This window comes from Oryza glaberrima, chromosome 5 (assembly GCF_000147395.1).
Source record: "Oryza glaberrima chromosome 5, OglaRS2, whole genome shotgun sequence".
NCBI classification, from domain to species: Eukaryota; Viridiplantae; Streptophyta; class Magnoliopsida; order Poales; family Poaceae; genus Oryza; species Oryza glaberrima.
Window position 1 is genome coordinate 1,806,101 of NC_068330.1, and position 64,331 is coordinate 1,870,431.

The 64,331-nt window shown below is 41.3% G+C and overlaps 6 protein-coding genes and 1 non-coding gene across 9 annotated transcripts; 4 read left to right on the forward strand and 3 right to left on the reverse strand.

The window, feature by feature from the left end:
- The first annotated feature begins 363 nt into the window (after positions 1-363).
- LOC127773302 (S-adenosylmethionine synthase 1) lies at positions 364-3,303 on the forward strand. The gene is made up of 2 exons (XM_052299347.1): positions 364-497; positions 1,825-3,303. The coding sequence occupies exon 2, from the start codon at positions 1,835-1,837 to the stop codon at positions 3,023-3,025; it is 1,191 nt and encodes a 396-aa protein (XP_052155307.1). The 5' UTR covers positions 364-497; positions 1,825-1,834; the 3' UTR covers positions 3,026-3,303.
- Positions 3,304-7,372: 4,069 nt separating this feature from the next.
- On the forward strand, positions 7,373-11,742 carry LOC127773186 (pto-interacting protein 1-like). The gene is made up of 8 exons (XM_052299213.1): positions 7,373-7,599; positions 9,623-9,726; positions 9,830-10,077; positions 10,154-10,280; positions 10,400-10,673; positions 10,755-10,887; positions 10,985-11,071; positions 11,360-11,742. The coding sequence occupies exons 2-8, from the start codon at positions 9,642-9,644 to the stop codon at positions 11,489-11,491; spliced, it is 1,086 nt and encodes a 361-aa protein (XP_052155173.1). The 5' UTR covers positions 7,373-7,599; positions 9,623-9,641; the 3' UTR covers positions 11,492-11,742.
- Positions 11,743-11,999: 257 nt separating this feature from the next.
- On the reverse strand, positions 12,000-16,173 carry LOC127773187 (nuclear envelope-associated protein 2-like). Its single transcript, XM_052299214.1, has 6 exons — positions 15,818-16,173; positions 14,303-14,747; positions 14,116-14,223; positions 13,204-13,665; positions 12,991-13,092; positions 12,000-12,465 (listed from the first exon to the last, which is right to left on the reverse strand). Exons 2-6 carry the CDS (start codon positions 14,495-14,497, stop codon positions 12,298-12,300), a joined length of 1,035 nt encoding a protein of 344 aa, XP_052155174.1. The 5' UTR covers positions 14,498-14,747; positions 15,818-16,173; the 3' UTR covers positions 12,000-12,297.
- Positions 16,174-18,799: 2,626 nt separating this feature from the next.
- On the reverse strand, positions 18,800-19,021 carry LOC127775234 (small nucleolar RNA U3). The gene has a single exon (XR_008017911.1). It is a non-coding gene; the product is annotated as a small nucleolar RNA U3 (small nucleolar RNA).
- Positions 19,022-23,017: 3,996 nt separating this feature from the next.
- On the forward strand, positions 23,018-25,277 carry LOC127774826 (uncharacterized). Of its 3 annotated transcripts, none has more exons than XM_052301116.1 (2): positions 23,018-23,951; positions 24,057-25,277. In XM_052301116.1, exon 1 carries the CDS (start codon positions 23,073-23,075, stop codon positions 23,946-23,948), a length of 876 nt encoding a protein of 291 aa, XP_052157076.1. In that variant the 5' UTR covers positions 23,018-23,072; the 3' UTR covers positions 23,949-23,951; positions 24,057-25,277. The 3 variants fall into 3 exon arrangements, with proteins under 3 accessions (XP_052157076.1, XP_052157078.1, XP_052157077.1); XM_052301118.1 differs by having other exon boundaries at positions 23,018-23,883; XM_052301117.1 differs by having other exon boundaries at positions 23,018-23,883; positions 24,065-25,277.
- A 133-nt stretch (positions 25,278-25,410) lies between these two features.
- Positions 25,411-29,228, reverse strand: LOC127774825 (CBL-interacting protein kinase 17). The gene is made up of 12 exons (XM_052301115.1): positions 28,610-29,228; positions 27,856-27,927; positions 27,627-27,734; positions 27,406-27,486; positions 27,269-27,322; positions 27,066-27,191; positions 26,767-26,976; positions 26,540-26,644; positions 26,185-26,301; positions 26,013-26,075; positions 25,843-25,917; positions 25,411-25,746 (listed from the first exon to the last, which is right to left on the reverse strand). Exons 1-12 carry the CDS (start codon positions 28,841-28,843, stop codon positions 25,627-25,629), a joined length of 1,365 nt encoding a protein of 454 aa, XP_052157075.1. The 5' UTR covers positions 28,844-29,228; the 3' UTR covers positions 25,411-25,626.
- A 25,586-nt stretch (positions 29,229-54,814) lies between these two features.
- LOC127774909 (acyl transferase 4-like) lies at positions 54,815-61,262 on the forward strand. The gene is made up of 2 exons (XM_052301198.1): positions 54,815-55,361; positions 60,066-61,262. The coding sequence occupies exons 1-2, from the start codon at positions 54,933-54,935 to the stop codon at positions 60,933-60,935; spliced, it is 1,299 nt and encodes a 432-aa protein (XP_052157158.1). The 5' UTR covers positions 54,815-54,932; the 3' UTR covers positions 60,936-61,262.
- The last annotated feature ends 3,069 nt before the right edge of the window (positions 61,263-64,331 follow it).

Here is a 64,331-nt window from a genome sequence, read left to right on the forward strand (position 1 = left end):
AAATGCAAAAAAAAAAGAAATTCGAATTTTAATTTAAATTAGGCGAAATGAAAAGAGCTCCCTGACCGAATCACGCGTGGACGAGGCGGCCGCAGTCAGCAGCACGGCCAGTGCCAGTGGGGCCCACCGGCGGTTGGTGGCGGGCGAGCTGCCGCCCGGCGGTGGGGCCCACCTCGTCAGTGTCCGTGGAGGGGTGTGAGCGTGTGTGTTGGTGGGTGCGGGTCGCTGTCCGCCACCCAACTCTTCCCCCCCCCCCCCCCCCCCCGTCGCAGCGCGGCGCCCACCGTCCGATCCCGACCGAATCCCATCGTGCGGCCGCGCCCACCCGCCTCCCGTGGTGAGGGGGGGCCTATAAATGGGCCGCGCGAGATCAAGGCCCATCTCGCCGTGCCCGGTCGGATCTAATTAATTTACCTCCTCCACCTCCACCTCCTCCTCCTCCCCCCGATCGGATCGGCCCGGCTCCTCCTCCTCCTCCGCCGCCACCGCCGCCGCAGGTGAGCCGCCTTCCGATTCCCTTGTCCTCGTTGCTGGTGGCGTTGTGGTTGTGTGTTGCTGTTGCTGCTGCTGCTGCTGCTGCTGTCCGGCTCCTCCCTTCATTCTTGCGGCTTGAAAAGGGAGAGGAGGGTTTTAGCGTTCTTGGTAGGATCAAGCTCTCGGGTTGGATCTGAGCTCGTGGTTGGTTGTCTTGCGGACGTATCATCGTGCCTAGATATTGAATTTGTTTGTGCTGGTTTGGGAGGATTATAAGGAGGGTTTATTGCTTTTCTTTCGATCTTGTGGTATGGTAGATTTTGATGGGGTTTCTTTGGTTGGATTTAGGTGTTGTAAGTTTTATTTTTGTCATGCTTGCTTATTATTATGGATGGAGATGGAGAGAGAAGCAGTAGGATGACTTCCTTTGAGATGTTTACTACCTTGATGCTTATTATCAAACGGCTTGCTGATAAAACAACATGCTAGAGCAGTGGTTTTAGTGCTAGTATTATGTCTTTGGCTGTCAGTTGGTTTGACTGTTCTGTGGTAGATTCCAGTCACCTCCCCTTGGTCTTGGGACTTGGAATTCTTATAAAAGAACGGAAATGGAAAAAAAAAATAGATTGGTGCCCCTTCAAAGTTAAATATGCCAAGACGAATTGATATAGTTGTGCTGTTGTTTTATGCGCTTGATTAGTTGATGTGCATGTTTAATGATTTATGATGTTTGTCTTTGTGGAAAGATTGCATGTAAAGAGTATAGTAGAACCCCTAAAAGCTAGTTTTTTTTCCAGGTCTCCAGGATATGTTTACCCCTAAAAGTGGTATATTTATGTGATAGTTACAATACATAGTGGCACCACGATTGATTATGCGTTTATGCTGATTCCCGTAGAAACTTGGTAGATTCCTTGTGCTCTATGCCTACTTGTTGCACTTATAGAGAATGTTGCAAATACCTAACACTTGCCCAAGGAACTTAGAAAATCAGTCAACTCTTTGTAGGGACAACTATTTTAGCCCAAAATTGTGGTCTTGTCAGGTGCCAACTAAACAGCATCTTGGCGTGCCTAAGCTATATAGAGGATTAAAAGGAATGTTTTGTTCCTTGCTCCTGTTTTTTTAACCTGTTTACTCAGGACAAATTTTGTTGCATAAACCATTTGTTCTAGGGATCAGTATTGTCCTCTCAGTGTGTTATGTAAACATTTCCAGAAATCAATTGTCGCTATCAGCTTCCCTTCACATTAGCTATCACTTATACCCCTTTTTTTCTCATAGGCTCACCATGTCCATTTATTCATGATATTTCTTTGTCTAAAGTATGTGAAATACCATTTTATGCAGATAGGAGAAGATGGCCGCACTTGATACCTTCCTCTTTACCTCGGAGTCCGTGAACGAGGGCCACCCTGACAAGCTCTGCGACCAAGTCTCAGATGCTGTGCTTGATGCCTGCCTCGCCGAGGACCCTGACAGCAAGGTCGCTTGTGAGACCTGCACCAAGACAAACATGGTCATGGTCTTTGGTGAGATCACCACCAAGGCTAACGTCGACTATGAGAAGATTGTCAGGGAGACATGCCGTAACATCGGTTTTGTGTCAGCTGATGTCGGTCTCGATGCTGACCACTGCAAGGTGCTTGTGAACATCGAGCAGCAGTCCCCTGACATTGCACAGGGTGTGCACGGCCACTTCACCAAGCGCCCTGAGGAGATTGGTGCTGGTGACCAGGGACACATGTTTGGATATGCAACTGATGAGACCCCTGAGTTGATGCCCCTCAGCCATGTCCTTGCTACCAAGCTTGGCGCTCGTCTTACGGAGGTTCGCAAGAATGGGACCTGCGCATGGCTCAGGCCTGACGGGAAGACCCAAGTGACTGTTGAGTACCGCAATGAGAGTGGTGCCATGGTCCCTGTCCGTGTCCACACCGTCCTCATCTCTACCCAGCATGATGAGACAGTCACCAACGATGAGATTGCTGCTGACCTGAAGGAGCATGTCATCAAACCTGTCATTCCCGAGCAGTACCTTGATGAGAAGACAATCTTCCATCTTAACCCATCTGGTCGCTTCGTCATTGGTGGACCTCATGGTGATGCTGGTCTCACTGGCCGGAAGATCATCATTGACACTTATGGTGGCTGGGGAGCTCACGGTGGTGGTGCCTTCTCTGGCAAGGACCCAACCAAGGTTGACCGCAGTGGAGCATACGTCGCAAGGCAAGCTGCCAAGAGCATTGTTGCTAGTGGCCTTGCTCGCCGCTGCATTGTCCAAGTATCATACGCCATCGGTGTCCCTGAGCCACTGTCCGTATTCGTCGACACATACGGCACTGGCAGGATCCCCGACAAGGAGATCCTCAAGATTGTGAAGGAGAACTTCGACTTCAGGCCTGGCATGATCATCATCAACCTTGACCTCAAGAAAGGCGGCAACGGACGCTACCTCAAGACGGCGGCTTACGGTCACTTCGGAAGGGACGACCCAGACTTCACCTGGGAGGTGGTGAAGCCCCTCAAGTGGGAGAAGCCTTCTGCCTAAAAGCTCCCTTTCGGAAGCTTTTGCTCTGTCCCATTATGGTGTTTTGTTTCCTCGTCGCTCAGCATTGTGATTCTTAACCTGCCCCCCACTGCCATTTATGCCCATGCACGCTACTTTCCTAATAATAAGTACTTTCAAGGGTATTGTGTTTGAATATTTTACCTAGAGGAGGAGGAGGATTTGTTATCTGTTATTGCTTAAGCTTATGTAATGGTGAAAGAAGGAAAGATGCTACACTACTTTGAGAAGAAGAAATGAAACCTCCTATGTTTTGGTTATTCTGTACTTGTATGGTTCCCTGGTGATCTGTGAGTGCTCAGTTCATGTGTTTGCTGAAGCTGGAAGTGACCTTTGTGCCTTTTGAAGTTGTGCATGCAACATGTTTGTTGGTCCATGATGTATAATACCACACCTTTTAGGACACTTGTTTTTGCTATTCCAATTGAGACTTGTTGATTGATGCTGTACACATGATGAATGTTAGAAGTCTGGTGGTGGTTGGTGATCAAACTAAATAAGGAGGGTTTAGATGTCACTAGCAGCTCAGAGTGCATCCAAGGTAAGCTGTCGATTTCACTGACAGCTCATAATGCATCCCATAAAATCGGTTGTCCAAGTCGCTGGCAATCCAACTTGTCATGCTACTAGCTTGGAGTTTAAAGGAGATGCTTTTGGTTTACCAACCATGCTGAGCTATCTGAACCTTCTTAGGCCTGCTTTGGCCTGACACTTAAATCTTGTCGCTCCTAATCTTTGCTCAAATATCTTAGAATATCTATGACAGTTAAGTCTGCCTTAGGCCTCATGACAGTTACCAACCATGATGATTTGCAAAAGATTTTATCAGTCGTCTGCTGCTGCTCCTCATGTTGAAAGCACAGCCTAATTCATGTCCATAGGCCATAGAAAAGCACAAGACTGTCTTTGGGCCGAACATGAAGTCGGATTTCAGGTTGCAATCCAGCACAATAAGCTGAACTTGCCATTTAATAGTGTTAAAAAAATGGATCTCAAACAAATTACAACCTCATCTTTTCGCTTATGCTTATCAACCAATTTGAATTTTGGGGGGGTTTTCATAGAAGTTTATTTTTAAAGCCATTACTTTTAGATAGTTAAAAACATGTATATAAATGTTTTATTCACAAATTATTTGACATAGCGGGCTCTCCTTTTGTGTGAATTAATCCAGTAATATCCTGGTTCCGAAATGCCCATGTGAGGACATGACATGAGAGACTTAAAGTTACTGGCCTCACAAGCATACCATGAAATTGACAGCAATGATCTTACTAGCATTAGTGTACTTACACAAAAAGGCAAAAGAAGAATTAACTTTATGAGTGTGCAAGCAAGCATTGGGTGAAAGAAATTAAGTAGAGCTTAACTGGCACGCTTGCATACACAAAAGGTGCAAGGACATAAGAGGAGAAGATTATCAAGAACAAGTTCATATATTTGCAGGAACAACTGAAACAGTTTTCTACTTTTCATCAGATATATCCTCAAGAAATGATCTAATGTAGTAAGAAACTTTTCACATATTGTAGACCATGTCTGATCAACAATATGTCAGTAAAGAGTGTAGAAGATATTCTCACTCTGTCAATTGATTCAGAGCTACACAAAAGATACTACGGGGTAGTGCATTCTCAATTTGTCTGTCGCATTCATTTGGAGTATCAAACACCTGATTTTGTTCCCAGGAAACGTCCACACAACCCAAAATTCCAACAATCTACAAGAGACTGACAACCAAGAGGAGTTTGGATTTTCTGAATAATAGTGCATACAAAAGATTCAATCACAATAATCTCCGTCAGCTTAAACAGAATCTAAGCTGATCATAAGACATTCTCTTCAAGCTTGTTTGCAGAGTGAAAATTAAATGAGATTAAAAAAATTCAGAGCCAGGAGAGCTAACCCACATGCAAATCATGATTGGATTGGATGTGCCGTCTCCTCCAACTCATGGCTGTCTATTCCTTTCATCCCTATGATGATCATTTCAGAATAGTTTCATCCTATTAGGTGTTTGTTTGTTCTACCATCCAAGCATGCAACTAACTAAACTAACACAATCTGTACTTTTTTTCTCCTACAGAAAATGTAGAGGCTGGGAAGAGTGGAAGAACTAGTTTTTGTTTGTTAAAAAAATGTCAAACCTACCAAATTCAGTCTGAAGAAAGAAAGACAATCATATACTCCGCCAAAGTATAACTAAAGTTCAGAAGCCAACTATAACTACTGAAGATGAGGCTATAATACTATTGAAAATATATGTATAATTTTTTTCTAAAACTTCAATAACATTCATAAGTACACCCAAAACTTATATACGCAGAATATCTTCCCTTACATAAAAACCATAATCTTAAAGAGGCTGAATATAATGTATTTTTGTGTTATCACATCTATGGACTAAAATTAAAGAATTGGAGGAACTTTTCGTTTTGATTGTGTTCTAAACAAAAGAAAAGAAAAAGGAGGAGAAGAATTGGAGGGGCAGGGACAGCAGGGCAGTGGCATGTGATGTGAACCAACCAATGCAATGCAAAGCCGACCCGACCCGACGGCGCGTTTGGTCAGTCAAATTAAAACCGGGTGCCAGCGCCGGTGTGGTTACCTCCTCCCTCACCAACGGTTCAGCCTGCCACCTCACCCTCACACACCAACCCATTACATCTCCCTCTCTGTCCTACGATTGCACAGGAATTTTGGTACACAGCCATCAAGTCCATATATTCTTTCTTCTATTAATTCCCCTGTCTCCCCTCTCACTCTATTTTATTGCATCGTTATATCGAAACACCAGTAATATTTTAGGTTATTATTACAACCATATGTTGTATAGTATTTGTAATACGCTACATGTATATATGTTAGAGTTACATGTGTACATATTAAATTGGTATTAAAATAAAAGGCGTCGTCTAAATGTTACCCATATCATCTTACCTTCAACTCTTTTGTAGGTTCTATTACAGTAAATCTCCGTAATTTCTAAGCATATAACAAATATCATATCATGAAAATGTTAAAATGGCATTTAGAGGATATGATCAATGTGTAACAGTAATCCCCATGACCATTTAATTATATATATCGGTTACCGCAATTTAATTAAAATGAGCATTTTGGACATCATGAGTCCATTTCAACTTTGAATCTGTATGACCCGTTTTTGTGAAACTTTTTTCCTTCACATTCTATCATATGGTGGTGCACACCCTAATACCATTATCATCTAAATGTTTGACATTGACCTATCCATACAAGAAAGGCTCTAGAAATGCATAAATGATCTTTAATTACCAATATGTTCTCTTGAGGTATCGGTCTAAGCCTTGTCAGTCAACGTGGATCCTTGATGGCCCAATCTCCTATAATTTGACCAATTCAATATTGTTGTTTTGATAGAAGCTAAGTCAAAAGTCGGATGAATCAATCAAATGCATTGAATCTATCCATGCCACGTGTGTAAATCATGCCATAAGAACTGATATAATTTAATTTTATACCTCCCTGATGTCAAATTATACCCTAGAAATTTTGAACCTTCTAAACCTTCATATTGTTAGATTAATTTTTACCTTAACATAAGCCACGTTAGAGTGGAACCAACTTTTCAGACTCACGCAACGAGCTGCAATGATATTTATAAGTATTTTAAATGATGACGCCCATAAACTACATCAGACAAAATGTAAAATACCAAAAATATTAGTATTGAGAAAGAAGCAACATAATTCAGTCCAGAATTTAATTTTGAAGCTGTTGAGCAACCCGGGTAGGAACCCAGCCCACTGGCTTATCCTGCGTTATTTTCATCAACTTCAAACCATCTCCGTTAGCACGTAAATTTTTTTATGTAAAAGTTCTTTTAAAAAAATAAAAAAAATCTAATTTTTAAATTTGCAATAATTAATACTAATTAATCATATGCGGTTTCTTGTATTTCACGTGTCGCCGAAAATCTACCTATAACTTTAAAAAAACACACCCTTACTCCTAGCACCACCTTGACTTCTCGCATTTACAAACTATATACATAGTTTTGAGTTCCGCTACTTATAATACGGTTATAATACGAATATAATAAATATAATACTTTTATAAACCAAAAAAAATTATAGAAACAACCCTCTACATCCTCCTGATAAACAAACACACATACATTGGCACATGGCATTTGCTCCTCTGTCAATCAATCAATTAACTTAATTAAAAAAGGAAAAGCTAAAACCAGGAGAGAAAAGCACACGCCTTTCCCCCCCTCTTCTTCTAACACGCGCGTTCTGACGACGAACACACGGAGATAGAGAAAGAGAGAGTAGAGGAGAGAGGAAGCTGCCGCAGCGACGACCAGTTGGCTGGCTCTCTTCTGTAGCAGTAGCAACTAGCAAAGCTGCTGTATTTAAGTTCACCGCGGGTCACCACACCAGCTCACACACGCTGTGCTGCTGCTGCTGCCGCTGCTCCTCCTCCTCCTCTTACATCCCATCCTCGCCGCGATTTCCTTCGCCGCCGCCGCCGGCTCCGTCTTCTTCCCCGGCGCCGGGGCACGCGAAAAGGTGCGATCTTGACGCCGGATTCGGCGCCCTCTCGCCCTCCCTCCCCGAAAGTTCGCTGCTTTTTGCTCCGATCTGTGCCCGGAATCTCTCGTGGGTGGATGGATGGATTGGACTCGGTGTGATCTCTTCTTCTTTCGCTGGTGGTTGCTCCGCCCTCGGGGGGCGGTTCAGGGTTGGGGATTTGGGTGGGTTTGGTGGCTGGTTCTTTGGTGGGTTGCCGGCTCTGAATCTGGAGGGAGCTTGGGTTGGGTTCCCTTTCTTGGTTGGTCAACTTTGATAGTAGCGTTTACTGTGAGGTGAGGGGGAAGAAGAACTAGCTCCTCTCGTTTTTAGCTGTGATTGCTGCGCCTGATTCGTTTGATTCGGTTGTTCGTCTGATTTTTTTTTTCTCGCTGAATTCTGCGGCTTCTTGAGCTTTGCCAAAGACCACGGTGTGTTACTCTTTCCGTTAGTTGGAGGAGAACATGTTAGTTGATTGACAGCTTGTTGCGATTAGCTAACTGCGTGTATTCGAGGTTGCGGTAGCATATCAATTAGGAATAATGTCCAATTTTGTAGCGTCATGATTGCAATTGAAGTTTTACTGTGTTCAATCATTGGCGTAGTACTTGTAGGTATAGGCAAGATTGATGTTTCAGTGCTGTAGGAGTTGTGTGGATTTAGGACAGTGCTAGGGATAAAGATGCGATTGATGATTGGTCGAGCTTCTTTGGCATGCATCCTGAATTGGAGTGGTGCAAGGACATGACCGCGTGAGCTACCGGCATGAGTGAAGCAGTGTGCCCATGCAAATAATTTTTGCATGCTGTTCTTCCATGCTATTCTGTTTAGTCTAGTGCAGACTTTGAAGTGGTTATGAACTTGTCACATTTAATCAGTTGCCTCACAGTCTGCCCTTGTGTTCATAGGATACATGTTTGATTTACAAATATGGCATCCAATTAATAATGCAATGTTCTAACCACTGGAAGGGTGGCTGAATGAATAATTTAATAAAATTTCCATCTGATGTGTATTATTGGTGTCTAGGGCTAATGTGGTATGTAACCCTGTAGGAAATTGGTAATTATCAACGATGCCAATGCAGAATGAGCTGTCTTCTCATCAGCTCTAATAGGAAAAGGTGGTTATTAGTTCTGGCCTTAGGCAGATTTCAATCCTACCTGGGCATCCTTTGCTTAGTTTGTTTCCAGCATATCAGTATATTTGGTTCCAGTGAACTTGCCGTGCTGATCAAGAATTGTAGTGGTTAAGTTTGTCTGGTGAAAGAAGCAGTGTTACCTGAAAAAATGTGGCCAATTGTTTTTTGCCGAATTGAGCACCCCGAATCTAAAACGTACTCGGATTCAGCAACCTTGTCGTCTTCTGAGTAGTATCTTGAATGCCGTTTCTCTTTCCGAAATCACACACATGAGCCAACTCGCTTGTCCGTTTCCGATAATACTGGGAAGAAGAGACAAATGAGAGAACTCATATGTGGTTTTAGTAGCTCAGCACTACCATTATACCATGCACCATGCATTGATACGTGGTACCTTCGAGTAGTTCATCGGGCATTTGTGGACATAATTCATTTGATTGTCCTGGTTGGGTTGAGAAAATGCACAAAAAGTTACATAAAAAGAATAAGGAAATGATGGGAACAAAATGGCTTGTGGAGAAATTACTGATAGATCTTTTAGCACCTCCTTTATTTATTCCACATATGTCATGTTCTATGCATTCCACTCTCTGCAAGGTAAGTGTGAACCCTGAGTTTTCGAAGTTAATTTATTTCATTCACTTTCCTATTATCTCCACACTTTCATCAGGTTATTTGTCCATCTACATAGTATTAACTAGTTCAATCATGTGTCTGTTTGAATGTCTTATGGTGGTGTATTTGTGTTTGCACTTCTGCTTGTGTTTTTCAATTTGTGCTCATTCAATTTCTCTCTCTTTGACCGTCTGTCTGATGCTACTTTTCTGTAAACTAAATGCATGTTGCTGGTTTCTAATAAAAATTTGCATGATTCTGTTCCAGGGTTTGTTTCTAGTAGAATATGTCGTGCTTTGCATGCTGTGGTGATGAAGATACTCAAGGAGTACCAGACAACAGGAATCCATACCCAGGGAACCATCCAGCAAGTAATGGCACTGGGCCTTTTGTTATAATCATCTGCATTGTCCCATTACATACTGTGGTTTACAGATGGTGCTCAAGTTTTACTGAACTGCAATTTGTCTGCAGGGAGCGATGCATATCGCACAGCTGATCCAACTCCAAGAGGTCCTCAACCTGTGAAAGTGCAACCAATTGCAGTCCCCATCATTCCTGTTGATGAAATTAGGGAAGTGACTAAGAATTTTGGTGATGAAGCTTTGATTGGTGAAGGTTCCTTTGGCAGAGTGTATTTTGGTGTTCTAAGAAATGGTAGAAGTGCAGCGGTCAAAAAGCTAGACTCTAGTAAGCAGCCAGACCAAGAATTTTTGGCACAGGTCTGTGTTTATCTCTGTTAGGAATTCTGCAACAAGTTTTCTTTTTCTTGCAACTCATTTCAAAATGCATCCACAGGTGTCTATGGTGTCGAGGCTTAAGCATGAACATGTTGTTGAGCTGCTTGGTTATTGTGTTGATGGAAATCTCCGTGTCCTTGCTTATGAGTTTGCGACTATGGGTTCTCTTCATGATATGCTTCATGGTATGGTCTTTGCACATCTGTGCTTTTGTTTCCTTTATTCATATCTTGAACTCTTGATAGAATTATGGTGTTATTTTAAACTTTGAATACCATTAAATGTGGAAATTGTATGTTTACAGGAAGGAAGGGTGTTAAAGGAGCTCAACCTGGTCCAGTCTTATCATGGGCACAACGTGTGAAGATAGCTGTTGGGGCAGCAAAAGGCCTGGAGTATCTTCATGAGAAAGCACAGCCTCATATCATACACAGGGACATCAAGTCCAGCAATGTTCTCCTTTTCGATGATGATGTTGCTAAAATAGCTGACTTTGATTTGTCAAACCAAGCTCCTGACATGGCAGCTCGGCTTCACTCTACTAGGGTTCTTGGAACCTTTGGATATCATGCACCTGAGTATGTTCTGGTTTTCTTCAATTCTCTATAAACCTTCAGAATTATATCAACTACTAATGTTGGTCTAAATTCTGTGGCCAGGTATGCAATGACTGGACAGCTTAGCTCCAAGAGTGATGTGTACAGTTTTGGAGTTGTTCTTCTTGAGCTATTGACCGGAAGGAAACCTGTTGACCATACATTACCAAGGGGACAGCAGAGTCTTGTGACTTGGGTAAGTTTCAATCGCATATGCTATTCGCGGTTATTGGAATATTCTGGCTTGCATTCTATTTGGTGGGCTGAATTAATGGTTTATTCAACATTGGCAGGCCACCCCAAGGCTTAGTGAAGACAAGGTTAGGCAATGTGTTGACTCAAGACTTGGAGGGGACTATCCTCCTAAAGCTGTTGCAAAGGTATCCGATATTCAGAGACAACCTCTTTTCTGTTTTATCACCATAGGTTATTGAACTAGCAGTCTCCAGAAACTATCTTGACAATGTGCAAAAGGAAGCTGATGGCTAAAGATTAATTAAACAGCTAACCCTAGGATTATATGTCTGAAATTCACATCGTTCATGAAGCATGTCTGGATTCAACATTAAATTTGTCGTAGATCTATTGTTTGCAGCACTTGTACTTGAGATTATGTTTCCTTGTAAGCCCAGTTTTTAAACATTTGTTCTTCTGTATGTTTCAAACAGTTTGCAGCTGTTGCGGCGTTATGTGTTCAGTATGAAGCAGACTTTCGACCAAACATGAGCATTGTCGTGAAAGCGCTGCAACCCCTGCTGAATGCTCGGGCAACTAACCCTGGAGAAAATGCCGGGTCATAAAACTTTGGTCTACCTTTTGTATGATAGATATTAAGTTAAGAAGTATGAGACATCGATATTGTTCTTGCGGATGTGTGGCTGGCTGGAAGTGTGTACATTTGTGATTATTCGTCCCTTGTTGTAATCACCAAGGTTCTAGCAACCGAAAATATTTGATTCTTCGCATCGGGTGAGACATAACTTGTCTGAAGGTGACATGCATATCTATCTACCTAGAACAAGTTACTCAAGAGGGAAAACAAAATTCTGCATCTTGAACTGAACTGAACTGAACTTGCCTTCTCTTGTTCTGCATTTGATTGATCTTTGTGCAGAAGAAATGCCCCCAAATTTGTCCATATTTTCTTCCCATTACCTCAGCATTGCAGATTTGGGCCTTGGCACGGTTGTTCAGAACAAGTGCGTCCTGTTTGCATACTGAACCTCTGAAATTTTCAGAGTTCAGAATCAGGAACTAGCTCAATCAACTGAAAATGCTAAAGATTAGAACAAGCGAACCATGCCAGCATTAACATAACCGCAACAACAGTTGCGGCGGCCAGACATAAATTAAGGTAGATCTGTAACTACAATATTGCTTAATTATGAGCTTACATAAGCTAGCAGCAACTGCACTACAGTACTACAATACTACAGACTAATCTTGGATGTCGGCAAATTCAGTTGGGGAATCATCTGACGACTGATCATGCAGCAATGACCTACTTGACTACATCTCTGGCTTCCTGAACTATAGACTATGAGCAAGGTGCTCACTTAACACTGGAATATACTACTAAGTAGCATTCTTTACACAGGATGCTGTTTCATCGCTTTGTGAGCATCACTAGTGCGAGCATTGACATGGAGGCGATGAACTTGAAGCTCTGGTTCTCCCAGAAGTTGTGCTTGTCATCACGGTATGGGACACTGGGTTGCTTCATGCCCACCTGATCCTTCAGCTCCTTCAGTTGCTTGTCTCTTTTCTCACCAGCCTGAAGAAGCAAGGAGCAATTAGTCCAGTCTGGTATGAGTATATGAGTATTCTTAATTGATCATAGTCTGCTCCAGGAAGGTTGTCACATAAGTTCAGAAACCAAATGACCACTTTCAAAAGTTTTAACAAAAAATTGGAGCAAATACACGGCTAAGACATTGCAGTTTGTTTTTATTTTCATAAAAATAAATGGGCATGGTTATTTTGGCTGGCAGTGAAAATGGGTGATACTAAAAAAATGGGGCTTTGCTGAACGCGTGTTTCTGTTAGTATCAGTTTGACCTGTACATTTTCCACAGATAATTATTGCACAACTGCCGTAGCAGGGATGCTTCATTCACATGGTCTAGATTTGTTAATTTTAACTGTCAGTGATCTTGTTAGATGCTCAGGAATAAGGCGTCATATTCAATCTCAAGTGCCTCGTCCCCAGTTGAGATAACCATAAATGAGCATGGACAGCAATGCTAGAAGAGAACATCATGTTTGATGTGTCAAGGGACAAGGATAAATATGAACATACCCTCTGAAGTTTTCTTATCTGGGACCGTGATTCCTGAAGGCAGAATTCAAGCTTTAGAATTCTCTTTTTCAGTTCCTGGTCGGTTCTCTTTTGTTTCTCCAACTGTTCAACAAACAAGAGATTTCAAGTAAATACAACATTTTAGCACAAATAACAAGTTTCTTTGTAATAGTATTCAGCATTTCTATGGATGAAAGAAAGAGAACCGTATACCTGTGACTCTAGTTCCTTTGTTTTGTTCGTCCAGTGAGCAGATAATATCCTAATTTCATCTCTCAATCTGGCAATCTCTGCATCCTTAGCGTTCAGAAGTTTATTGAGATTATCAATGTTCCTTGGTGATACATCAGATAAGATCTTTAGAAGCTCATTATCTTTGTTAGACCCAACTTTGGCAACTGCATCCATGATATCTGTTTCGATCCTCAAAACTTCATCTTTGAGTTGCCTCTGTGAGTATTCCCTTGCTTCAAGATCCTTCTGGAGATGATCCAGCTGCTCACCTAGCTTGTTGACTCGACGCTCGTGTTCTTTTAGCGAGCTGTCCTTCTCATTCAGCTCTTTTAATAATGACAAGCATTGTGACTGAGCTGATTTGGCTGATGCAGCACTTGCTTCTGCTGTAGCTTGGGTGACTGACAGTTTCGATCTAAGATCGTCCAACTCGTGGAGGTACTGCACATAATTAGAACAGTTATTGAGGAAGTGCATCTGAATTGCAAAAGGGACTCATTAGAGCGTCAAAACCAGCATCAACATTGGTAATTTGGTTTGCGGAGACAATATAAAGTGGAGTCTGAAAGATGTAAAATAGTAGAGTAAAATTTTCTCATCGCCATGAATCCACAAGACCACAACAGTTACAGATTATGAGCTTACTAGGTCAAGAGGCCAAATCATAATTAGTCTAGGATAACAAATTTGATGACAAAACAAATTAATGCCCATGATCAAGAACATAGCTTGACAAATTAATGCACAAAGGATCATTTCTAGCTTGTAAATGCAGAATCAATAAAAACAAGGCCACAAACTCATAACCATCAGTAATGACCCCATGGCTCCAAAATGGTTTAATAAAAAGTGTTTTAACTTGACAAATAAGAGAACCGAGGCAGTTCAGACCTGTTCTGTGCAACCTGTCGACGAACGCAGTTGCTCATCTTTATCATTCAAGCATTTCTGCAGCTTACTGATTTCTTCCTCCATGCTCCTCGCCTTTGTCTCAGCAAACTGTGATAAGTTTTCCCTTGTCAAAAACAAAACTCAACAACAATCCGGCAGGGACCAACTACAAAAACAAGAAACAAACCTTTCTGGTTTGGGATTCCCGAACAAACAACTGCTCCTGTGAAGCAAGTTTGTTCCTCACATCCTTGAGCTCAGCCGCCAAAGACACCACGTTTCTCCTAAAGCTTAACTTCTTCTCTGTAAGATCCTTCAACAGCGGATCCAAATCCGACGAAGACACAGAAGATGGTGGTACCACCTTCTCTGAAACTGACATAGCCAAGCCCCAAAATACTGTTTCTCTTCCAATATTAGCACCAAAAACACTGCTTCTGGAATACTGTTATATTCTCTCCAAGAACAACAAACAGGACGGCTCAGGCCTCACAGCAAGTCATCAAGCACCCCCATGAAGAAAGACAAAAACAAGGGAGCTGAGCTCTTCTTTGACCAAGCCAAACACCTCTGTGGTTGCCTCACAAGAAGCCTCCTATCTCAGGTCAGTATGGGCCAGCAGGTAGCTTTCGCTGCAGAAAACAATACCAATTTTGAGAGGAGATGAAAACATACAATGATGCTTGCTACATGCAACGTGTTCCGCTTAAACTACTGATATGAAAACATCCGCTTTCTTCGGATCAAGGGTACGAGATTGAGTGGAGCCTAGACATTTGGCAACTAAGTGACAGAAGTGTAGCTTTCAGTACTCATCATAATATTATTGTATTGGCAATGAGGAAAAAACAAGCAAAGTATACAAAATATTATTCACACTACAAGTGACTGCCTCATGCCGATCAAATCACGCATCTAATTAGTCAACTGCACGCACCAGGCAGCAAATTTTGCATGTTCTTGGTGCTTGAAGTCAACTTGTTTAACAGTAGAGATTAAGTATGGTGCAACAATTAAAAATAAAATGTGCGGTAGAACAATATAGCTATTTTTTTGGTGTCTGTTCTTGTGTTGGAATAAAAAAGAACTTTTCTGGAATGCCAAAAACTTCTCTTGCGGGACGCTACGACTAAAAAATTACTGAAAAGAAGGATTGAGACAAAACCAGATGAAAAGGAATCTTTCACTGAGCTCACAAAGAGATGAGGACAAAAAGGAGGCTGTCCAGTGTCCATCCGAAAATTTTCAAACAAATTCAAATTTTTGGGGAAGAAACCGAGAGAAGAAAAAAAATGCAGCACAAAAGTCGAGAATTTCCCAGTATGAAATCTGGAGCGTAAGTCCTCATAAATCTCTTACCCTTTCTTACTTGAGGATTAATTAATTAGAGTGTGTGAACACTCTAATTTTCGTTAAGAATAGTTTGGAAGGCAAAAAAAAAATCGAAAATTCGTACAAGTACGAACAAATTTAAAATACTTCAAACAGTGGGGAACAGCATAACTCAAAAACACTCCAGATTCCTTAGATTTGAGTGTAAAAAAAAGCAGAGAAACAGCAGAGAGAGCACTGTAAAATCACCACCCAGAAACTCCGAGCTCTTGATCTTCTCCCATAAATTAGCCAAAAAAATAGCATGAATCGAATCATAGTAAGCATATTTGGAACCAAAGATAAACTCAAGTGCCAAAGAATCCCCTACCTCCATCCGACGATGCAACTCAGCTCCAAGAAACGAGCACGCAGATCACGAGCGAACCAAAAATAAAAATAAATAAAATCCTCGTTTCCCCCTCCACCTCAGATATCTTACTGACTCACTCCACTCTCTCCTTCTCGCAAGCAGCAGCAAACTAGCACCAACTAGGGCTTACGCGTCTTCTTCGGGAAGCGACAGCAGCGGCGCCGGAATCCGCTCGGGGCGGGGAAGGGAAGGCCAGGCAGAAGCAGGCGGCGACTTAACTTGGCACCGCGCACGGAAGGAGCCACGGCGGCGGGGCGCGGCTGACGCGGCGGCGGCGGAGGCGGAGGAGGAGATTGGGAGTGAAGACGATGACGAGAATGGAAGGAAAGGAGGAGGAGATGGTTGGGGTGGTGGGATTTCAAAACCGGGGGCTGACAGGTGGGGCCCACGCGGCCAGCGCGCGGCAAATTCCAAAAATTTTCGTCGGGGTGTGCGCCACGTCGGCGTACGCGTACGTACGCGTGTATTTAATTTGTATTGTACCGTCAGCCGTAGAGGTCATGTGATAGGTACAGGTAATCATCGTCACGAGCCTCGCCTGTGTTTTCTGTACCAGCTAGCTGGATTTTTAATTGTCTGCATTTCACACGGTAATAAAGTTTCAGAAAAATCATTGTAACAACTTTGTACTCATGTCAAGATTAGTAATATTAGAATGCATCGTATGTTATTTTAGGTTGTTATATTTTAAAATGAATATGGCAACTTTCTCGAACATCGAAGATATCAACATTAATACTTTCCTGCTTTTACCAAATCATTTGTTATATAATACCACTACATTTTCCATTAGTAAAATCCGATAAACCGGCCCCAAAATCACATCGGAAACCGAACACAGAAGAAACGTCATATAAGATCCAAATATAAAATTGACACCGATGCATGATATTTGATAACGGAGTTCAGTCGAGGTCTACATCTACGAGGCACTGATTGATTGCAGGCGCTCCTACCCGATCCAGCATATTACAACGTATCAGAGTTATAACGACCATCGGCGAATGCCGCCGGCAGCCGCTACGTTACGCTATGCTAAGTCGCCATACGGTTATAACACGTATGTCTTTCTATTTAAGAGAGATTTTAAGATAGATCCTGACTTTTACTCTATTCCTATACCTAATATAACTCTAAGTTTTAAGCTGTAACTGACTTTGTACACATATTCGACGTAATATATATCAAATTGAGTGATGGAGTCATGAGTAGCTGATTCCATTAACCAAGTTTTGATCCTGATGTCCGCTAATAACGTTACACAAATGGAGATGTTCTTAGTAGGAATATAATTGGGTTGGGGATTTTTTTTATTGGGGATGTGTCCCCGTCCCTCAGCGTACATTAAGAAGGAATATTCATAGGGTTTTTTTTTTATGTTTAATTGACACATGCGGCAAGTGCATCTCTTATATAATTGAAAAAAAATCGTGTGGTGGTATCTCATATAGTGTAGAGTTGGACTAATGCGAGGATGAAAATGTAATCAGAATACCGCCTGCATCGGTATGTGCAATTGTGGACTATGAACCAGATAGTAGGAATTGTTTTTTATTTGCTCACAGTCACAACTCACAAGCTCCTGGAGCTTGCACGGATGGCCTGCGAGCTCCTCCCCCATACGCCGTCACTGCCGCCGCCGCCCTGCCTCCAGTGATGGAAAGTGAGAGGAGAGAAAAGATGAAAAAGAGAGAGAGAGGGGGGGAGAGGTGAGGATGACCATGTGGGGCTCACATGTCGGTGGGTCCCACTTTTGTGTGTGTGAATGACATGTCGATCCCACAATTTTTTTTACTCTAATGCCACGTAAGCAACACGTGGGACGAAGACTGGGTCAACACCGCCATGTAGACGCCACGTCAGCCAAAACCTCTTCCAAAACCATCCAGGGATATAGTTTGCATCGGTTTTGATAGTTGGAGAAGTTGATATACACGGTTTGGTGGTCGGAGGTCATGAATCATACTCAGGTTATAGTTGAGAGAGTCAAAGTATACCTTTTCCCACGCTTTAATCATGCGATTTGGGCTGCCTGATCCATGATGAGTTTTGATCGGCCTATGCTGGATAAATACCAATGGCCCATGAAGAGCAGGGAGGGACAGAGGAGAATAGTGGAAGCAGGCTTTGCAACTATAACAGCAGGCTCCCTTTATTTCCAAGGAATTTTTTCTTTAGATAACCTGCACAGTTACAACAACTAGTGCGTATCTTCTATAAATACTGTTGGAATTCAAATCTGAGCCTAAAATTAAACATAACCGAATTGTTGGTGGCTCAAAGCTAAGCAACCAGTTGCGTGTCTTCAGATAAGGAGTACAAAAGAACTTTTCAGAATGAACATCGGTCTGAAGAGAAGTATCCTAATTAGAACAGAAAACTGGTTCAGACTAAAATGCCAAACAGTAAAAAAACCTCATTAGACATCCTTGGTGAAATAAATTGTTGCAGAGTAGCAAACCATGCTTGTTTTAACGGCGACAAAATCAGGTTTGGAGAGTACCAGGGTAGCTCTGGGAGCCCCCCCCCCCCCCCCCCCCACAAAAAAAAAAAAACTAAAAACTAAACAAGAACTACAATTCCTGAAACTCTCCACAAACATGGTCTTCTCTAAAATGGACATGGCATGCAGCTGAACAAAAACATAAGAATTCTGCTAGCCATCGCTAGCAATTAAATTGATGAGGTGCAGGCTCTGCACTGGTTTAGGTTAACAATTGATCAACAGGGAAGAAAAGGATCAGGCAGTGAGTGAACACAGATAGCAGCTGAAGTGTTAAAAAGGAAAATTAGGAGCCTCGGTTCGTTCAATGATTAGCAGCAATAGGGAAGCTATTGCTGCAGATGAATACAGGTAAATACAATTGCATACCACTCATACCTGAGCAAAAATCTTGAAAAAAAATTACAAACGATGAAGGGAAAAAAAAAAAGGAAAAGTGTCTGTCAGACAACCTCTGGGCCACCCTGCACCGGAGTGAACCAGGCAGGAACGATCCTCTGCAGCCGTCGGATGGCTCAAACAGAGAGCATCCTAGCCGTTAAATCACGCTCTGGCCCGGAGGTTATGTCGCATCAACCAGACTTGAGAGCTTGCCTCCTTATTGGTAAAGGATGCAACGGTACGAGCCTATAGAACAGATCCTGTTCAAGTAAGGTCGTGCCGCAAGTCTCCAGGATGCAGCTTATAAGCAGCTCCCGCTTCTTCAAAACTGGCGAGGTGGTACTAACCGGCAGCGTCTTGCTTTGCCTTCCGTCAGTTGCGTAATGGGTCCGGCCCATCTAAACTCTCTCCAAGCTACCGTCTGCACTCTATTATCCTGAGAGCAAGTATAATAGTGAGCTATAAGCCTACTATAAGCTTATGTAGAGGAGAGAGGTAAACAAAAGAGAATGGTGCTGGCTCTTATGCAAGAGCTAGCTTAAGTGAGAGATATAGATAGAAGAAAAAAATTATAGCTAACATTATAGCTAATCTATTATATGTGTTGACTTTAGTATAGGCTAATAGTAGGAAGTGGGCTATATTATTATCCTTGCTCTGAGACAGATTAGCACAAGCAATGGATAGATTAATTTATAACAGTTGAGCTGGAAAAAAAATCATATGACAACTGACAAAATTGCTGCAGTGTATCAAACTGTCACAACTAATAAGTCATAGGCGAACGGTTTCGTGAACCCTGCTAATAAGTTGCTCCAATTGCATATTTGCATTCAGTAACTAAACAAATACAATCATTACCAACTGTAATCTTGGTCATTTTATATCCAGCTGACCACCTTGGACCAAATGTGTTTAGCCACTGTATTATTTTAGGAAACAAAGGGCTGATTTATTTGTTTCTGGATTAGTAAAAAGAAACACAGGAAACAAACTTATCAATGCCTCCGCTAAACAAGTTATCTGAATTCCATCTCTCAAGCAAGAATATCAGCTTAGCTATAGACAACGGGAGATTATTCCCTCGGTGGATTGGATTTGCAACCTGGTAAGTGCTCGATTGATCATGTTCTGTGTGCTTCTTTGATCGAGTTATGCATCCAGTGATCGGGATAGTGGCAAGTGATGGGGCAAACAGAGAAAACTGGGGGTCGGAGTTCAGTTATCCGACTCCCTTTGCTTCAGAGAATTTGAGCAGAATATGCCTAAACAGATATCTGGAAAATTTGATGGCAGCATTCTTCTTGTTACTCCTCAGAGGAAACTCAATCAAAAAAGAATGCGATGTCTCTTCTCTGAAGAGGATGATGAAGAAGAAACAAGCAAACACCAGTTGCCAGCTGAAGTCTTCTTTGATTCGCAGATATATCATGTATTTCACCTTCGATTCTTCTGACAGAAAAATAATGCACGTCCGTCTTCTCTGAAGAATCGAGCCAGCTGCACCCATTCTTCAGATAATAAAGGCATTTCTTCAGAACAACAGCAATCGTAATTAAGTAATGACATAGATCTTGTCTGAAAAAATAATATAAATAGCATCGTAGCATGGTCAGGATTTATTTAGACAGAGAGAGTATTTTTTTACATTTCATATATATATATATATATATATATATATATATATATATATATATATATATATATATATATATATATATATATATATATATATATATATATATATATATATATACACTCATATGGGGCACCATGGTATGAAATACACAAATTCAATCAAAATTTTCAAATTGTGAGTATATACCTAGTTATAAATATTCGATTCATACCTACACCTCTCAACAAAACAACTCAAAATTTAACTTTATTTCACAATCCAATATTATATACCTAACTAATTATATGTTTGGATGCCATATACCTAGAATCAAAATATAACAAAAACATGTTTAAACTAAGTTCAAACTTGTTTTGAACTAGTTAGTAAAGTAGTTAATGTTAATATCTAAACATTTAAAAAAATTTCATATTCATTTGAACCATGGAGCCCGGGCACCATGGAGCACCAAACAAATTTAATATATATATATATATATATATATATATATATATATATATATATATATATATATATATATATATTAGAGATACTACTAACATGCGCTTTCCATTTTTCTTTTAATTTTCTACTTTTCCTATTCGTTACTTCTTTTTCAAATTTAGCCCATATACGAAAGGGCGATGTACCTCAGCATAGCTCACCCTCGTTGTGTGGAGGCTCACCAAAAAAAGGTGACTTGCCTGAATGTGCACATTACACATGTGTCACATGAGCATGAATGTGCACATTACCCATATGTATGCCTTGTATATATATCTCACAATGTGAGAGCTGATTTTGGAGTATTTCAACATAGTTCTCTTTTTTAATTAGCTTTTAAGTTGCTACTAAGAAAAACTATTGCTTCAATAGGCAGCTTGAAGTATCATGCATTAGTTTGGTGCTATATACCTAAGGTTAGCCACAATGTGGCCATAAGGGGCTATAACCTAATACATTGTGGAGATTTTAAGATAGGCTCAGGTTAGAGGCAATTTATAGACCAGTCATACAAAACTTCTCTCTCCTACACTCTGGCTTCTCTCTATGTTGGGAGGTTGAAAAGGGTAAACATTTTATTTTGTTATGGGACCTACCTTAACACCAACTTTAGCGTTATACATTGTAGAGATCACAACATATTTAGTGTGGACCACCTTGTGGTCATGTTAGGCCATATACGTTGAGAATTCTCTAAGAAATAATAAATCTCAAAATGTGACTTTGTGCAAAGAACGGAACAACACACATGCATCGATAAGAGCATCATGAGCTTAGCCGTCCAAAGTCAACAACTTGACTCAGGATAATAAGGGGACCTACGAGTTCAATAGGCTAACGAAGTGGTCATGCTAGGCTCGATCAAGATACATCAAGAGTCATGACACAAACTAAATGTGTAGTATTTGTTAGAATTTTAGGTAATTTCTTAGCTAAATATATGAGTGTTAAGAAAAATAACTAGAAAAACGTCTCAATTGTAAGCTCACTATCTAACAATTTTCACCATGTCAAGTGGCTTAGCATATGTAACATCCCGGCCTAGGGCTTAATAGGATTAATAGAATACTCATATCAAGGATTAATAAAATACTCATATCAACAAGTTGCAACTTCTTTTCCGGAAACCGATTTTCAAAGAACTCCAGAGTTAAGCGTGCTTGGCCTAGAGTAATTTGGATGGGTGACTGACCGGAAAATTCTTCTCGGGTGCACACGAGTGAGGACAAAGTGTGCAGAAAAAACATGTGTTGGTCTGTGAGGGCAGTCTATGACCTATGAAAGGATGGGTGACTGACCGGGAAATTCTTCTCGGGTGCACACGATGTGAGGGCAGTCTATGACCTATAAAAGCTATCAGATGTAAGCGGGCCCGGCCTGGGAGAGGCGGGACGTTACAGCATATCTGCTCATGTATTAATAAAAAGATTCTTATCCCACCATCGCTAAAGCCATTATGACGGTTGAGCATGTTTTGTCATTCACATCATATTTATAGAATGTAAGCTTCGATCTCTCGTATGCCGAGAACTTTTCCACGAAGAGATCAATGTTGCGTAACGCCGTTATGACGGTTGAGCATGTTTTGTCATTCACATCATATTTATAGAATGTAAGCTTCGATCTCTCGTATGCCGAGAACTTTTCCACGAAGAGATCAATGTTGCGTAACGACAAATTAGTTGCTGACTTATCACACCCTACCCCATCTCGCTACAAGATAAGAGCGCAGAGTGCATGTATCGTCGGCTTATATGGATTTATTACACTTTCAATAAATAGAATTTATTTCAATTCATAACATCCATGACGTCATGGCAAAAATTTAAACCAATAGAGACATCTCGCACCATTTACTATTGTACGTGAAATTTATATTCTATACCCACGATGATATCCCCATAGACCCATACTCCATACAATACTGTATATTTTCACACACTCTTTGTTTTAGTTGATTTTGTACTCCTAAAATTTACAGTCATTCTTTGCATCATAATAGCTATTATCTCTAAAACAGAAAAGTGATAAATTCGATATATATATTTATTATTTTCAGTTTTTGTTGTCCCATTTTTCCTTAGAGGAGAAAATAGGGGAAAAAGAAAAGAAAATCCATCCTCATTGAGATTGAGAGCCGTTTGGTGGCCTCCTCGAAACCCTAATTCTTCTCCTCTTCTCCCCTCTCGAAGCCGCCACCGCCGCCGATGATGCCCACCAGCGGCTACCCCGGCCACCGCGGCTGCGGCGGCGACCGCTGCGGCTCCGGGCGCGACGCCTGGCCCCTCCACAACGTCCGGCACCAGGGCGTCTTCTGCCGCCTCTGCTCCTCCTGCGTCCTCCTCTACCACCCCGCCGCCTTCTGCTCCGCCTGCCTCCTCCTCCTCCCTCCCGCCGCCGCCCCCGTCGCCGCCCCGCCCGGCCCCGTCTCCGCCTGCTCCTCCTGCGGCCTCTTCGTCGCCCACCACTCCTGCGTCCCGGACCCCGTCTCCTTCGTCTGCCCCACCTGCGCCGACGCCGCCGTGGGTAGGGTCTACTCCTACACCCCCGCCGCCGCCGCCGGCCGCCGCCGCACGATGGACGAGCGCGCCGCGCGCGTCCTCCTCGTGGCGGCGCGCCTGGCGCACGAGTCCATCTCGCGCGCCGCGGCGGCGGCGCGCGAGGAGGCGGACCGCGCCGCCCGGGAGGCGGCCGTGGCGCGGAAGCACGCGCGCGAGCTGCTCGACGCCGCGTGCCGCGCGGCGGAGGCGGAGGCCTTGGAAGCCAAGAAGAAGGCCGAGGCCCCCGTTGCGCCCGCGGCCGCGCCGCCACCGCCGCCGCCGCAGCCCAAGAAGAAGGCACCCCCGAAGAGCAGCGAGGCGAGCAGAGACAGGGACAACAAGCCGCTCAAGCTCACCGCCGCGCAGCAGCCGGCGCTGGCGTTCGCCGCGGCCGCCGCTGCCGCAGCCAGCTCGATGCCATTGTCAATGCCGTCACCCATGGAGGTGGACGAGAAGCCGGTGATAGAGGAGTTGCAAGGTGAGCAGAACACTGAACCAGCCACCACATTGATCGAATTGGGAGATAATTGTTCTGTACAATGATTGGTATATAATTCTTCATCGAATTTGGGAGCTAATTGTTCTTTACAATGATTGGTCTTCATCAAAATTGGGAGCTAATTGTTCTTTACAATGATTGATATGTAACAGTCTTGCAGGTTCAGGAGACGGGTCGTTGATATATGATCGTGGCTCGCTGTTCGGGACCTTGCAACGGTGAGATTTGGGCGCCGAATCCTGCTTCTTCTTCCATGGCATTATGCATCGCTGTAGCGCATTCGATCCTAGAAGAGAAGGGCACTCAAGTTCAGTGGTACAAGGATTGCAATGTGATTGAATCCCCATTTTTGAGTGTTCTTGCTGTAAATTCTAGTCTTGACTTGGTACATGATCCTTCCATCAACTGTAGCTCGCCTGCATCTTATATACCCTGTTTGTTATTTGTAGTACAGCAAAATGTGTTGCTGGTGGATGGATGAATCGCATATGGTTTTGGTTTTTTCTTAAATGAAATGAACTAGATTCAGAATTCATGAATACATAATTTCTTTGCTGGTTGTGGGACCTGTTGCGAATCGAAGACAGTCCTTCTGCTTATTTGTGTGTTCTTCCATTTTTGTTGTCTGTCATGGTATGGCAGTGGTGAGTTCAATCAAAGTTGATGGTGAGGCTGACAATGCTGGAGAAATGCTGCAACCATGTCATTGCTAATGCCTTCTACCATTTTCATCAGATATCTGTTGTCAGTGGTGTTCATGTCCAAAACAAAACTTTTGCAGCTCTCCATTTTGTTGTTTTCGTCTATTTTCACTGTAGATTTGCAAGTTTGAGCAGTCCCTGTGTCTGTGATGTTGGCATTGGTCTTGGTTGGTTGGATCGTCCAACTAGTTCAGAACAGATCTTCCAATCATCCAATGTGATAACAGATTAACAGTGATGCTGCAGTTGTTTCTCCTGGACTGTTAATCTTCATTACCTAAATTTTCGAAGCTTTGCTTGATAACAAGAACAAAACAATGCTGGATACAGAGGTTGATTAGCTGCTGGAGCTGGAGGTACACACTCCTCTGCTTTAGCTGGAAGCAGAGTTTCGCTGGTTCTGGGGTTTGCTCCTCCTTTTCGTCTCTCAAACAAGTTTACGCAATCTCGTAGTACGCCTTCGGCAAAGCTTCTTTGGAAGCTGTCTCAGGTGGGGCGCCTTTCACCACAGAAAACGTAATTTGCTACACATCTAGCACCAATGGCTCCGTTCATTGTTCCACAGCAGGTACGGTTGCTGCAGCCGCAACGCAGCCACAAGTAGCACAAACGAACAGCCACAATTTTTCGACAAATATCTTGACTTTAATTTTAGACTAACAATGCAAACATTGGATTGTAGTTTTTTTTTAAATATTTAAGTTCCATTGACATATTGCATCAAATGGATTATTTTCTTCTCACAGTACATATCTTGCCCATACAAGATACTAGCACTGCTGAATTATAGGAGCAGTCAAGGCAATTTATTTCTTTCTTTTATTTCATCTTTCCTTTCTTTCTCTTTACAACGGTGGCTAGTTTTTGAACCACTCGGTTCTGTACACTGTATCATATACTACTATGATCCTACCCTCTCAAGTCTTATCTCTTCTCCAAATGCCTGACCAAATATGTTCCTACACATCCTCTTGCCTAAGATCATCCTACAACATTGCAGTTTTGCAGAACACAGCATTCGTTACAAAGCGAACAGCGGCGTCCCTGCATTGCTGTTCTGAAGATCATCCTCAAGCGATGCCGTTGCGAAGATCTGCTCCGTGTTGCGCGCCCCCATGTCACTGGAGATCCTCTCACAGAGCTGCAAAAACATTTCAAGAAGAAATTGGTAATCTTGCTCCAGTTTCAGTCATAGTCAGTGGCAACTGCAAATCTGCAATTGTTTAGCTGCTGTTACCTGTCTATACAGTGCAGGGTCTCCATTGGACTTCCTAAGTTCTACAACATTTACAGAAGGGCCAAGCTCAAAAACCTGACATAAAAAAAATGGCACCCCGCTTCTTTTAGCCGACCAGCAGTTGCATCGTGTTTTTGCATTAAATTTTTTTTTCGTTCTTTGTGTTTTACCTCAGCGGACACCATAAATGACTCAGGGTTCTTTGATCCCTTGCAATTGCGCATTAATTTGAGCTGAAAAATAATGTTCAAACCATTTTTAGTTTCTTGAAACGTTTAAGGTAGTGTTAGTATGTCCTGTAAGGCTGTAATATGACGAAGACGATGAAAGGCTTGTACAGACCTTGCTGTGCCCCCTCTGAACTTGGAATCCCAACTCCGTCGCTGAGCTTTCAATCTTGTCGAAGGCATCCTTGGGTGGATGCGTTGATGTGAATCTAATCCTCCTTTGGGACACTTCCTGCAACAAGTCAGGCAATGAATTATTCATTCCATTTTCCCGTGAAAATGTAATCACAAGTGGCTTAAGACAAGTTCATCCAGGGTGTTTATCAACAGTTTCCTGGGAAATAAGTTATTTCACTTCAACTGCATATGATATTTTGAGAAGATAGAAACATTCTATTTTCAGGTTATTTCATCCTTGGTAAGGAGATGGAAGTGCTGGAAGGAAATTTCTGAAAAGGCACTGTACAAACCTCATCCTCGAAAAACCCTGAAAGATCAAGGGATGATGCCATTCCAATCAACTGGAAAGCGTTGATCTGATGAGAATTCTTATCTCCAGGCTCATCATTGATTTGCTTCAGAAAAGAAAAGAAACCAAAACTTACCAGTCAGTAGTTGCAAACACCAAAATTAAATTTACTGTTCAGGACATAGATAATCCCCAATGGAGTCATGAAGTCTACTAATCTCTCCCTACCTCTTTGGCAGGAAGACGTGCCCCAAACTGTACATCTTCATCGTCATCGTCATATGGAAGAACAGGAATATAGTCCTTCTGAAACCATTCGTGTGATTTGATCCCTGCCATGTCGATCCTCTTCATTGGATTGGGTTCAAGAATCCTCCGAAGAAGATTTTGTGCACTGTGTGAAAGCCACTTTGGGATCTGAGTGTCACCCTTGAAAATCTAATCAAACCGAATAAACATAGTCACTAAAAATGATCAGAGAATACAATAACAGAATAATATTACTTCAGTTTGATATAAATCAGTACCTTCTGATACAGAACAACAATATTTCGGTCATCGAACGGAAGATATCCTATAAGCATTACATATAGGATTACTCCGCAAGACCAGATATCTGACAAGGATCCATCATATCCTTTATTCTGCAGAACCTGCAAGCATTTAGCACAAGGATGAGCAAGCTTTACAAGATAATAATTCAGTTGAACTGAAAGGAACTTTCACTTACCTCAGGAGCAATATAGTTGGGGCTACCACAGGTAGTATGCAGCAATCCATCATTCTGAAAAGTACCAAACTTTACAATTCAGTGAAAAAAAATATTTAAGAAAAACATTTTGTACAGCTGAAGTCGACAAATCATACCCCGAGGTGTTGAGGTAAAGCACTAAGACCAAAATCAGAGATCTTGATGTTGCCTTTTTGGTCCACAAGAACGTTCTCAGGCTGTACCAATGGAATAATTTTAACAAGAATTATGTTACAGATTCATGAAGCCACACCGACCGATGTTGCTAACTAAGTGCAGCACAGATGATAATTCATAAAATTTTTAGCAGTTTGCCCTAAAACAAATCTTCCATTACCTTGAGGTCTCTGTGGTAGACTCCCCTATCATGGCAATAGCTAACACCATCAATTAACTGCTGAAAAAGCCTCCTTCCTTCTTTCTCTGATAGTTTTCCCTTTACTGCCTATATTATTTTTAATCGCAAAGAATTAACAGCTTCAAATGTTAGAACACACCATAGTAGCTGGCATGAAAATTTTTGCAGCGAGGAAATAGCGTAAAAGATCATTGAAACAAGGGCTTACAATTCTCTCAAACAGTTCACCTCCATTGACAAACTCAAGCACCATGTAAATCTTCGTTTTGCTAGCAGCAACCTGAATCAAGAGTCGAAGAACAAGATTAAGACGTGATCACGTGGCATTATTACTCTCTTAAGTTAGTAGTTGCTTACATGAGACTAAACCATAGAATTTCCTCTCGTTTTCGTAGTGAAAGAAAAAAAAAACGTGACATAAATGCGACAACGACGGTGCTACCCACTAGTCGGCAATGGCCATGCGTGGCCACATTTGGGATCACGAGCACCCGCCGGAGATGGAGAAGAAGACGGTGATGTTGACGGCGAGGGCCCCCGGCGAACAATTCCGGCGAGCGGCATCCGGTTCTCACCAGACAAAGTCTCCATGGTCCAGCAAAAATAATTGGTGGGCCCACCAGACGACGGTGCGCCGCGAGGGCCCCACACTGCCAGGTGGACCAACGCCACGTGGCACGAGCCTAGTCTACGTGCGGCCGCGGGATCGGCTGCTCCACGTGGCAGTTCACACGGCGGCGCCGTCGCCGCCGGCGAGAAACCGGCGGCGGAGACGGACGACGCAATCGCAAGCTAAAGTTAGCAATGATTATAACACTAAGAAAAAAAGAAAAAGGAAACTCGTATTTTCCGTCGAATCTCCGATGCGAACTCAAACTAATTTCGACGAATTCATTATCTAAAAAAACTAATTTGGACGAATTAGGCGTTTATTAAGCGAAAAGGATGAAATGGAATTTGACCTCGTGGAGGCGGACGACGTGGGGGTGCCTGAGGAGCTTGAGCGTGGCGATCTCGCGGCGAATCTGGTCGCCGGCGCGGAGGGAGACGACGCGGCCGCGGTCGAGGATCTTGACGGCGAAGTGGCCGCCGGTGGCGAGGTGGCGCGCGTACTTCACCTTGCCGAAGTTGCCCTCCCCGAGCGTCCTCCCCATCTCGTACCCGCCCAGCAGCGCCTCCCTCCCTTCCTTCACCATTGCAAACTCCACCAAAGATCGGATTCTTCCTCCTCTTTCTCAAGACGATTTGTTGGAAGGGGCAAGAAAAAATGGAGGGTATTTATTGATAAAGAACTCACTCACTAATGATCCCACTTGTCTCTAAGACTCTACTACTAATCCTCGATTGCTTTTGCATCTCTGACAGTGATCTCTACTACTCCCTGATGAATTTGAAGGGGAAGAAGAAGGTGTCTCAAAGTCTGAGATGACAAGTGGGAAGCAGGTTTACAGCACACGAAAAAAAGTCCACAGAGAAAAGATGGATGGATGGAGGCTGTGTCTGCAACTGCAAACCACAAACACAGGGTTTGGTTTGCTCTTGCTGCTAATCTTGCATTAATCTGCTATGTATCCCCAAGTAGGATTACTTGCCATTTTCTGTTGCACTCCATGGGGGGGAGTAAAAGCAGACGTTTCTGGAATTCGTGTCGTCGTGACGTCGTGTCCGGGGTTTAATTACATACGCTATTTTCGGAGTATAGTACTTCCTCCGTCCCACGATATAAGTTATTTTCAGTTTTTGCTTGTAATATTTGACCACTCGTCTTATTCAATTTTTTTTTACAAATATAAAAAATAAAAAGTTGTGCTTAAAGTACTGTAGATAATAAAGTAAGTCACAAATAAAATAAATAATAATTTCAAAAAAATTTGAATAAAACGAGTGGTCAAACGTTGTAAGCAAACACTCAAAATCCTTTATATTATGGGACGGAGGAAGTATCTTCAAGGGATGTGGATAATTTACATGTTCACATCGATCCTGGGGTGTAAACATGTCTCTACATTGTTGTCTATCCATTGTTTCATGGCGCACACATCACACACACCGGCAATGTATCTCCTAACATATGTTTTTTTTAAAAAAAAATGGAGACCTGAGACATATTTATAATCTCAGTAAAATCATATTGAAATCTTGCTTGTGTGTGTAATGTTCGTGGATACCAGAATTTGAATCCAATCCTGATAAGTAGAGTCATACACTGTTTTCACCATCATACCACCGATGCTTCTATGATGTTTTAGTATTTTTTTTTTAATACTTGCATGCTTGTATTTTACTTATGGATATGGGAGTAAAATACAACATGCCAAAAATTGCTTATTTGTACCATCACGATATGGACATAACTTAATTGGTAAGGTTTGTTTTGGTATAACCTGTCTATCCAAATCCGAGTCTCTCAACTTACCATGGTAGATGACTTAATTGGTAAGGTTTGATCGTTGATAGCAATGTACCTCGAGGCACACTAATGATTTTGTAAATCTTTACATATGCTGGTCCAGCCTTTCAGACATCTTCATAGTGGTAGAAAATAAGTATGTTAATAAGGGTTAGTGTGTACACATGTATATAAACGTATGCATTTTAACTGTATTTTATAGAAAGTTTCAATAGTTAAAGACATCTCCCCGAATTAAAGAGCAATCACACCAATGCCTATAATTATTCTCTACCTAAAATTAATCAACTTTTGTATATAAATCTAGATATAACCTAGGTCTACATTTATATATAAAATTTTATTTTAAGACGGATAAAGTAGAGTGCTGCAACTTAAATTTCAGGTCTCATTGTGTGCTTGTTGGCTTACAACTGTAGCCAAATTTTAGTTTCTTTATCATGGTCTATCGTCAGCCTTCGCTTTTAAATCGCTAATAATACTATAAAAAATATAATTTACTCTTAAATTATCTTTGATTCATTCGTTTAATTCTCTATGGCTTATTATTAGCGCACCATTTCTTGCATAGGATTTGTTAACACGTATTCTTGTAAAATATTTTTACTCTACAACATATGGTCACACATGTAAAAAAACACATGTTTTTCAGAAAAAAAAACACACATGAGATAAGTCGATGTAGGACACATTGTGGGTGCACTTAACCCATGAGTGCTGACGTCACCGACAGCGTTTGGCCCACGGTGGGCCCTAAGTGCCACGTGGCATAATCATGCTTACCCAAACAGCCCCAAACCAAACGTTCCCGTGGGAGAAAAGGGTAACTTTTCTGACCGTGTCAATCTCAATCACTTTCACACCCACGCTAAGCATGAATCTTGTGGGCTGAAATCTCTTTCAAATGACTAATTTACCCCTCAATGGCACCATCACATGCTTGTTTAACCACAAGTTGAGGCATTTTAGGAAGGTATAATTTGGGAAATCAGAGCACTGAAATGATATATGTGGCTGTTGATAATTAGCAGAAGCTAGCAACTTGAGACCTTTTTGGTGGGCAATTTTGGGAAATTGATCAGAGCCCTAAAATGATGTGGCTGAGGATAATTAACTAATCTAGCAAAGAGATTAAAGTGGGCAAGCAGGATAAGACTGTGTGCCTGGACAAGCACAAGCACATACAACTGGACAAGAGGGCATTATATAATATTATATTACAGATTAAATTATTGGGAGCATCCAAAAAATTAATTAAAAACCTTAATATTGTTGCTTTTGTCTTCTGATTTGGTGGGGGCCACCAGTAGCTTGTGTTGAGAGGTTTGGGATCCTGCAAGGCTCCACCATGTCAACCCCCCATAACCATGGGGATCACATTGATTCCTTCATCCATTATTCTTAATCCCGCCACTTGGCGGCGCCACGTGGCGGATTAATCCAATAAGTCTATGCCTATGCATGGGGGTGAGTCATTAGGTGACCACGTAGGACCCGGTCCAAGTGTCCAGAAAGTGACAATTGAAGGACATGATGCATTGCATCATCACGTTGCTGGGGACAATCCATATGCATATGCATATGATCAGAGAGTATGCTAGCTAGGAATAGCTGATTGTGCTTGATAATCCGAATCAATTGAGTGTCCGTATGATGTATGTGCGTATGACTGATTGATAATTCTGTTGAATGCAGACGTGTGTTCATATGCCTGCATATCTGTTTTGTCGGTACAACATTAGTATGGAAATTTCCCTTTTTTCCTTTCCCTATATGTCGAGGGTTGAGTTTTGTATTTATCCCTAGCTTGTCGGTGTAGGCACAACTATGGTGAGCAACAATATCCCCTTCATTCAAAAATAATTGTTAGTTTTGAATTTGAGATGCTAATAACTCTAACCAATATTTTTTTTATAATTAAATTATGTGCTCCCCCATTTTAAATTACTTGTGTGCTTCTAGCTTTGTCCTAAATCAATCTTTTCTATCTTTGACGTTTAAACAATTTCTATCTTTAACATTGATGGTCAAAATGTCAAATATGATGTTAAACATATTGTCTCTTTAAACATATATAGATTGTGTAAAAAAATGTATGTATGTTTGTTTTGGAAAATAATTTTGTGGTATTCTTCATTTATTGGGATTTTGCAAAATACTTTGAAACAAAAATTACTAGTCAATGTTAAATTCTGATGTCCAAAACAATATAATATGTTTTTATGGACGGGAGAGAGTAGCAATGATGTTGTCAAATTGTGTTGATAAGTCTGCATGCATTGAATTCAAATATATATTTTTTAAAAAAGCTGGACACTAAGGAAGGATCTAATGTAGTCTCTTCTTCCCTAAATGTTTGACACCGTTGATTTTTTTAAACATGTTTGACCGTTCGTTTTATTCAAAAACATTTGTGATATGTGTAAAACTATATGTATACATAAAAGTATATTTAACAATAAATCAAATGATAGAAAAAGAATTAACAATTACTTAAATTTTTTTGAATAAGACGAACGGTCAAATATTTTTAAAAAAGTCAACGGCGTCAAACATTTTGGGATGTAGGTAGTAGAATTTATTAAGAAGGAGGGTGAGTGTGTTCCACCAAAGTCTAACGCGGGTCACAGAAAGCACAACACTACACCATGCCATCTTTTTTTTGAACGACGTGCGAAGTTCTATTGATAGAGCAGAAAAAAAATTATAAGATTACAACCCTGGAGGGTCGTAACCAAGAAAAAGGAAAAAATATACCACCACCCACACGGCGACATCGCCATCACACAAGCCCAGGAGAAGGCTAACACCGGACCGGCCGCCGCTAAGCGTGACCGACCGCCACTAGGCCAACAAAAGGACACAGACGAGATCGCCACCTAGGGGATGCCAAAACGACGTCTTCAAGAAGAGAAGCGACGGAGAAACCGCCGCCGTCGTCCGTCAGGACTCAAAAGAGCCAAGACTGGGCTTTCGCCCGCCCTTAGGAGGGAGGATAACAATTGTTGTCAGTCCGACCAAGGCCGGACTAGGTTTTCATCCGCCGCTCACCACTTGCGAATCCACGCCTGACGCACCGATGCTCCACCACCACATAAGCTTTGCCGACATGTGGGACCCCTGCACCGGCGTCCCCCGCCGGCCAGTCTTCGTGCGCCGAAGACCGCGCCACACCCACCGGCAGCTCCTCCTCACACCTAGGTCGCCTCCTCCACCGCTGGCCGCGCCACTCTGCGCCAAGCCGGCCTGCTCCACCGGACACGCCTCGTGCCAATCCGGTCTCCCTCCATCGGCCGCGCCTCCCGCGCCAAGCCAGCCTCCATCTCTGCCGCCCGCGTCTTTCGTGCCGAGCCGGCCTCTGCTGTCATCGGCTGCGCTTCTCTGCGCCAAGCCGGTCTTCGACCCCTCCACCAAACGATGCCGCGCCGGCCAGATGTAGTCGTCTCCCACGCCCTCAGCTAGCCGTCTGAGGCCGCCATGCCTCCAGTGACCGTTGACACGGTCACCACCACCGCAGCCGCTGCTGCCTAACGCCTAGCCACCTCGCCGTCGCCATCCTCGCCTCGCAGCCGACTCCTTCCCCGCCGCCGGCGTCGCCACTGCCTCCATAAACGGCCGCCGTCGCCGCTGCCACCGACGCCATCCCCCGCATCTGCAACCTGCCGCTATGCCGTCGCCCTTCACTAGCATGTAGCTGGCCGCCGCCCGATGCCATGTGCGCCGCTGCCGCCATCGCCAGCCGACACCGCAGCCGCCAACTGCCGCGACCGCCGTCGTCGTCGCCAACTGCCACCGCTGCCATCGCCACACCACCGCCGTCGTCACCGCACAGCCGCCGGCCACCCTCCAGATCCGGCCGAGAGGCGCGGATCTGGGGGACACCGCCGCCGCCGCCACCGGGCACCGCGCCGTCGCCACCGGGCACCGCGCCGTCGCCACCACAAGCCCACACGGGACCACCACCACCACCTTCGCGCTCGCGGCTGGTTCCGTCCCCGCCGCCATTGCCATCCCCGCCGCCTTCAGCCGCAGCCGCTCGGCGCCGTGCACCCCTGCCTTCGCCGTCGCCATCCTCGCCGCCGTGGGCGCCGTCCTCCCCGCTGCCAGTCGCCGCCCCGCCAGATCTGGCTGGAGCGGCCTAGATCTGGCGGTCACCGCCGTCCCGCCTGGCGGCTCCCCTGCCCGCCTGGTGAGAGGTCGGCGAGGGGCCCCGCCGCCGCCGTCCTTGCGGCTGGCCGGCTTTGCCGGCGGCGAGGCGGAGGGGAAGGAGGGGAGGGAGTGGGGCGGCCGGGTCGTCGCCTCCCGTGCCGCTCCAGGGGAGGACGACGCGAGAGTTAGGATTGATTATAGGAAAAAGTACGAATTATCCCCCTGAACTATCACTGTCGGCTGAATTATCCCCCCGAACTCGAAAACCAGACATTCTTTACCCTGAACTTTCAATACCGGACGAATTATCCCCCTCGACCCAATCCGGAGCGGTTTTGTCCTACGTGGCGTACACGTGGCAATCTAGTCAGCATTTTCTTTCTTTATTGGGGGGGCCCACTTGTCATGTATACTCTATTACATCTCTCTCTCCCCCCTCTCTCTGGGGCCGTCGGGCGTAGGTCGAACACCGCGGGCGGTCGGCGCGGACGGCGCCGCGCGGGGGTGGGTGGTGGGCGGTGGCGGCGGGTCGACGAGCTCAGCCAGCTCTGGTGGCAGCGGCGGCGGCAGTGAGGGCGGCGGGACGTGGAGTGAGGCGGCGGCGGCCGGGTTCGACTGCCTCAGCGAGGTCTACGGCAACGCCGCCGCCTCATGCTACTCGCCGCGCACCCGGAGTGGCAGGACGCGCCCGCGCCGGACTTCGACATGGTGTCCCAGATGCGGACGGTGGGGATGGTGTAGGAGACGCTGCGGCTGTTCCCGCTGGTGCGGGAGACGGGAAAGCTGCATGGCCCCTAACTCCTCAAGGGCACCTACCTGTTCGTCCCGGTGTCCACCATCCACCACGACGTCGCCGCCTGGGGCCCGACGGCGAGGCTGTTCGACCCGTCACGCTTCCGAGACGGCGTGGCGGCGGCGTGCAAGCACCCGCAGGTGTCGTTCATGCCGTTCGGCCTCAGCGCCCGCACTTGCCTCGGCCAGAACCTCGCCCTCGTCGAGGTCAAGACGCTCGTCGCTGCCGTCCTCGCCCAGTTCGAGTTCACGCTCTCGCCGGAGTTCGGCCTGTGCCTCCGCATCCGCCGCGCCGCCAAAAGTAAAGGAAAAAAGAACGAAAGAACACTGAAAATAGAGTGTAGATTCACCATCAAAAGTAAAGGAAAAAAAGAACGAAAGAACACTGAAAATAAGCAATCTCCTAGGTAGTAATAAACACCGGCTCCATGGAATTACACTACAGGTTACCAACCCAACTAAGCTTCTTTCTTGCTTGATCGATGCATGCTGCTTGCCGGTCGCAGCTCGAGCTCCTACCAGAAGCACACAGACGCGGAGGCCAGGGCGTGGTCGACGCCGGAGAGGTGGCTGTAGCGGAAGCGGCCGCGGTGGATGTTCCGGCAGCGCGAGACCCAGGCGAAGCAGAGGCGGAGGGGGCGCGCGGGGCCTCCGGAGCCCCGTGGCCGCGGCGCGGCGGAGCCTTCGCAGCCCCGCCGAGACGACGCGCCGTGCCCGCGCCCGCAGCGAGAGCTCGACGTCACGCGAGAAGTGGTAGCTCTGTAGGAACAACTGCCTCCGCTCCACCTGCCTCCGACTGGGCGCGCCCCCTCGCCTACCACCTCCTCCAGCCGACGCTGCCTTCACCTGCCGCCAGCCTGCTCTGACTGGGCGCCGCCCGCGCTGCGTCGGACCGGCCTTGGCTCCTCGCCCGCCGCCGCCCGCAGCCGCCTCCGCCCCCGCCCGTCCCGGCCTTGGCTCGCCCTTGCTCGCCAGCCGCCGTCTCCTCTGTTCACCGAAGGGAGAGGGGTAGAGAAGCAGAGGAAAAAAATGCTGACAGGTGGGCCCCACCGATTTTTCTTTGTTTTTGCTGACTGTATTGCCACGTGTGTGACACATAGGCTGAAAACCGCTTCCAATTGAGTTAGGAGGGGGGGGGGGGGTAATTTATTTGGTTTTAAGAGTTTGGGGTGTTAAATATCCGGTATTGTAGTTTAGAGGGTAAATCGTACTACCGTAATAGTTTCAGGGGGTAATTCGTACTTTTTCATTGATTATACCACTCCTACACCATGCCATCTGCACTACGTGCAGCCTCAATTCAAATATTCATTACTTTTCCTTCTTTTAGAGATGAACACTTGAAGTTAATAAATGTATCATCGGACGTCAACAGGACATAGGATACAAGAGCACAAAAAAACATTAGTTCTGGCTTTAAAAAAACAAGCAAGAGAGGTTTCTTGCGATTTGACAATCCAACGAAATTGATCTTGCGACGTACACGCGTACGAGATTACTTAACTCACCACGAGTTTGATCGTATATGTGCCCCGATCTTTGATTCTAGAAAACCGATAAATTAACACGCACGCTGCTCGTCTTGATCATCCAATTTAGGAATTAAAAATTCGATAATCTTGACGTTTGGTGACTGATCACGCCCCCAACAACTTTTGATCCACAATGCAAAAAGTACAGTTCTTTATATTTTTCAAATTGATTCCATACAAATATAGATTTTATATTTTAAGGAGATACTGAGTTGAAATTCATAGTACGTGCGGAACAAATTTTCAAATGAGGGAGAATCAATAAAAAGTGACATGATGTCCGTCTTCTATACAGTACGGCAAGATTTGAGGGTTTTGAAATCGATTTATATTTTTTTCCTATAATTTATCATTGTCTTCTTTTCATGATCGATTTCGATGACCTATGCTATGATTGAGTCGTTGAGACTATACTCCATGTGCACCGATGAGAGTGATTAATTAATCTACCAATCTTGTTAAAGAAATTAAAGATTAATTAAACAGAGGGAAAGATATCAAGGAGGAGAGAAGGGAAGGGAATGATATAACAAGCGAAGGAAAAAGAGAGGACGGGTACTTAAATATGTTAGAAAGACTCATGTCGTTAATTTTGTTATTTATTTCTTGGTGTGATTTGGCTATTAGGTCTAATTTGGGTAGGAAGTGATCTCTAAGACAATTCGAGCACACAACTCACGGCTGTCTACATCCATCCGTGCCTACCGCTGGCTTCACATTCGTCACATATAGCACATGGTTTGTCTGGCCGATTAGGTACCATTTACGAATGTTGATATGTGGGCATATATATGTAGACCGGCAAGAGACGTCAGAATAAACTTAATATTACCTCTATTTTTAATATACGGCATAGTTGTTTACATTTAAACATTATGATTGACTATTCACTTTATTGAAAAATATATAAGTACCATTTATTTTGTGAATTATTTTATCATTAGAGGCACAAGCACCTCGATAGCCAGGAAAGAGGGGTAGCCGCCATGCAGGCTCGACACCTACTAGCATCATCGTGAAAACTATACATGGAATCATCCAACACAATGGATTGGCCGTAGTCCGTGAGAAATTACTAAACCCATGTATAAATTAACTATAGTAAACATTAGGTGTCGCTGAAACTGTAATGAAAAAAATTTGGATCATACACTAGGAACAAATATATAGTTATTGATTCAAATATCTGATATATATATTGAAAGTTACATGGATAGTCCAACTCAATCGGCCATAGTACGTCGGTGAGAATCACCAAACCCATGTATAAATTAACTTCTACGAACAGAGAAAATATGGAGTGCAAACCACATATGTAGTGAAAACTTAGAAACTAACACCGGATCGAGAAATGGACGTCCAAGATTTGTCTACGTCACCATGAGTTAAAATTTAACTCCAAGTAAAATTTTAACTCATGAGTTAATCTGCGAGTTAAATTTTAACTGATGATGACATGGACGAATCTCGGACGTTCATTTCTCGATCCAACAGTAGTTTCCAAGTTTCCACTATATACGTGGTTTGCACTACATATTTTCCCGTACAAACATATGTAAAATGTCGCACCAATAACGATGTGTGAGGTTGGACAGCCAGGCAACCGTGTATACGTGCCCCACAACTAATCCACACGTCTGTTTTTGTTTGTCACTAAATATTGCTCCTACTGTTTGAAATCATTAGCCAACTATATATATATATATATATATATATATATATATATATATATATATATATATATATATATATATATATATATATATATATATATATATATATATATATATATATATATGTGTGTGTGTGTGTGTGTGTGTGTGTGTGTGTGTGATATTTGTGGCCACTTATATATACTTATGTCTCAATATTATGATTATAAACCTAATGAATAACGACATAATAAAACTATTTTTCAAGACTTTTTTTTTGCATTCATTTTTGTTTAAGGAAAAAAAAAGGCCAGCAGGAGGAATATATGCAAGAAGAGGAGTACATCATACTCAAAGGAAACAAATATGAGATAACACCGATAACCCTGAGAAGAGATTGACACTATATCCATGCAACCCACGTTAATGGTACTATATATAGGGATGTAAACATACAATTTAATTACCTGCATAAAATCTCGCTTGTTTAGTTTTTACTTACTAGTATAAAATTTAAAAGAGACAATTAATAGGAACTGGGAAGCAAAGAAAAACCGATTGCTGGTCACACTTTACATATTTAGTACTGCTTACACTCGAAGGATTTTAGCTTTAGACAACCTAAAATAATACTCACTCTATTTTGAAACATCTAGTACTCCGTCCTAGAAAAAAACAAATCCTAGTTATGAATCTGGACACGCAAATGTCTAGATTCGTAGTTAGGATTGGATTTTCTTTTTTTATGGAAAGGTACTACATATCTATATGACATTGGTTAGTTTATTTTTAACTAACCAACGTCATAAATAAAATACGTAGCAAAGAGAGTATGATAATTCAGAATTTGAAAGAAAAGGTTATATTCAAAACGGTAAGTATATGTAACCGAGGAAAGTTGTTAATTTTCATATGCATCATGCTGCACGTGGATCAGAAGCACACCTACCGGTCCAATTTACCTCTTCATGTAAACGTCTACTAATAAATATTGGGTCAATCAGACCAGAACAATAAAATAAATTGGCCGGATCAGATGCCTAGTAGATACAAATCGGATCATGTGGTTTTAGCCCCTCTATTCAATCCCATCCTAATTTAGTTCTGAATAAGATGTTGGCAGAGGTGGGCAGAAAAAGACCGAACCGAAAAGACCGAGATCAAGACCGAAAAAACTGAGACCGAGAAATTCGGTCCTAGGTAGTGAAAGACCAAATTTTGTTCGGTCAATTCGGTTAGTCTCCTCAGGTAATCGAATAAACCGAATTATCAAAAAATGTCTAAATACAACCTACAATCCACTATGTTTAATATGATTAAACTCTAATTTTCACATTCCTACTTCTTCTAGACATGCAACCTAATAAGAGTCTTTACTCATAAGTGCTTACGAATTTTTTTTTAAGATTTTTGTGTTGAAAATTTCCATTATTTCTTTGCATATATGAAAATGTTGTTGAATTTCGGTCAGGACCGAGACCGAGACCGAATTTGTCGGCCTTGATATTTTTTTCGCTGAAATTCGGTCTTCACTTTTGAAAGACCGAAAAGACCGAAGACCGAGACTGAAATTTTCGGTTAGACCGAATGCCCACCCATTAACAAATCGTGATGTTTCTTTCTTAATTTAATTCCACATCATTGGTATACGTTTCATCTGATGGTACTTCCTCCGTCACATTTTAAATGTAGTCATGAGTTTTCGTGTTCAACTTTGATCGACCGTCTTATTTAAATTTTTTTATTAGATGATAAAACATGAATAATACTTTATGAGTGACCTATGTTTTTGATTTTTTTTAAAAAAAACTTAAATTGACGAATAATTAAATTTGGATATAGAAACTTATGTCTGTGTTTAAAATGGGACAGAGAGACTAGCATTTGTGGCCGAAGTCAATAAATTAATGTCCATTCATCGACAAGACGGACGACGGGAGAGAGGTTGACGGTGGAATTGAATTGAATTCTGATCGATCGTGCCGCGTTGATATGATACATCACAATTCATAAGCCATGGATCGATGATGGATATATCGGAGCTTGTTGCTTTCACCGGTTTGTCGAACAGTAATAACAACAGTAACATTTTAAGGATGATGATGATGTTAATTAATTCCGCTGAAATTGACGAAGATATTCGGGTCCCAGTGACAAATCTAGAATGTAAATTGAGCGAGGGCTCGTGTGTATATATGGCAGTGTGACTGAAACAAAATAAGATATGTCAACTAAGTATTTTCGGATGAAACCCAAATACATATGATGAAAAGACAACGCATTGCTTTCTCCATTTTAATTTGCAGCTATATTAATTTATACACACAAATCTATCACGAAATTGGTGGTATACCTATAACATATTTGTCATTGGCAATTTAATTTGGGCATTGAGCGTTTGAGGTAGCTTTCCTTGCCATAATACTAAATTTAAGCTAAATACTAATTAGAGTCATTAGTTGCTAATTAGAGGAAGGGGATCATAGACCTGGGGTTTGCGCACTGACAAGCCTCAACAGTGGATCCACCACAGTCCGGTCCTGGATAAGTTGCATCCCCGATCTTCCCCAATATTCGCGTGGTGAGTGGTCAAAAACATATGACGCTTTCGATAAGATTCAGTCAAACTTTTAAAATCTCAGCTAACAATAATTTTTCAAATGCTTGATTTGAAGAAACAGATATACATATATTTGTCTACAATTTACTATCACAACTTATCAACATCATAGTACATACTTATTAGATTTATAAATATATTTTAATATAAAATTGATTGTCACAATTTTAAAAGGTTGAAGCAATCCAGATCACAGGATTCACTCCCCTCTAATAAGGTAATAAGGTAGGGGTTACCAGCGATAGGGTTTAGTGAATTTTGCCTAAATTCAAAATTCCGAAAATAAATTGAGAAAACTTATTGATGTAGTTCTTAATTTGTAGTGGCACATGGTGAATAAAGTATTTGAAAAAGAGTAAGATAAATTTAAATTTGAGGGCAAAACGAAAAGTACATTACAAAATGTAAAAAAAAGAAATAATGAAATGGGCCTTAGGTTGCACATTTTATCTGGCCCATTAAGGCCCATAAGTGGAGAAAATATCTCCTGAATCCTCTCATCTCTCTTTGTTGTTCTCTCTCCGCGTACATACTTTCAAATGTGTGGTTGTTGAATTATTGTTGTTGAATTATTATGCTACGAGATGTTGTATTGCTTCGAAGCCTATAATATGGAAAAAGATCATACCCAATTTTTGTATTTTATACTCAAAAGTTAGGTTTACAAGTATCATACATATTCTTGTAATTATCCCCAATTTCTACATACAATTAAGTGTTTTTTTTTCATTTTTTTAGAGCGTTTCTGTTTTGCGAATATCGCGGTTACCGCGCCGAAACCGTGAAACCGCCGGTTTTTTAATTCAAATATTTGAGGACGAATTTCACGTGGTTTTCAGCGGTTACCGTGGTAATGGCCTTAGCGCGGGGGAGAGGTGGGGGCGATAACCCCCCTCAAACGGTAAGGAAACCATGCTCCCCTCCCCATCCCACAAGCACGTTTTTTTCCTCTCCGTGTAAAACGAATCTTGACACCATCCAATGGCCAACATGAAACCCCACGCATATCCAAAACGGTAAAAATAAATCGACGGATTTATCCCTTAATTTTCTGTAAAATGTTAAAAAGTGCCAAAAGTTCTAATGCAATTGCGCAGGGTCGTCGGCCAGGGTCGTAACGATCCACCATGAAGTTTCGTGTTTATCTTCAAGTTGTGTTAGTTGTGCCGTGCCATGCATGGCTCATACTAAGTTACGTTAGATGTAAATTTTCGCCAACCTTGAAGGAAGATTTTTTTTTGGTGGAGTCCTTTGAATTAAATCATATATTTTCATTTTGTTGGTAGATTTTTATTAGGGACTAGCTAAAAAACTGTCGAGTGTTTTTTGAGGAGAAAACTTTCAAATCTAACTATAGTACTCCCTTCGTTCCTTAATACAGGGCGTGAGTGTTGTATTGCAAAGACCAATAAAACTGTTTCAACAGCAGTTACACCGTGTGATATTTTGATACTTGCGTCGGTAGATACGCTAGTATTAAGAGCCATGCAGCATGCACCTGACTTCTACAGCCATGCAGCCATGAAGCAGTGAGAGAGAGGGGCTTTTTAAAAGCCAAACACAGTTAATTCTGCATGCATGCAACAGCTCAACACAGGAGTCCAGGAGTACTAATCAATTTCTGCATGCAACAAGGAGCTGCGCCCTGTATTATGGAACTGGGCTCAAATGCAGTTACGCCCTATATTAAGGAACGGAGGGAGTATATAATTTCACTAGAACTATACTATAATAATAATAACTGGTACATATATGTATTAAAATAATATATGCAACTTTATATCTAATTTATATAAAGATAACAATGTAGTTATAGTGTAGTTACACTATAATTACACTATAGGTACAATATAATTACAATGTAGTTATAGTGTAACTACAATGTAACTAGCATATAACTGGAATGCAATTTAGATGTAACATGAACAAATCTACCATAAACATGTAATGATGGGACTAGCTTGTGAAAAGAGGGTTTAGATCCGGTAGCAAAATATCTCAGCACAAATCTTAAAGCGGAATCGACGGTCTAAAAATTTGACAGTTTTCTCTCAAGAAAACTGTCGACAGTCATCTAGCAGTTTCGTTTTTTTATGTGTCGTCTCTTTATCCTTGGTCAGTTCCTGATAAGTGGCTGCAGCTAATATTAAAGCAAAGACAGAATCTATCCATTATTTTTTTAAAAAAATGGCTTATAATTATCAAACCTTTTCGCAGTATATCCAATCCAATCTGGGCTCAGAATAAATTCAAACTTTTTTGCAGTATATCCAATCTGGGCTCAGTATATCCTGCACGGCCTAATAAATCCAATCTTGGGCTGGGGCTAACTTCGGAAGGAATAAGTTCATCTGATGTCTCTTAACTTGTCAACAAATCCGATTTTCGTCCTTCAACCGAAAAACCAGATACAACGCGTCCCTCAACTATCAAAACCGGTGCAGATGAGGTCCCTCGGCGGTTTTGACGGCGGTTTTGGCTGACGTGACGCCTACGTGGCTGATTTGACTCGGTCTTCATTTGATGTGGCATTGACGTCGCGCTTACGTGGCAATTCGATCCGAAAAAAATAATAAACCCCATGAGGCCCACATGTCAGCTTCAGCTAAATTAATAAAAAATGGTGGGGCCCACGTGGGTCCCACACGTCATTCCCACTCCTCTTCTTCTTCCTCCTCCTCTCTCCCCATCTTCCCTGTCCTCTCTCCAGGCACAACGGGAAAGTCATCGGCCGGGGGGGGGGGGGGAATCGGCACCACCACCACCAGGCGACGGTGATCCCGGAGGAGACCACCTACCCGCACATCACCGCACATCCCTCCTCCACCGGCAGCAGCTGGGGATACTGTCAGCCACCGGCGGCGCACGCGACGAGTGCAGGGGCACGGTGGGTCAGCGTCCGGCGAGGCGCACCGACGCGTGCTCGCCGGGAGAGGGTACATCAGCTACTAGTCTTTGCGCCGAGACAACGTCCCGTGCTCTCGTCGTGACGCTAGCTACTGCAACTGCCGCCCCGGCGCCTCCGCCAACCCCTACCACTGCGGCTGCTCCCGCATCTCCCACTGCCGCGGCTGATCTCCTCCTCCACCGCCGCCGAATCCACCGGGGAAGATGGCATCGTCGTCGTCGTCACCGGTGTAGTAAACTAGTAATCGAGCTGTTGTTCTTGTGTTCTTGCGGTGCCACTCCTACCTCTACTAATTAGCTACTACTGTTAATATTCCTTTGTTTGATTTGTTGCTGCTAATCCGGCTACCAAGCGCTCTCTCTATCTCTCTGCTTCATCAGCTCCCCGTGGCAGCGATGGCGGCTCAGAGGAGGCTGCTCGCCGAGGCGCCTCCGTACCAGCCACACTCCTCGCGGCACCAGCAGGGCGCACCAGGGCACCATTTGCCACTGGCTTCATGGGGTGGTTGATGGTGGGCATGAGGCCGGTGATGACGTAGTGGGTCTCGCCGGAGCAGCGGACAATGGCGACCTCCTCGTTGTGGAAGGGGGAGACGCGCGGGTTCGGTAGCCGCCGGAGCGGAAGGAGTCGTAGGATTCGATGCCCCGGTGGAGCTCATCGTAGGGGTGCGGCACGCGGAGGAGGGCTACATCGGCGTGCGTGCTGATGACTCGGGGATCGACAGTGAACCGGTAGGCCTCGCTGCCGGCGGGAGATGAAGAGGGGGGAGATGGAGAGAGGAGAGGTGTGAGAATGACATGGGGACCCATGTGGGCCCCACTATTTTTTTTATTAACTTGTATGTTAAACTGACAGGTGGGTCCCATAGGGTTTATTATTATTTTTGGATGGAATTACCACGTAAGCGCCACGTCAATGCCACGTCAAATGAAGACCGAGTCAAACCAGCCACGTAGGCGCCACATCAGCTAAAACCACCGTCAAAACCATCGAGGGACCTCATCTGCACCAGTTTTGATAGTTGAGGGATGCATTGTATCTGGTTTTTTGGTTGAAGGACGAAAATCGAATTCGTTGACAAGTTAAGGGACCTCAGATGAACTTATTCCACTTCGGAATTGATGTCAGCGATGCGATGATCCAACGTTGGCTGGGCCGAAATTTCGATCATGATCAATGGTTGCCATCCAACCTGGACTGGGCCCAAATTTGATGGTGACCATTGGTCCCAATCCAATTTCATCAATCAGCAGCCCAATCAACACAAAGCCTGTATATAATATTTGCATGCTTTCTCGCGATCAGAGACGCTATTCAGACGTTGATCTATGATCATCTCGTCGTTGTCGATATACCTAAGGTGTTTAATCTGATGGATGACTAATTAATTAATCAATCAAATTGTGCGTCTCCTGATGCTACACATATACATGCATATCAGTAGTATATCACTCGTAGTATATACTTAATTAATTTCCTTTGTAAATTGATCGATTTACAGACAGATTAAGCAGCAATCAGAACAAATTAGCCACAGGTTAACTAATAATACAAATGATAAGTTCATCAATTAATTAGACTAGCTAGCATGGAGTCAAAAACTAAAACTTAAATGCAGGTGATGACGAGGCCAGCATCGATCGATCTATCCATATCACTTACCAACTACACATCTCGATCATCAATAATCTCTCCTTGATCATAATTTTTCCCGTCATGCTGCGAGACCATTAATTAAGTAGACCATCCATCACTGAATTAGCAGCAACAGTATCGATCGGTGATGCACATTTCTAATATGTATATATATATATATATGGGCACGTGCACTGATCGAGATTTGATTCACCGAGACTTATTCATTTAATTTCTGTGTGATTATCATCAGGTCTCAATAAGGCCAACTTGGAATAAGATGAAACGGAGATGAATTACTTTGCTCCTTCAAAAGAGCGATTTGAATGTCCAACTCCATCAAAATCCAGTGACATCACTTGGAACTGGTCTGAATATGATCATGTGTTTACTCATGCAAGAGTGCCTACTTGTACCAATTTGAAGGCTCATTTGCTTCAATTGATTTTGAATCAAGCTGGAAGGCACAAGCTGAACCAAAAATGAAAATTTTGGGGTGGTTAATTCTTCACCAAAAAACTGTTACAGCACAAAACCTTCTCATAAGACACTGACCGTGTGATTGGATTTGTTGCCTTTGCTCGAGCGCGTTGGAAGATACAAATCACTTGTTCAGTGAATGTGACTCTGTCCGTTAGGTGTGGAACCTAGTTCATGCTTGGCAAAATTTGCCAAATTCTACCTCCAATCCGCAAGTTGGAACTGCAAACTGGTGGTCCAATGTAAATCTGGCTGTTTTGAAGGTTGATAAGATCGCGACAAGAGGAGCCTTGCTCACAATGTGGTGGAATATTTGGTTAGAAAAAAATAGAAGGATTTTTAATCATAAAAGCCTCTCGGAAAGGGAAGTGGCTCACTTAGTAAAACAGGACTTTGACTTGCGTAGCTGGGCGTTTAAGCCTCCTTAAGCTGTGTCTTTATATTTTGTAATCAAGGATCTGTTTGCAATTTGTTTTTCTTCTTAATCAAATTTCACCAGAGCTCCCGACGTCGTCTTCCTCAAAAAAAAAAAAAGAAGAGCGATTTGAATCGCTTCGGAAGAATGGTGCGAACTTAGTGCTGACCTTTTGCGGATACATTTAATTTGTATGGTTACGTATATTTTTAAATTTTAATGAAGAAAAAACACTTCATTTTAATTTCTCTTTTTTTTTCTCAATGTAATGGACACCTCTAAATTATTTTTGACACATTTATATTTAGACTAATTAGAAAAACACCTCATTTATGACGAAACTTAGCATCCAGTTTTGATTTTTTTAGTTATTATATTGCATCCACACGTGCACACACCTACAAGTGTGCTCCTTATCACACGCTCAAAGACAGAAAATCATCGGCAAATGTCTGATCTCACTAAATTTCTGGTAACGTTGAAGGCACATAGATCAATTGGCATGGCATAACCTATATATATGTTACAAGATATTTTTTAAAATTTTACATGATAGTTCACATGTAGTTTTGAATCTTCATATTTAGGTGCTTCCACCTATGCAAACAATGACTAGAAACTACAAAAGAAAAAAAGAAAAAAAAAGAGAAACGTAAGGTGTAATGTTATCTATCAAGCAACAAAATTTCAACGCAAAATACTTACATAAAAAGAGAGTTATTATTAGCAAGCAAAGTAAGCCATTTTCAGTAATACAATATTACAATGATAATGTAAGTGAACCTAAAAAAATATAGTTTATCGGATGAGTGCATCGAAAAACAGTTCAAGGGACCAATGCACTCATTTTTTTTCTTTAAGGAAATAATAACTTCACTGGTTCGTAGTTTAAAACCTAAGATATTTATTTATCAATTTGTTTGAATATATTGTCAGTATTTATATTGTGAAAACCTCTATTACTGAGAGCTATGACTGGTCTGTACATATATGCTTTCCAGCTGTCGAGAAATTAGGTGAGACAAAATTGTCACACACATTACTGTCCAGAGATTGACCATTTTAACCAATGGTGCGACATAATCCTTGTGGTTGAAAGTCTTATCTGATCCATGCATGTGGTTTTCTGATCGCAATTTGTAGTAGGTCAGCTGCCGGCCAAGGTACAAAAGATGATCAGTGCGTGAGAAGAAGTGCAAGCTACCAATCCGGCCTGCTATTAGTCAAGCAACTCATCATCAATATGTCCATATCAATCCAGCAACAACCAAGTAAAATGTGCTTGAAAAAAATCAAATGCACGTACGATCGAAAGTAATGATTGAATTATAATCATACGTTAAATATGATAAATTCGTAGTACTCGGATTAAGTCTAAGTCGCAAGTGATGTTGACCGGATATAAGGTAGCCAAGGAATAATATGTGGATATAACGGTATATAAGCAATTAAAAGTAAACTATTGTTAACCATATATATGACTGATGAAATCGTGTGCCAAAATTTTCTCCATTGACGTACATACAGGCTGTGTGAGCACTGTGCAGCTTGTGCAGGTAGTGGTGAGACACATTCAGCCAATGGAATTCTAGTGGGGCTTTCAGTGTGAGATTCATTTTTACTCCAACAACTTTTTGACTTGTTAAAAAAGATCGAGTCGTACGTGCATATGCCTCATTTTCTTTTGGAGGGGACCTGGAGAGGATTAATTAAGGGCTTTTCGTTTTGAAGAAAAAACAAACTATTTGGATTTCTAAGGATTAACTCCTACGAGTGTTATTCAGTTTGTAGGACTGAAGTATAGGAAATTAAAATTTCCTTTAATACAAGTTGTATAGAGAAAATATAGAATTTTTTTTTCTATCATATCAACCCAAATCTCTTGAAAAATTCCTATAGATTGATGTGTGCAAACATTCCTATTCCTCTACTTTTCCTATTCCAATGGGTTCAAATTCCTCTAAACTGAATAACCCCTAATTGCACTAGCTAGCTAGTTGTTGCATAATACCATTTTTCCAATAAATTATGTCTTGCACGATTTGAAAAATCATATAAATTATTACATAGAAAAGTACTTTCGAGGTAAATCATTTAGAGATATATTTTCGATGCTCCAATCCGAATAATAAAAATATATTTGTATTTACAATATTTCAAGTTTAGCTTGAACCATGTACATGCTCTTTTCAGATGTCGATGCAGTACTTGAAGCAGTTCAACCGCTAAAAAAATCCCTATTACACCCGTCAGGCACGCGAGATGGTTAGTCACTATATGGCCTCGCAGAGTTCGAGCTTTCTACACCTCAGCAGCCCCTCCCAGACGAGAAAATGGACATTTGACATTTGGCCTAGTACCATACATGCATCAGGTCTAGTATCCACCTAGTACTTTGGTGTACCTAACCACTACGAAAACCTTAGATCCCGTACAATAGCATCCCCTCATACAGGGGCGGAGCTAGAACAAAATGAAGGGGGTTCCACTCACTTACTTTACTCTGGTTTGAATTAAATTTAGCTTGATACAGGTGTCTAAATTTAAACTGACGGGTATATATATATGGTGAAAATAGATAAACTATAGCTAATTTTTTTTTTTGAACCGGGTTCCTGGACACCCCCTGGCTATACATAGCTCCGCCCTGCCCTCATAAAGTTAATGTAAAAAAATGATAAAACTTAGTCTAGCGCGTCTCAGTCTTATCTTGTGTGCTACAATTTTTCTCTCATCTACAAATTAACTATGCTATATCTATTTAAAGATTGGCTAGGATTACTCGATTTTGTTGCTAAACTTAGTCAATTAACCCTATTCTCTTCAAAGAGATGGCCTTGCCTACCTATTATATTGAATACTATTCAATATGATCCCTCCATCGTGAAACATAAGGTGTAAATTCTACCTTCCTAACTCTGACTAATAATAAATTAACATTTTGTTCAGTGCTACACCAGTTATATCACTAGATTCTGATTGAAAGGTATTTTCATATTATGTTAATTTTGTACATGTTGATAATATATGATGAAAGAAACTAATGGTCATAGTTTTGCGTCAGAAATAGTGTAGAAACCGGCGCCGCACTTTATATTTTGGGACAAGTGGAAATACTATACGTATGTTATGATGAAAATTTGTAAGAATATTCTATGACGCATGCAATGTTATGTATAGGCAAGGCAAGTTGTTACTTGTTTTTTTGTCTGCATATTCAACATGAAGTGGGAAACAAGATAAAGGCATGGTCATATATATACACTACTCATGGTCACTAAGCAATTGTAGACGACCATTCTCTGTGTCATCCTTAGATTGAGGAAAATAAAACAAAAGGAGAGACATTCCATTGGGACTTTGGGAGTGGATGAGAAGACTTGGAAAATTAATTCTGCCCTAGCCGATTGATCATACAAGACTTTTCAGGATAAGTGCATTCGTCGTCTTTTCCAATGAATTTCTTTAAAGGCATGTCATGCGTAGCTTGAAATGGAGCAATCAAATGGTTAATAAATTGTTTTGATCGCAATACATCTTGAGTTGCCTTCAAAGTTACACAGCTGTGAACAATGACCATTGGATAAATTAAAGTGTAGTTTCTCTCTGACTTTTCACACAAACGACAAGGTCGTCGAACGGTGTAAGTAGCATTGACAGTTTCATTCTGAAAAGTATGGTATTAGAATGATCTCTAATGGTAAATAAAGCTTATATTACATAGTATTAACAGTAGTTACATGCTTTAACTTGTTTGTAGAAATCAAAGTTCAAAGGAAAATTGTGATAAAAATATAGGAAGGACCAGCCATACATATATATTACTACCTCAATATAATGACTTTTAGCTAAAGTATGTCCAGATTTGTTGTAAAACATACTCCCTTCGCCCCTAAAATATAAGCATTTTTTAATCTAACACGGTCTCCGAGATGCTACTTTAACTAACAATATCTATAAAAGTAAGATGTTTTAAATAAAAATAGTTGCATATTTTGATAGTTTGTTTAATACTCCCTCCATTCCAAATTGATCTACATATTTTATATGTACACCAAGACCAAAAAAAGCTAATAATTCTCTCATGCTATATTTACTCTAGCAACAAACTCAATGCATGCACCATCCCCAATATTTCCTAGCCAATAGCAAATCAAGATATTGCACGTGGGTTATAAATACTTGTGTGCATGGATGCATACATCAATGTCCATTTACTCAATGCACAAATAACAAATATACTCTAATAAATAAACACAAATATATAGATCATTTAGAAATAACCTTAAAAAAAACTATACGTAGATCAATTTGGAATGGAGTGAGTAATAATTAAATCTAGCAACATCAATTTTATATGATTGATTTTTTTTGCTATTAATAGTTAAAATTAAAAATGTTTGACTTGTCACTATATGAAAAATGTTTATATTTTGGAACAGATGTAGTAGTTATATTTTGAGACGAAGATAGCAGTTGGGAAAACTTTCAGATGCCTCCATATCAGGAGACCATGCCTGCATGATGCCTGGCAAATTATTTGAACTTCTGCGCTATTAATTAGTTTGCATCAATGACTAATTAATGGTTGTTTGTGAAGTGGATGTGATCCTGTCCATCGTGGCAAGAGTGCATGTTTCCCCTTGCCTACCTGAAGCCTGCAGGTTAATTAATTAGCGAATCATTTGGTTTTAACTAATGGTTAATTAAATTATTTGTGTGAGTTGATTATATATATACCACTTTTCTTCAGCGCAACATTGACAAATCTAGGTCGCTTTGCAATGGTACAAATTAGTGATCGATCGACAGCAATCATGCATGCTTTCAGCAGTGGAGCAATACTCAAGCTCAGTCTAAAGAACTTATTAATTAATTGGTTTTTTTTTTTGAAAGGAAGGCAAGAAATTTGCCTTATATATTGATAGAGAAGGAGATTAATTGGGTTGTTAAGGGTGATGTATCTTCAGGCCAGCTTGATCAGTGCGTGTTTTTTTCCTCTGCTGCCTTTGTGTGCTTGTATCAATTTCTTTTGTTATCCGCCTTTTGCATACATATGTCTCGCTCCCTGTTGCCCATGTATCATGATCACTGTCCCATTTGGCTAATTTATGCATTATAATGTATAAATTAAATTCGCCATTTGATCTTGTAATATTTTTAAAGATAAAGTTATGTTTGAAATAAAGATATATATAGTTTTATTTATCTCAGACAACTATGTTAAGATGATACAATTTATCTAACACCACCGCTGACCTCTAAATATTTACGATGTACACAACCTAGCTACAATTATTAGAAAAACGAAAAAAAGAACGACATGAGACAAATGAAACAGCAAACTACAACCATAAGTGATCTTCATCCTTATACTCCACGGTAGCAATACTAGCTTGTTCCACAATAAAAGCCCTCGACTCCAAAGCAACACCTTCAAAAAGAAAATGATACTTACACTCCCACCGTTGCCATGATCAAATCAGCAAATTACAGACTAGATTTGTAGGTTTTCATTTTAGGGAGTATAAATCCTTTGAACTTTAGACAAATGTCATTGTCAGATACAACTAGCTAAGACAAGACCTAGCGATTTAGAGTGGAAGAACCGGTAATCAATGAGCACCACCTAACTAATCGAAGTCCCCAGTGTACTATTCTCTCAATCCTAGCTGATGTCACCATATGCTCTCTCCGGGTTGATAATACTTGTCGTTTTGGATAGGGACATGGTTTTCAAAAAACAACTTTGACCATTATTTTTTATTATAATATGTATAAAAGTGTTAATAAATATATGATCTTATTAAAGTACTTTTTAAGACTAATATATACATGTAGTCATCATATTTGAAAGAAAAATATTTTAAAAATGATTCATAATCAAAAATTCTAAAGTTTGACCTTACCTTTGTCTAAAACGACAAGTATTATCAGTCCAGAGGGAGTACCTTTCAGTCATAGCCCAACTTCAATCGGAATGAACAGCACAACTTGCAACTGTCTTTAAATGTGTAACCTTATGGTGACAAGGTCGCGAGAAAGCAAATAGACAAGCGAATCGATAGGGCACATCTAAGGAATGATGAGCTATTGGCGCAAGCGGTTCCATGAATCGAAACCAAGATGACCATGTCTACAAGCCCTGTTGGCTAGTAGTAAAAACATGTCGCAAACGGTCAAAATCAATGAGACTAGTAGTTACTTATCATCTTGGTGTAGACATGGTCATCTTTGGTGTAGACATGATCTTGTAATATCCACTGCTAAAAAAGATATTTTCCGAAATGGTCAAAATCAATTTTTCAAGATATGTAAAAATAGCGATTTTTCCATACGGGCGATGCACCCGCATGCGAAAATCAGGTGCAAAAATTGGATTTTCGCACGTGGGTGCTTATGTGGACCGCATGTAAAATATAAAAAGACACGAAAAAAAATTTTCAAAAAAAAAACCCCAAGCCCTAGTCTCCCGCTGCCACCCACTCCTTCGCGGGCGCTGGCCATCGCCGGTGCCTGATCCGCCACTGCACCTCCTGCGCCAAATCTACCGGCGTGCGTAGGGGGCGGAGCGGCCGCCGGATCTGGCCGCCCTCACCACCCACCATGGCGAAGACTATAGCCACACCTGAGGGTCAGATCCTTTGTCGTCGTCGTCAGCCGTTGCCGCCCTCCCTCGCTGTTCGCCCGCCACCGCACCCGAGGGCCGCCTCCTCGTTGGTGAGGGCCACCTCCCGTTTTTCGGAGGAGAGGAGAGAGAGGGGAGAGAAGGAGAGGAGAGAAATGAGAGAAAAATATAAAGTGAGAGAGAGAGAGGAGAATGGTGAAAAAAATTGAAATGGGTGAGGAGGGAAAGAGAGAGGAGGGGAAAAAGAGGGGTTATTTTTGCATGTGGACCACTTAAGAGGCTGCATGCAAAAATAGGGGCCTTTGTGAAAATAAATTTGCTTTTTCATGCGGTCTCTTAAGAGCTTCATCTGTAAAAAATAAATTTTTGCGTGCGCTCCTCTTTACAAGCCGTGTGTGAAAGGTGGGTCGATTTTTATAGACGCTGATACTTATGGGTCATCTACAACCTATTGAGGTGCTTGTTCAGGAAAATCATTTTTATACTGGTGATCTGTTAACTTAATTTGAAGAAAATGATATGATACATGTACAAAATAAAAGTATTATAACAGTAAATTGTATGACTATAAGACTAGAACATTACACGCTCTTGGCTGGAATTTAAGAAAACCGTATGTTACATATATATCCCTCGACGTGACATTAACCAGAGGCAACGAACCAAACACGCGTGAAAACGCACTAGCTAGGTAGCTCTAACTCGATTGAAGATCAGCTAACCAGATACGTACTGCCACTAGTTGTAGTGGATTTCAATTTCCAATTCGATGGAAATAGCTAGCTAAGGACGGAGTTATGCCTTTTAAACAATACTTTTTTAGTAGATTTTAAACAATACTTTAACTTGATTTAGATCTATACTAATTGCTGTACAATACCAAATAAGTGACGCTAACTTTATGCCGGTTCACTTAAAACTAACATACTATATATAAAAGATATTTTTCAGTTAGGACATGTACAGTAGTGTCTAATAACGAGCTCTCTTCGTTATCATGCAAATAAATTTGGTGACGTGGAAGAAAGAGAGGGAAGGAAGGAGAAACATCGTTGCTACGCATGACCACAGCTCAGAGTCGACTCTTAGCATTTGTTAACCGAAAATTTGTTGCATGAGGGTAGAGAAAAGGAAAGAAGTATAAAAAAAATATTTAGTGCATTAATGGTTTAAAAATTTTGGAGGATCGTCTCTAGTGACATTAATTAATAGAGAGAGCTTATATTAAACTCTTTCTTTGTACATGCCTTTAATCCGAGCCATGCGAAGATTAAAGTTACAAATCGGCACGTATATATACAGGTTTTTATTAGCAACCACCGTCACATATAAATTAATATGTGCCGATTTTCACCCGGCATACATATATATTAATACATACGTGGAGTAAACCTAAGTTGTTTTGCCTTTAATTAATTTAACTGCCATTATTATGTACTTTCAGAGATGGTTGGATTGAACGGTCCAGATGAGTGATGGAGCTTAGCTATATTCCATCATATAATATTCTCCGAAACAAAGTGCGTGAAACCGGACCAATCTACGTCACTCACCTACTACCACAAGATAACAAGTTATCATTTTGGATAGTCTCTTTCACTAGTTCGTTCGAGTATACACTTCGCAAGCAACGAACAGGTTATTATGCTTCATAAAAAAAGAGAAGAATTTAATAAATTGTAACTGATCTAGCTGATTATATATACTCCCTCAGTCCCTAAATATTCGACGCCGTTGATTTTTTTAAACATGTTTAACCGTTCATCTTATTCATAATTATTTATGTATCGGTCAAACATATTTAAAAAAATCAACGGCGTCGAATAACTAGGGACGAAGGGAGTATATACTGATACACACATTATTCCATAATATCCACTTAATTAATTAACTAAAGATATAAGATATAGTATAGCTCGAGCTAGCTAGCCTATATATACACATGGCACTGGCTCTTGCATCTCCACACACACACACATTCAATTCACATACAAAAACTAAGCTAGCTAAGCTAAGCTAAGCTAGATTATCACAGTAGCTAGCTAGCTAGCTGAATTAATTAGCATGGGATTCACGGTGACGAGGACGAGCAGGTCGCTGGTGGCGCCGTCGTCGCCGACGCCGGCGGAGACGCTGCCGCTGTCGGTGATCGACCGCGTGGCGGGGCTGCGCCACCTGGTGCGGTCGCTGCACGTCTTCGAGGCCGGCGGCCGCAACGGCGGCGGCGAGCCGGCGAGGGTGGTGATCAGGGAGGCGCTGGGGAAGGCGCTGGTGGAGTACCACCCGTTCGCCGGGAGGTTCGTGGAGGGCGACGGCGGCGGCGAGGTGGCGGTGGCGTGCACCGGCGAGGGGGCGTGGTTCGTGGAGGCGACGGCGGCGTGCAGCCTGGAGGAGGTGAAGCTGCTGGACCACCCGATGGTGATCCCCAAGGAGGAGCTCCTGCCGGAGCCGGCGCCCGACGTCCAGCCGCTCGACATCCCTCTCATGATGCAGGTATATATTTATGGATTCAAATTTAGAATTTTTGAATTTCCTACAAAGTTTCGCTAGACTTTGTATTCTTATAAAAAATAACAACGTAACTAATCAGGATCGATGATCATATTGCTAACTCCGTCCTACAATATACGAGATTTTATCCATACAGTTTTATAGAGTAAAAAACATATATATATTAATTATTGCAGATGTAGTGCCCAACATTATAAAGATTTATATATGGACCGTCTTTACTTTAAATAAACGGGTGGACATCCACTTATACTACATCATCACATAATATGTATGATTTTGTCAATATAATTAGTATAAAGTCACTTATATTATAGGATGGAGGTAGCATATATATATATTCGTATATAGATAACTAGCTAAGTGGTATCATCATCTACGGACCATTATATGATTTGGCGGGAGATCAATTATAGTAGATTTACTGTCTAATATTAAAAAGATTTATGTATAGCCATCTTTACTCTAAATTCTAGCTATGCTACTTAGGGTCTGTTTGAGAGAGCTTCTAGCTGCTAGAGTTTCTCCTAGAATTAGAAGCTCCTCAAACAGTTCAGCTTTTGGTTTAGATTCTGAGAAGTTGTAGTTGTATGATCTAGAAAATGAATTAGAAGCCAGAAGTTATAGGAAACCTAGCTTTTTTAGATTCTCAAAAGCTAGCTACCGACTAACTGTTTCTCAGAATTTTAAGCTCCCCAACTAGCCCCTAAACTGGTTACAAAGACATGGCATGCTTTAGCGCGTTGGATGCATGGGCCATGCATGCATATGCGTTCTTAATTATCGGATATATATATATATATATATATATATATATATATATATATATATATATATATATATATATATATATATATATATATATATATATATATATATATATATATATATATATATATATATATATATATATATATATATATATATCTCCTTTGGTTGTGCTACACGTGGTGTGTCCTCATATGTAGATTAGATCGTGGCATGCATCGATATCAACATGTACAACTAAACTATTCTCGATGATCACTGATCACTCACTATCGGGGTAGGTCAGTCGATCAATCGGATGGCTCTCTCCATCTTGCAATCTTCGATTCCCTTTATTTTATTTAATAGTATACAATAAAGAAATATATATCCACGTATACCATATAATCATTTATCATACATGTGCTGTTTATGTGTCTACTCGTAAAAGTGTGTTCTTTTTAATTATATGCTCAAAAGATTTATAAATGATGAAGACCATATATATATATATATCTATATATATATATATATATATATATATATATATATATATATATATATATAGATAATATATATATATATATAGAGATATATATATATATATATATATATCTATATATATATATATATACTAATATATATATATATAATATATATATATATATATGGTCTTCATCATTTATAAATCTTTTGAGCATATAATTAAAAAGAACACACTTTTACGAGTAGACACATAAACAGCACATGTATGATAAATGATTATATGGTATACGTGGATATATATATATATATATATATATATATGCAAGTCATCAACACACTGTACAAAATTCTCACAAAAGTTTTCCCATATATATGTTCATAAATCAATATCAGGATTTGATAACTCTGGTTGATAGAGTCATGCACCAGTAACTTTACCCGTAAACTATGTATAAAATAAAATCGTGGACAAATCCCCTACTAATAAACTGTGTTGGTACACTCTAGTAAATAATAAAAAAATCTGGTGGCCTCCCACAGCCACATATTATTGTGTTGAAGTCGGTCGTCGATCACATATAAACCAACAACAAAAGGGAGCCACACAAAAGGCCGCATATTAATTTATTTCCAGTTGATTAACAAAATGACCCTATATACTATCTTTTCTAGCTTGGTGGAAAAGAAAAGCTAGAGGTCAGTTAATTATAAGTAAAATATAATTAATCACACCATGTGTCTTGCTGTGAACACTGTACTGGAAGAAGTTAGGTACACACATTATGTAGTGCTACGCACTACGTGTTGAAATGTGCTCTGTTTGCTTGCACAACATCCATTTGTCAGGCATGCAGACAGGCAACTTATATGCGTGTATGCAGCTCAGGCATCCTCTCGAGAATCCATTATCATCCATCTCTTTCGCAACTTCGCGAGAAGTGTACATGTACGTACCCACACTACAAAATTAGATGGATCACCTACCGCATTATATTAGTTACCTCTGTTTGGTAATGCATCTTACACTCTCCCATCTGTTTGGTATAAAATTTTTAATACATATCTCAACGATTCAAAAGTAAATACAGTAAAATAAACTATGATGAAAACTCACAAAATCAACTTCAAAATAAAGTTTAATAATTTAAATTTTGACTTATAAACATATATAGGCAGTACATGTTCAAGATTAATAGGTAATTAATGTTCTTTTTAGATTGTGGAATATTTCGTTAATTACTGAAACATCTTTCAGTAAAGTTTGTGACGTGTTGTTATTTGTTGCATCAAAATTATATGTGTATATTTAGTGTTGGAAAAAATAATTTCTTATATATATTAATTGTAGTACAAAAATGGTATTTTAAAGACCATATGATGTTTAGAACAATTTCTCTCTCTCTCTCTCTCTCTCTCTTTTTTGTCGTGTTGAGTAAATTGTGAATTAAGCAATGAGCTAGCTAGTTAGGTTCAATGTTTGTTTGAAGTTAAGACATTTGTGTCACTGGGTCGGCCGAACACTCCAACTAATCTTATGCAAAACTAGCTAGTAGCATTTTGCACGAATTTTGTCTTAGATACTCCACTGTCTTCTCAAAGTCTTTCGATCAATTACTTTCACCAGCTTGTGTAGCAAAAGATTGATTTGTGCCGAACATACTTTAGCACACGAACCGGCCACACTTGGAAAACCGGCCAAACTTGGATCAAATTAAAGGGCCTTTTCTCTAGCTAGTGTTGGATTATATCATGAACCATGATTATTTTGCTTCAATTTTCAATCGAGAGAGACTTGGCAAGCACTAAAGATTTAAAAAAATTATATAGCTAGTGGATAATCCATGCCAGTGGAAATGCAAAACTAGCTACAGTTGATTATGACCGGGTATCGATCGGTCCAGGATTTTTCAGGTGGGCGCCGCTAGTATACCTGAAACTGTAGAACAATTAATATATTCTAACTGAGCCTTTTTTTTTATTTTAATTTCACTGCTTGTTCTCAAATAAAAAATGGTATATAATTTTCATGAGATTCATGAAAAGGAAACAAAGATCTTCTCTCATTGAATCTAGAGTTGCCTTGACTAATAGTAGTACATGTGGTTCAGTGGATGTGGAAAGTTTGTTGGTGAAAAGGTCGGCTACACAGTGGGCAATAGTAATTTTGACTTGGTGTTCTTTTACATCCACAGTCTTCAACATAGGAGTACTAACTTTGGTCATCATTTTGTAGTTACAGTAAAATATAAGAATAAAAATATAATATTATGAAAACATTTTTAACAACAAATTTGTATAGATCTTTTGTTGAGTTAAAGAAACATGGGGGCAAAGGTAGCGTGGGGTAGCCCTTAATGTATGACGCTGTTGACTTTTCGACCAACGTTTAACCATTTGTTTTATTCAAAATTTTTACGTAAATATGAAAATATATATGTCATGCTTAAATAATATTGATAACGAATCAAATCACAATAAGATAAATGATAATTACATAAATTTTTTGAATAAGATGAATGGTCAAACGTTAGACAAAAAATCAACGGCGTCATACATTAAAATATGTAGGTGTAGTACATTTTAGGACCCACTAGCCACTAGAGTTAAAATCATTCCGTGCCCGCAAATATTACTCGTGTACTGGTGCACTTTTAACGCAAGGAATTTAGAGAGGATATATGGGTGGTTCTCGTCTCTTTAACCTTACATCAAACATGACCATTCATAGATACATGCGTATGATGTATGCTTTTTTTCTCTCTCTTTCATGTAATCGTGGAAAAAAGAAATTCAGAAAACCTGACGGTCAAGTGGAAAAGAATTAATGGAGGGCTTCGTTAGTGCTTAATAAGTTGTTGTGTCGGTAAAAGGGACGGTTTAACCACCCGCACGTAAGGTTGATGATCGATCTACGGACTACGATCCAACGGTTCACGATGCGTGATGCGATATACCAGTATGTGATGTGACAATGAACGGTGGTTGCTGCGTCGTTACTAGATGATGCTAGAACACTCACAATCTCACTTAGCTCTCACTAACAAAGTGATAAGCTCTAGTACTATCTACCTAATTAGTTAATGACAATCACCAACATTTGATTTTAATTACCTACCAACTCAATTTTCTTCAAATCCGTTGAAAATTGAATCGATATGTATAAAATTCAGCAAAATTACAATGAAATGAAATTGAGATGCCCAGGTACTGCAGTGACAGAAGATATATGGTTTCAAACCCTAAAATTCTGTGTTCAATCCTAAACATGCTCAAATTTTCTTTTTAAAAAATATTTGGAGGACGTCTCTCTTTTCAAATCTTTTTTTACAAAATTACAATGACATTGATCATGTTAATTATTTTTAAAAATTGTTTGTAGGGAGTCTCTCCCTTCGAATCTTGTTTTTTTAAAAAAATAGAATGAAATTGATCATGTGTGTTTTAAATTTGCAGGTGACGGAGTTCACGTGTGGCGGGTTCGTGGTGGGGCTCATCTCGGTGCACACCATCGCCGACGGCCTCGGCGCCGGCCAGTTCATAAACGCCGTCGCGGACTACGCGCGCGGCCTCGCCAAGCCGCGGGTGTCGCCGGTGTGGGCGCGCGACGCCATCCCGGACCCGCCCAGGATGCCGGCGCCGCCACCGCGGCTGGAGCTGCTCGACCTCCGCTACTTCACCGTCGACCTCAGCCCGGACCACATCGCCAAGGTCAAGTCCGCCTTCTTCGAGTCCACCGGCCACCGCTGCTCCGCCTTCGACGTCTGCGTCGCCAAGACATGGCAGGCCCGCACCCGCGCCCTCGTCGCCGCCGGAGACGACGACCAGGAGCGCCGCACCGTGCGCGTCTGCTTCTTCGCCAACACGCGCCACCTGATGCTCAAGGGGGACGGCGCGGCGGCGGCGGCGACGGGGTTCTACGGCAACTGCTTCTACCCGGTGGCGGCGGCGGCGAGCGGCGGCGAGGTGGCCGGCGCCGACATCGTCGACGTGGTGCGCATCGTCCGGGACGCGAAGGCGAGGCTCGCCGCCGACGTGGCGCGGTGGGCGGTGGGCGGGTTCGAGGAGGACCCCTACGAGCTGACCTTCACCTACGACTCCCTCTTCGTCTCCGACTGGACGCGGCTCGGCTTCCTCGACGCCGACTATGGCTGGGGCACGCCGTCGCACGTCGTGCCGTTCTCCTACCACCCGTTCATGGCCGTCGCCGTCATCGGCGCGCCGCCGGCGCCCAAGCTCGGCTCGCGCGTCATGACCATGTGCGTCGAGGAGGCGCACTTGCCGGAGTTCAGGGACCAGATGAACGCCTTCGCCGCCGCCAACTAGCTACACATGCTTATACTATCATATCATGCACACTAGTTAATTATATTAATTACAGTAATTATAATCCTTATTAGTATTAATTAATCATCAAGAGGGACAGTGCAATTAATTAAGCATTGTCTCATGCAACTCTGATCGATCGATCGATCGGTGTGTGTACGTAATTCGGCTGGTTAATAATGGATTTGCAACTTCCTTCCCCCGCAGTAGACATGTCTAGCTACGTTGTGTAAGAGAAATTTTTTTTCCTTCTAATATATTGACGTGTAATTGATTTGCGCGTTCACGAAAAATAATGGATTTGCAAGTAGTATTAATAATTTGGTTTGTGCTTTAGTCGGTCTCTAATTAAAATATATGGTACCCTCTGAATTAATTTGCCACGAAATTTAAGTGTGGTTTATTAATTAATCAATTAGCTTGCTTCTACTGTGTGTTTGTAGATCTTGTTAACTACTATAGTGCTCAAGTGCCGAGTGGAATAATGGTTGCTGTAATTTGTACACCGAGTTAATTATGATGGAGCTTTTTATTTTTTCCAAAAAGGCACCTCCTCTTTTGATCTAAACTACTACCTGATCTGTTCCACGAAAACTTACTCACTCTTTCCAAAAAAAAATATAGCATCCAAAATTTATCCCAAAATAGATACGGTTATAATTATATTAGCATTTCAATTTTAAGTATTCCTTATTGAAATTCTTCTCCACCTTACCCTCAACCATCGATCCTCTTATTTAATGGAGGCATATAGATTATTTTTCCTCTGCCAATTTATCCTTTGAATGCTATAATTGCATTTTTTTTTTCAAAACCAAATGGAGGGCAAGCACATTAGAATTGTGCTCCAGACTAAATGGAGGATGTGTTCGCTATTACCTGTTCCCAACCAGAACCCTCCGCACGAAAAACGGAGCGGTTCATTAGCGCGTGATTAATTAAGTATTAGCTATTTTTTCAAAAATGAATTAATTTGATTTTTAAGCAACTTTCGTATAGAAACTTTTCGCAAAAAACGTACCGTTTAGCAGTTTGAAAAGCGTGCGAGGGAGAGTGGTTGGGAAAAGGGGTGTCCGAACACACCCTAATACCCACACGGTATCATGCCATTCTGAAACGAGATCCCACACTCTTACAAAACCCCATTATTATGAACTCGGCTTCAAAGATCTTCCATTATCCACCAGCATTTTAGGGCCCCTTTGAATCGCAGATAGAAAAAACGGAGGAATAGAAAAACACAGGATTCTGACAGGAATTAAAGTGTAAAACAGATGATTGCAAAACACAGGAATGGTCGTTTGATTGGAGCGTAGGAAAAACGCAGGAATCGGATGAGAGAGATAGACTCGAAGGAAATTTTTCAAGAGGTTGGAGCTCTTACTAAATTTCCTTCAAAATCCACATATAATGTACCATTTCATAGGATTTGGAAAGTTTCAATCCTTTGAATCAAAGGAACAAATAGAAAAATTTTCTATAGAATTTGAATCCTATGAAATTACTACATAAATATTTTAATTCAAAGGGGTCCTTAGAAGGCCCCACCCACTTCTTGATCCCCACCTAACTTGGAGCCTATGATTACTCATTTGATCCGCTAGCTCAATTACCTGATGGCTGATCGATGCGCTCCTAGATGACCTGTCTAATTTGACTCGAATCACCTGTTCATTCAGGGGTTCGCATTAAGATTGCTTTGTCCACCTTAATTAGGATCACATCGTGTGATTTTAGATCACTGATCGACCACCTGCTCCTGTGACATTTTGGTCGTCATTCTATTCCTCATCATCTATCTCCATACTGAACAGGACATTCGTTGATCGAGACCTGATAGGAATTCGTTCGGTTAATTTGAGTTGGTCAGAAAGTTGGTGAAGGAGAGTTGAACTTACTGTCGCTTTAGCTGACCAGTACTCCAGTAGTATCCCCCAGCTGTCTGACGTAGACACCTACATCGATGAGAATATATACTCCCTCCGTTCTATAATAGGTGACGTTTTTTACTTTTTATTTACAACGTTTGACCATTCGTTTTATTTGAAAATTAGTGCAAATATAAAAAAGATAAGTCATATTAAAGTACTTTTGATAATAAAAAAAATGACAAACAAAATAAATAATAATTTCAAAATTTTTTTGAATAAGACGGATGATCAAACATTGATAAACAAAAACTCAAAAAGACAAGTAATATGGGACGGAGGTAGTAGCAAGCAAGCCTAATTAATCCGTCATATATAGCAAATATTTACTGTAGCACCACATTGTCAAATCATGATGCAATTAGGCTCAAAAGATTCGTCTCGCAATTTACATGCAAACTATGCAATTGGTTTTTTTTATCCATATTTAATGCTCTATACATATGTCTAAAATATTTGATATGACGGAATTTTTGAAAGTTCGAAGGAAACTAAACAGTCCTCGTTTCGTTTATGTTTCAGACTGTTGCAAGCTTACTTCAGGCTGCCGTCGGCCTGACGCTACCTTTTCTATCCTTTTGGAGGGGACCAAGCTACTACATGTACATGTTGGGAGATTTGCATTTCAGATGGAAACAAAAGTTCAGATCATTGGATGAATGTCTCTCAAAGTTCTTATACAAATATCTATAAATAATCAACTTTTATATATATCGTGTTTGGATACAGTGGTACACAGAAAATTAATTAATGGTTCAATTTGCCATTTGAAATAAACGAAAAAAGTCCCGGCCTTCTTTTCTGCTAAATGGATTAATGGATTTATATACATGTTTCCCAAACTTTTAAGCGGTACTTAATCACGTGAAATGAAAAATCATTAGCGCGTGATTAATTGAGTTATAATTATTTCAAACTTGAAAAATATATTTTCTTATATTTTAAAACAACTTTATATAGAAATTTTTCACAAGAAACATATTGTTTAGCAATTTAAAATACGTGTTAACAGAAACTGAAGTAAAATATCTATCTTAAATTCTTAATCCCAAAAAAAGTACCTAATAATACCTTAAAAGTCCAAATTCTTCTGTTGTTATAAGATTTTGGGCTGTCTGATAAATTTACCGTCATTCTTTCTCTTCTTATATCATCCAACCCATCTTGCGATCCTTTTTTTTAGGGGGTAAAGGGCAGGAGCTCTGCCAATTTCATATCAGGAGAAGAGAGAAAACAGAGTTTGTGCAAGCTATGGTTGAGGAGGATAGGATTTTTAGGTAATGCAAAGCAACTAGTAAGAGGATATGAGTGCTACTCATCTAAGTTATGAGCTCCATCATAGGCCTTACACATGGCGATGATTGAATCAACAACTTACATCACTGTGCTATAGGCGCCGTTGAAAATCCTGGCATTTCATTGAAGCCAAATACCTCAAGCTATGTAGATGAAGAGGTGATCAAAGCTT

Excerpts from the sequence above, each read along its gene's own strand:
- LOC127773302 (XM_052299347.1), top strand. The coding sequence starts at position 1,835 with ATGGCCGCACTTGATACCTTCCTCTTTACCTCGGAGTCCGTGAACGAG.
- LOC127773186 (XM_052299213.1), top strand. The coding sequence starts at position 9,642 with ATGTCGTGCTTTGCATGCTGTGGTGATGAAGATACTCAAGGAGTACCA. Across the intron at positions 9,727-9,829 it reads CCCAGGGAACCATCCAGCAA|GGAGCGATGCATATCGCACA; the intron begins GTAATGGCACTG and ends ATTTGTCTGCAG. Across the intron at positions 11,072-11,359 it reads CTCCTAAAGCTGTTGCAAAG|TTTGCAGCTGTTGCGGCGTT; the intron begins GTATCCGATATT and ends TGTTTCAAACAG.
- LOC127773187 (XM_052299214.1), bottom strand. The coding sequence starts at position 14,497 with ATGTCAGTTTCAGAGAAGGTGGTACCACCATCTTCTGTGTCTTCGTCG. Across the intron at positions 13,666-14,115 it reads CGACAGGTTGCACAGAACAG|TACCTCCACGAGTTGGACGA; the intron begins GTCTGAACTGCC and ends AATTATGTGCAG. Across the intron at positions 12,466-12,990 it reads AGATAAGAAAACTTCAGAGG|GCTGGTGAGAAAAGAGACAA; the intron begins GTATGTTCATAT and ends TTGCTTCTTCAG.
- LOC127774826 (XM_052301116.1), top strand. The coding sequence starts at position 23,073 with ATGATGCCCACCAGCGGCTACCCCGGCCACCGCGGCTGCGGCGGCGAC.
- LOC127774825 (XM_052301115.1), bottom strand. The coding sequence starts at position 28,843 with ATGGTGAAGGAAGGGAGGGAGGCGCTGCTGGGCGGGTACGAGATGGGG. Across the intron at positions 26,302-26,539 it reads CAGGGTTTTTCGAGGATGAG|GAAGTGTCCCAAAGGAGGAT; the intron begins GTTTGTACAGTG and ends GACTTGTTGCAG. Across the intron at positions 26,076-26,184 it reads TTCAGAGGGGGCACAGCAAG|CTCAAATTAATGCGCAATTG; the intron begins GTCTGTACAAGC and ends ATTATTTTTCAG.
- LOC127774909 (XM_052301198.1), top strand. The coding sequence starts at position 54,933 with ATGGGATTCACGGTGACGAGGACGAGCAGGTCGCTGGTGGCGCCGTCG. Across the intron at positions 55,362-60,065 it reads ACATCCCTCTCATGATGCAG|GTGACGGAGTTCACGTGTGG; the intron begins GTATATATTTAT and ends TTAAATTTGCAG.